Here is a 72,089-nt window from a genome sequence, read left to right as displayed (position 1 = left end):
ATTTGTGTGCTCAAGTCCCTGGAGTGGGATTTGAACCTTAAATCTTCTGACTCAGAGGCAAGAGTGCTACCCACTGAGCTACGGCTGACACAGGATGGATTGCCTTAGCGCTGCAGTATAACCTCATACCTGGAGGGTTCCTTGTATTCTGCGGTCAAAGTATGAAGCATCTGAGCTGGAGGAGACTCCCAGCACAACATGGTTATTCGCCCCCTGTGCATTTGGCAGGGTCTGAGCAGATTGTTTTCCAAAATTAATGGGGAAAAGTGAAGGGTGGGTCACGCAAGAGGCCTGGGTCACTAGAATGGAGCTAGATGGCCTACTCCTGTTCCTAATTCTTATGTTCTTATGTTCTTAAATCTAAATACACCACATCCATCGGCACACCTCTATTCACCATGCTCGTTATATCCTCAAAGAATTCCAGTAAATTAGTTAAACATGATTTCCCCTTCATGAATCCATGTTGCGTCTGCTTGATTGCACTGTTCCTATCTAGATGTCCCGCTATTTCTTCCTTAATGATAGCTTCAAGCATTTTCCCCACTACAGATGTTAAACTAACCAGCCTATAGTTACCTGCCTTTTGTTTGCCCCCCTTTTTTAAACAGAGGCATTACATTAGCTGCTTTCCAATCCGCTGGTACCTCCTCAGAGTCCAGAGAATTTTGGTAGATTATAACGAATGCATCTACTATAACTTCCGCCATCTCTTTTAATACCCTGGGATGCATTTCATCAGGACCAGAGGACTTGTCTACCTTGAGTCCCATTAGCCTGTCCAGCACTACCCCCCTAGTGATAGTGATTATCTCAAGGTCCTCCCTTCCCACATTCCCGTGACCAGCAATTTTTGGCATGGTTTTTGTGTCTTCCACTGTGAAAACTGAAGCAAAATAATTGTTTAAGGTCTCAGCCATTTCCACATTTCCCATTATTAAATCCCCCTTCTCATCTTCTAAGGGACCAACATTTACTTTAGTCACTCTCTTCCGTTTTATATATCTGTAAAAGCTTTTACTATCTATTTTTATGTTTTGCGCAAGTTTACTTTCGTAATCTATCTTTCCTTTCTTTATTGCTTTCTTCGTCACTCTTTGCTGTCGTTTAAAATTTTCCCAATCTTCTAGTTTCCCGCTAACCTTGGCCACCTTATATGCATTGGTTTTTAATTTGATACTCTCCTTTATTTCCTTGGTTATCCACGGCTGGTTATCCCTTCTCTTACCGCCCTTCTTTTTCACTATTTTTATTGAGCACTATGAAAGAGCTCCTTAAAAGTCCTACGGCCCCTCGAGCCTACTCCGCCATTCAATAAGATCATGGCTGATCAGATCATTGATTCAACTCCACTTCCCTGCCCACTCCCCATAAGTAGAGGGCATGATCTTAAAATAAGGGGCAGCCCATTTAAAATAGAGATGAGGAGAAATTTCTTCTCTCGGGGGATTGTTAATCTGTGGAATTTGCTGCCTCAGAGAGCTGTGGAAGCTGGGACATTGATTAAATTTAAGACAGAAATAGACAGTTTCTTAAACGATAAGGGGATAAGGGGTTTTGGGGAACAGGCGGGGAAATGGAGCTGAGTCCATGATCAGATCAGCCATGATCTTATTAAATGGCGGAGCAGGCTTGAGGGGCCGTATGGCCTATGACTGTTCCTATTTCTTATGTTCTTATGTTCTTATCACCCCTCGTTCTTCTGAATTCCAATGAGTAGCGGCCCAACCTACTCAACCTTTCCTCATAAGTCAACCGCCTCATCCCCAGAATCAACCTAGTGAACCTTCTCTGAATTGCCTCCAAAGCAAGTATATACTTTTGTAAATATGGAAACCAAAACTGCACACAGTATTCCAGGTGTGGCCTCACCATTACCTTATACAGCTGTAGCAAGACTTCCCTGCTTTTATACTCCATCCTCTTTGCAATAAAAACCAAGATTCCATTGGCCTTCCTGATCACTTGCTGTACCTACATACTATCCTTTTGTGTTTCATGCACAAGTACCCCCAGGTCCCGCTGTACTGCGGCACTTTGCAATCTTTCTCCATTTAAATAATAACTTGCTCTTTGATTGTTTCTGCCAAAGTGCATGACCTCACATTTTCCAACATTATACTCCATCTGCCAAATTTTTGTCCACTCACGTAGCCTGTCTATATCCTTTTGCAGATTTTTTTGTGTCCTCCTCAAACATTGCTTTTCCTCCCATCTTTGTATTGTCAGCAAACTTGGCTACGTTACACTCAATCCCTTCTTCCAAATCGTTAATATAGATTGTAAATAGTTGAGGTCCCAGCACTGATCCCTGCGGCATTCCACTAATTACTGGTTGCCAACCAGAGAATGAACCATTTATCCTGACTCTCTGTTCTGTGTTAGTTAGTCAATCCTCTATCCATTCTAATATATTACGCCCAATCCCGTGAACTTTTATCTTGTGCAGTAACCTTTTACGTTACACTCAGTCCCTTCTTCCAAGTCGAATGGAGCTGGGTAGGTGGATGGGGTGCCAATGGGAGAGCATGTTGGTGCTAGTGATTATAATTCAGTTAGGTTGTAGGGTATTTATGGAAAAGAAAAAAGATAGACTAGGAATAAAAGTACTCAATTGGAGGAAAGCTAATTTTGCTAAGCTGAGATGTGATTTAGTCAAAGTGGACTGGAAACAGCTACTTGAAGGTAAATCAGTGTCAGAGCAGTGGGAGGCATTCAAGAAGGAGATCCTGAGGATTCAGAGCAAGTATGTTCCCTTAAAGAAAAAGGATGGGACTAACATATCAAGAGCCCCCTGGATGTCAAGGACATATAGGGTAGGATAAAGAAAAAAAGGGAGTCTTATGACAAATGCTGAGGGCTCAATACTGCAGAAACCCTGGAGGAGTATAAAACATGCAGGTGTGAAATTAAAAAGGAAATTTGGAAAGCAAAGAGAGAGCATGAAAACATTTTGGCAAATAAAATCAAGGAAAACCCAAAGATATTTAATAAATTTATTAAGAGCAAGAGGATAACTAGAGAAAGAGTGGGGCCTATTAGAGAGCACAAAGGTAATCTGTGTGTGGAGGCAGATGACGTGGGTATGATTCTTAATGAATACTTTGCGTCTGTTTTTGCAAAAGAGAGCGGTGATGCAGACATCGCAATCAGGGAGGAGGAGTGTGAAATATTAGATTAAATAAACATAGTGAGAGAGAAAGTATTAAGAGGTTTAGCAGCCTTGTAAATGGATAAAGCCCCAGGCCCGGATGAAATTTCTCCCAGGCTTTTAAGAGAAGCAAAAGAGGAAATAACAGAGGCTCTGACTATCATTTTGCAATCCTCATTGGCTTCAGGTATGGTGCCAGAGGACTGGAAGACTGCTCACATGGTACCTTTGTTTAAAAAGGGAGAAAGGGATAGACCGAGTAATTATAGGCCAGTCAGCCTAATGTTGGTGGTGAGAAAATTATTGGAAAGAATTCTGAAGGACAGGATAAATCTTCATTTAGAAAGTCATGGATTAATCAAGGACAGTCAGCATGGATTTGTTAAGGGAAGGTCGAGTATGCCTAACTTGATTGAATTTTTCAAGGGGGTAACCAGGAGGGTCGATGAGGGTAGTGCGTACAATGTAGTGTATATGGATTTTAGCAAGGCTTTTGACAAGGTCCCACATGACAGACTGGTCATGAAAGTAAAAGCCCATGGGATCCAGGGCAAAGTGGCAAGTTGGATCCAAAATTGGCTCAGAGGCAGGAAGCAAAGGGTAATGGTTGATGTTTTTGTGACAGGAAGGCTGTATCCAGTGGAGTTCCGCAGGGCTCAGTACTCGCTCCCTTGCTTTTTGTGGTATATATCAATGATTTCGACTTGAATGTAGTGGGCATGATTAAGAAGTGTGCAGCTGATACAAAAATCAGCTGTGTGGCTGATAAAGAAGAAGAAAGCTGTAGACTGCACGAAAATATCAACAAACTGGTCAGGTGGGCAGAACAGTGGCAAATGGAATTCAATCCAGAGAAGTGTGAGGTAATGCATTTGGGGAGGATTAACAAGGCAAGGGAATATACATTAAATGGTAGGACACTGAGAAGTGTAGAGGAACAAAGGGACAATGGAGTGCAGGTCCACAGATCCCTGAAGGTAGCAGGCCAGATAGATAAGGTGGTTAAGAAGGCATACGAAATACTTGCCTTTATTAGCAGGGGCATAGAATACGAGCAAGAACGTTATGCTTGAACCGTATAAAACACTAGTTAGGCCCCACAGCTAGAGTACTGCATGCAATTCTGGTCACCACATTACAGGAAAGATGTGATTGCAGTAGAGAGTGTACAGAGGAGATTTACGAGGATGTTACCTGGACTGGAGAAATTTAGCTTTGAGAAAAGATTGGATAGGCTGGGTTTGTTTTCCTTGGAACAGATGAGGCTGAGGGGAGACCTGATTGAGGTGTATAAAATTATGAGGGGCTTGGATAGAGTGGATTGGACAGACCTACTTCCCTTAGCAGAGGGGTTAATAATCAGGGGGCATAGATTTAAAGTAATTGGTGGGAGGTTTAGAGGAGATTTGAGGACGAATTTTTTCACCAGAGGGTGGTGGTGGTCTCGAACTCACTGCCTGAAAGGGTGGTAGAGGCAGAAACACTCAGCATATTTGAAAAGTACTTGGATGTGCACCTGAAGTGCCGTAACCTACAGGGCTATGGACCAAGAGCTGGAAAGTGGGATTAGGCTGGATAGCTCTTTGTCGGCCGGCGCAGACACGATGGGCCGAATGGCCTCCTTCCGTGCTGTAAATTTCGAGGATCCTATGATTAAGTACCTCCCACAGAAGTGTGAAGTGATACATTTTGGTTGGAAGAATGAGGAGACCATATAAACAAAATGGTACAAATTTAAAGGGTGTGCAGGAAAAGAGAGACCTGGGGGTGTACATATACAAATCTTTGAAGGTGAAAGCAAGAAGGTTACGCTTCATAAACCTTTATAAATCACTGGTTAGGCCCAGCTGGAGTATTGTGTCCAATTCTGGGCACCGTACTTTAGGAAGGATGTCAAGGCCTTGGAGAGGGTCGCAGAAATGAGGGACTTCAGGTATGTGGAGGGAGCAGCTTGCAGCAGCCCGGCCCGGAAATCGGCGTGGTCCCGGCCTGCAAGACCATCAGCAGGTCGGGGCCATTGGAGGGAGCAGCGTGTGGCGGCCCAGCGCAGTCCCGGCCTGTAAGACCATCAGCAGGTCGGGGCCATTGGAGGGAGCAGCGTGTGGCGGCCCAGCGCAGTCCCGGCCTGTAAGACCATCAGCAGGTCGGGGCCATTGGAGGGAGCAGCGTGTGGCGGCCCAGCGCAGTCCCGGCCTGTAAGACCATCAGCAGGTCGGGGCCATTGGAGGGAGCAGCGTGTGGCGGCCCAGCACAGTCCCGGCCTGTAAGACCATCAGCAGGTCGGGGCCATTGGAGGGAGCAGCGTGTGGCGGCCCAGCGCAGTCCCGGCCTGTAAGACCATCAGCAGGTTGGGGCCATTGGAGGGAGCAGCGTGTGGCGGCCCAGCGCAGTCCCGGCCTGTAAGACTATCAGCAGGTCGGGGCTATTGGAGGGAGCAGCGTGTGGCGGCCCAGCGCAGTCCCGGCCTGTAAGACTATCAGCAGGTCGGGGCTATTGGAGGGAGCAGCGTGCGGTGGCATACCACTGCAGAGAGCAGCGCGTGCTGCTGCAGGAGGGGGACAGCTGCGAAGCCAGGTCGTTGATTGCAGTGCGGGCAGGCACAGCAGGAGGGGCGAAGGAGGCAAGAGTTTGTAGAAGGAAGTGACCGGGGCCCAGGAGAGGCGTGAATCTGGGGCCCAGAAGAAGCGTGGGCCCAGGGGCAGCACGGACCAGCCCACACTGCGATATGTGTGCGCACTAGGTCCATGCAGCAGAGCAGGTCTCCAGTTGTCTTGGGTAATCCTAGCCACTGGACCAAGACCTAGCTCTGTCAAGCCCGTGTGGTGGCTGGTGTGCAACGGCCAACACACGTTAAAAAAATCCACGCACTGGCATCTTCCATTCTTCAGGATGTAGTTCAGGATCTGGAATATTAGGTCCTTCATTAAAACACCTGTGAACTCATCCTTTTTTGGCGTGGAAGCAAGTCATCCTCGCTTCGAGGGACTGCCTATGGTGGTGATGTGGAGAGACTGGAGAAGCTGGGGTTGTTGTCCTTAGAGCAGAAAAGGTTAAGGGGGGATTTAATAGAGGTGTTCAAAATCATGAGGGGATTTGATAGAGTAAAGAAGCAGAAACTGTTTCCGCTGGCAGAAGGGTCGGTAACCAGAGGTCACAGATTCAAGATACTTGGCAAAGAACCAGGGGTGACATGAGGGAAAAAAAATTATGCAGCGAATTATTGTGATCGGGAACGCGCTGCCTGAAAGGGCGGTGGGAGCAGATTCAATAGTAACTTTCAAACAGGAATTGGATAAATATTTGAAGGGGATGAAAATTTACAGGGCTGTGGGGATAGAGCAAGGGAGGGTGGCACTAATTGGATCGCTCTTTCAAAGGGCCGGCACAGGCACGATGGGCCGAATGGCTTCCCTCTGCGCTGTAAGTCTCTCTGATCACTGATGACTGCAAAAGAGGTGAAATAATCTGCCTCAGATTCACGGTTAGCATCAATCAAGCGCTCAAAGAAAAACAGCAGCCAATAATTCAACCTAATGGAGATACGGTAATGTCCTGCAGGCATGCGTGACAGAGATTATGGGAGGTGATCCATCTGTGTGAGATGTGTGCATGTTTGGCAGGGTGACGGATTCTGCCGGGTTGATGCTGAGTCACATCGCCAGCGATCGTGCGCGTCTTATGAGTTAGGCCCGGGCTGTTGCTGCTACATCCTCGGCGTGGATAGAAAATTGGAAATAATGGGGATGTGTTTCCACTTTGGGCGCCCGCAGGAAATTGCGCCCGAAGTGTGCTTGAAATCTCGTTTCACGTTTCCGTCAAAGTTCATCTGCAAACGGAAAAGCTTCCACGGACCAGCAGAATGGAACACAATTGTTGCTTGCCATTAACAAGTATTCTTTGATGTAGTTTAGAGCGGTGACCTGCTGCAGTTTTATTAATGCAGCTGAAAGTGGGTTTATCACTAAAAATGCGCATTTGAATCAGGGTGACCAGGTCTCTGGTTGTGAATAACCTGATTTAAAATCCACTGAAAATTACTTTAAAAAGTTATACTGAACCATTGAATGGTTTCAATGATGTAAATTCCTGGCCCAAGACTGTTCAAAGTGGAGGAGAAGCATCCGGGAAAGTGGCGAACACCTCGAGTCTCTTCGCCGGGAGCACGCTGAAGCCAAGCGCAAACAGCGGAAGGAGAACACGACAACCCAAGCATCGCACCTACCCATCCCTCCAACCACCGTCTGCCCCACTGTGACAGAGACTGTCGGTCCCACTTTGGACTCATCAGTCACCTGAGAACTCATATTACGGTGGAAGCAAGTCATCCTCGACTCCGAGGGTCTGCCTAAGAAGAAAGTGATGAATTAAATGTTCTTTGATATGAAAAAAACGTTTAAAGTGTGCCGACGAGTGCCTCCATGATTAAGAAACTGAGTGCAATTTGAAGATGCATCCCGAACCAATGCAATCGGCAGAGTCACACAATGTAGACTTGTGGGCGGGGCCTGTGTTGTGGGCGTGGTTTGCATTGTGGGTGGGGTCTGTGTTGTGGGTGGGGCTTGTATTGCGGCCGGGGCCTGTGTTGTGGGCGGGGCCTGTGTTGTGGGCGGGGCCTGTGTTGTTGGCATGGTCTGTGTTGTTGGCATGGTCTGTGTTGTGGGTGGGGTCTGTGCTGTGGGTGGGGTCTGTGCTGTGGGCGGGGTCTGAGCTGTGGGCGGGATCTGTGTTGTGGGTGGGGCCTGTGTTATGGGTGGGGCCTGTGCTGTGGGCGGGGTCGGTGTTGTGCATGGGGTCTGTGTTGTGGGTGGGGTCTGTGTTGTGGGTGGGGTCTGTGTTGTGGGTGGGGTCTGTGTTGTGGGTGGGGCTTGTATTGCAGCCGGGGCCTGTGTTGTGGGCGGGGCCTGTGATGTGGGCGGGGTCTGTGCTGTTGGCATGGTCTGTGTTGTGGGCGGAGTCTGTGTTGTGGGTGGGGTCTGTGCTGTGGGTGGGGTCTGTGTTTTGGGTGGGGCCTGCGTTGTGGGCAGGATCTGTGCTGTGGGTGGGGTCTGTGCTGTGGGCGGGGTCTGTGCTGTGGGCGGGGTCTGTGCTGTGGGCGGGATCTGTGTTGTGGGTGGGGCCTGTGTTGTGGGTGGGGCCTGTGCTGTGGACGGGGTCTGTGTTGTGGGTGGGGTCTGTGTTGTGGGTGGGGCCTGTGTTGTGGGCGGGGTCGGTGTTGTGCATGGGGTCTGTGTTGTGGGTGGGGTCTGTGTTGTGGGCGGGGCCTGTGTTGTGGGCATGGTTTGCATTGTGGGTGGGGTCTGTGTTGTGGGTGGGGCTTGTATTGCGGCCGGGGCCTGTGTTGTGGGCGGGGCCTGTGATGTGGGCGGGGTCTGTGCTGTTGGCATGGTCTGTGTTGTGGGCGGAGTCTGTGTTGTGGGTGGGGTCTGTGCTGTGGGTGGGGTCTGTGTTGTGGGTGGGGCCTGTGTTGTGGGTGGGGCCTGTGTTGTGGGTGGGGCCTGTGCTGTGGACGGGGTCTGTGTTGTGGGTGGGGTCTGTGTTGTGGGTGGGGCCTGTGTTGTGGGCGGGGTCGGTGTTGTGCATGGGGTCTGTGTTGTGGGTGGGGTCTGTGTTGTGGGCGGGGCCTGTGTTGTGGGCATGGTTTGCATTGTGGGTGGGGTCTGTGTTGTGGGTGGGGCTTGTATTGCGGCCGGGGCCTGTGTTGTGGGCGGGGCCTGTGTTGTGGGCGGGGCCTGTGATGTGGGCGGGGTCTGTGCTGTTGGCATGGTCTGTGTTGTGGGTGGGGTCTGTGCTGTGGGTGGAGCCTGTGTTGTGGGTGGGACTTGTATTGTGTGCGAGGCCTATGTTGTGGGCGGAACCTGATTCCAGGCAAACCGACCTTAAACCAACGTAAAAGATGACGGAAAACACGAGTGTCAGCGGTTCTGGGCGCAACTCAAGTTTAAAATTCCCCGATCCATTGCACTGGAATCTGCCTGGGGAGGGCACGGAAATGTCTTCCCCCGCCCCCGCCCCCTCCCCGGGCACGTTCCCTGTACTCACTCAAGATATGAGCAAAGTAAAGTGGCTCAGTGGGTCGCACACTCGCCTCTGAGTCAAAAGGTCGTGGGCCCAGAGACCTGAGTACAGAATCCTGGCTGACGCTCCCAGTGCAGTGCTGAGGGAGTGTTGCACTGTCGGAGGTGCCGTCTTTCAGGTGAGACATTAGCCCGAGGCCCCGTCTGTCCTCTCGGGTGGCTGTAAATGATTCCAGTGCCGCTATTCGAAGAAGAAAAGCAGGGGAGTCCTCCCCGCTGTCTTGAGGCGAATATTTATTCCTCAACCAACATCACTAAAACGAATGTTTTGGTCATTATCACATTGCTGTTTGTGGGAGCTTGCTGTGTGCAAATTGGCTGCTGCGTTTCCCACATTACACCAGTACTTACAACCAATGTTCCCTTTAGGCGGCGTGAGTGCGCTGCACTCCAGTGGACCCGTGCAACCAGTGAGCTGGCTTTTGTGTAGAAACACCATGCGCATGCGCAGAACTTTGAATTAAAAGAGGAATTTTCCTTACAACACTTCAAAAGTGCTTCATTGCCTGTAAAGCGCTTTGGGTCGTCCGGGTGTCGTGAATCATAGAATGATAGAATGGCATAGCACAGAAGGAGGCCATTCGGCCCATTGTGCTGCTTCTGCCCTGACAGATGCTATATCAATGCAAGTTCTTCTTTTGCTTGGCTCTCAGTCACGATCTGCACCGTATAATACAGAAGAAAGATTTACATTTATATAGCGCCTTTCACGACCACCGGACATCTCAAAGCACTTTACAGCCAATGAAGTACTTTTGGAGTGTAGTCACTGTTGTAATGTGGGAAATGCGGCAGCCAATTTGCGCACAGCAAGCTCCCACAAACAGCAATGTGATAATGACCAGATAATGCTTTTGTTATGTTGGTTGAGGGATAAACATTGGCCCCAGGACACTGGGGATAACTCCCCTGCTCTCTTTCGAAATAGTGCCATGGGATCTTTGACGTCCACCTGAGAGGGCAGACGGGGCCTCGATTTAATGTCTCATCTGAAAGACATTAGGAATATAGAAGGAGACTTCAGTCTTCAGTCCTTGGATTGCCTGCAGCCATCAGCCACAAGCATCTCCCCTCCACAAGCTGCCAGCTTCATTCTGCGCTGCTATCTCTCTGCCTTCACCCCCGGTGCCTGGGCAATAAGCTCAACACACGTCAGATCAGATTCAGAGAGAGCTCTCGCCTCACAATCCGGTGTTTCAATCTCTCCGCCACCTCGGCTGCTGGAAATGAAAATAATGAAAACCCTGCTCAAATCTGCAGCGATCGTAATTGCCAAGAAAATGCGGAACCAATTTTTAAAATTGCATTAACTCCCAAGCCCACAGCCACGCCCCCTCCCCCACCCCCCGGGCCCAGTAGGAATGGTGTGTGGCAGTGTCTGATTCTCCAGTTTTAAAATTGTCTCGCAATTCAATCGGTCCTTTTCTCTCCCTCAGTTGCCGACACTGGAATGAGGAGTGCTCTCTGCCAGGGGCCCAGGGGCAGCACGGGCCAGCCCACACTGCGATATGTGTGCGCACTAGGTCCGTGCAGAAGAGCAGGTCTCCAGTCGTCTTGATTAATCCTTGCCACTGGGCCAAGACCTAGCTCTGTCAAGCCCGTGTGGTGGCTGGTGTGCAACGGCCACCGCACGTTAAAAAAATCCACGCACAGGCATCTACCACCCTTCACGATGTAGTTCAGGACCTGGAATATTAGGTCCTTCATTGAAACATCTGTGAACTCATCGTTTTTTGGCGTGGAAGCAAGTCATCCTCATTTCGAGGGAATGCCTATGATGATGAAGACATACAAAATCATCGGGCAGGGAGAAGGCCAGCCGGTCCATCAAGCCTGACCCACACGCACGATGGCCGGAGCATCGTGGCTGGACAGTTCCTACCCTCCCACACCCCACTCTCCATCCACACCCCCCCCCCCGAGCCTCCGCCCCTTCCACACAGACATGGAACCTCCTGGGAGAGGCAAGAGAACAGGAAAAGTCCCAGGGCCAATGAGGGACAAAGATACTCTGTAAAATTCCTCTCCGACCCCTTCACGCGATGGAAACCAGCCCAGCAGATCACACAGACCAAGAGCTCTATAAAGACACTGACCTCCTCTATGAGGCGATCTCTGCCCCAGTCAGGAACCGGTCCAGCTCCATCTGGAAGGCAGAGAGCCAGCACCCACTGCACCCACCACACATTCCACAGGCTCACTCCAGGGACCTGAGCACAAATAAATCTGGGCTAACACTCCAGTGCAGTGCTGAGGGAGGTGTTCGGATGAGACATTAAACCGAGACCCCGTCCACCCTCTCAATTGGACGTAAAAGATCGCACGGCCACTATTTCGAAGAAGAGCATGGGAGTTATTCCTGGTGTCTTGGGGCCAATATTTATCTCTCAATCAACATAATAAAAAACAGATTATCTGGGCATTATCAAACTGATGTTTGTGGGAGCTTGCTGTGTGCAGATTAGCTACCGCATTTCCCACACTACAACGGTGACTACACTTCAAAAGTACTTCATTGGCTGTAAAGCACTTTGAGACGTCCGGTGGTCGTGAAAGGCGCTATATAAATGTAAGTGTTTTTCTTTCACTGGTCTCTGGGGAAAGAAGACCCGCCCAACATCCAGCCAATTGTCACCCTTGCAATGGTCTTGCGGCTCTCCCGAAGGGTGTGGGTACCACCCTGCTGAGGTCCGGGTTCCGTGGGGCCAGCATCCTGCCCCAGCGGCCGGCGTTGGTGTCATAAGAGCACAAGAATTCAGAGCGGTAGCAGATCATTTGGCCCCTCGAGCCTGCTCCCCCATTCGATAAGATCATGGCTGATCTTCTACCCCAACTCCACTTTTCTGCACTATCCCCATATCCCTTGATTCCCTTAATAGCCAAAAATCTATCGATCTCTGTCTTGAATATACTCAATACTCAACGACTGAGCCTCCACAGCTCTCTGGGGTAGAGAATTCCAAAGATTCACTACCCTCTGAGTGAAGAAATTTCTTCTCTTCTCAGTCCTAAAGGGCTGACCCCTTATTCTGAGATTGTGACCCCTGGTTCTAGACTCCCCAGCCAGGGGGAAACATCCTCCCTGCATCTGCCCTGACAAGCCCTGTAAGAATTTTGTATGTTTCAATAAGATCATCTCTCATTCTTCTAAACCCTAGGGAATATAGGCGTAGTCTGCTCAATCTCTCCTCACAGGACTGGTAACAGATGTCCCATTGGGTGTCCTCGCCCACCCGCCCACACATGCACCGTCCAGCAGGGGTCACTGGAGAGTGACCGCGAGCAGGGGCTTGGGCTGCACACAAGGCCACTGAGGGCAATTGGGTCAACAATCTGCATTTATATAGTACCTTTACTGTAGTTAAATGTCCCAAGGCGCCTCACAGGAGCGATCATCAAATAAAATTTGACACCGAGCCCCATAAAGAGATATTAGGACAGGTGACCAAAAACTTGGTCAAAGAGACATTTCGAAGTATTTACAGCACAGAAGCAGGGCCATTCGGACCAATTGGCTCTTGGCAGTGTTTATGCTCCACTCGAGCCTCCTCCCGCTCCTCACCTCACCCCATCACCAGAACTGTCTATTCCTTTCATCCTCATCCACTGATCTCGTTTCCCTTAAAAGGACATAGACAGGCTAAGCGAGTGGGCAAAAATTTGGCAGATGGAGTATAATGTTGGAAAGTGTGAGCTTATGCACTTTGGCAAAAAAAAAAATCGAAGGGCAAGTTATTATTTAAATGGAGAAAGATTGCAAAGTGCCGCAGTACAGCGGGACTTGGGGGTACTTGTGCATGAAACACAAAAGGATAGTATGCAGGTACAGCAAGTGATCAGGAAGGCCAATGGAAAGGGGATGGAGTATAAAAGCAGGGAAGTCTTGCTACAGTTATACAGGGTATTGGTGAGGCCACACCTGGAATAATGCGTACAGTTTTTGTCATGTATCTTACATTATTATATATAACTCTATCCTAACATGCTATACATGACTGTAATAAGATATGACCTGTAACCACCAGCATACCTTACCACCAGGGGTGCACTTGCAAGAGACAGGTATATAAGGACAGGTCTCAGGCAAGTGCAGCATTCCAGAGCTGTGAAATAAAGGTGCAGGTCCAGAGTTTTTTGACCTTGACTTCACTGCATGCCTCGTGTGAATCTGTACTGAGGGGACAGGTCTTTACAGTGGCGACGAGTTACGGGATTAAAGAATCCACAGAATGGCGAACAACGGATCAGATGAAAAGTAAAATGCTGGAGACAATTGGGAGGACTTTATAGAAAGGCTCCAGCAAAGCTTTGTAACCAAAGACTGGTTAGGAGACGACAAGGCAGACAAGAGAAGAGCCCATCTCTTGACCAGCTGTGGCTCGAAAACATATGCTTTAATGAAGGATCTGCTGGCACCCGAGAAACCAGCAAGCAAGTCATTTGAAGAATTGAGCACACTGGTAAGAGACCACCTGAAGCCAGCGAGCAGCCTACACATGGCCAGACACAGGTTCTACAACTACAAACGCTGTGTGGGCCAGAGCATACCCGACTTCGTGGCGGCACTTCGGAGGTTGGCTAGTTTATGTGAGTTCTCCGATGAACTGAGGAGAGAAATGCTGAGAGACTTTTTCATTGAAGGAATAGGCCACGCAGGCATATTCCAAAAGCTCATAGAGACCAAGAACCTGACCTCAGAGGCAGCAGCACTGGTTGCACAGACATTCTTGGTAGGGGAAGAAGAAACGAGGTTGATTTACAATGCAGGTACGACAACTAATGAAATATCGGAACAAGAAATTCACAGCACTAAACAAGCTGCTACCCCCACACACAGACAAAACCGGGAGAACAGGCTCTCGACAGCAGGCAGTGGTGCCAGAAGCCATCAAGGGCCACAGGAATGGCCGTTCACACCTCATGAACGCACAATGCGAGCAATCAACTACAAACTGAGAGAAGCTCAAAAGAGATCAGCCAGATGCAGCTCATTCTTTGGGAACAATAGAAGCAGTCTGTGCTGGAGGTGTGGGGGTGGTCACTCGTCAAGGGGGTGTCGATTTCAGCAGGCTGTTTGCAGAAACTGTGAATATACAGGGCATTTGGCCCGTATGTGCAAAAAAACGGCAGCTCGGCTGGAATACGAATCGGATGGGTCGGAAAGCGGACCAGAAGACGGTGGGGACAGTACCCGGGACACCGATGTACAGCGGGTCAACACAATCAATGGCCGCTGCTCCTACAACAGGTCGCCTCCTATAATGATGAGGGTCCTACTCAACGGGATACCTGTCAACATGGAGCTGCATACGGGAGCGAGTCATTCTCTCATGGGCGCTCAACAATTTGAACAATTGTGGCCACATAAAAGAGACAGACCAAAACTCACAAGGGTCGACACCAAACTAAGGACCTATACCAAAGAAATCATACCAGTACTGCTGGGGAGAAGCTGGCTGGTGAAACTAAACTGGAAATGGGATGATGTCCATGCCATGTCATTAGAGGAACGGACCTCCTGCAAAACAATTATAAAGCGATTTGAACATCTCTTTCAGCCAGGTGTGGGCACTTTCAAAGGGGTCAAAGTCAAAATCTACATCACACAGGATGCTAGACCGGTCCATCACAAGGCCAGAGTTGTACCCTATGTGATGAGGGAAAAGATTGAAAACGAACTAGACAGGCTTCTGCGGGAAGGCATTACATCACCTGTTGAATTTAGTGACTGGGCAAGTCCCATCGTCCCAGTCATGAAGCCTGATGGATCTGTACGAATCTGTGGGGGCTACAAATCTACCATAAACAGAGTCTCCCTACAGGACCAGAACCTGCTGCCCAGAGCGGAGGACTTATTTGCCACATTAGCTGGAGGTAAACTATTCTCAAAACGAGACCTCACATCTGTGTAAATGACGCACCAAATGACCGAGGAATCCAAGCTACTCACCACCATCAACACACATCGAGGCCTTTTCATGTACAGTCGATGCCCATTCGCCATCAGGTCGGCAGCTGCCATATTCCAGCGCAACATGGAGAGTCTGCTCAAGTCCATCCCGGGGACGGTTGTATTTCAAGGCGACATACTTATCACGGGCAGGGACACCGACTCCCATCTCCGTAATTTGGAGGAAGTACTAAAGCGGTTGGATCGGGTAGGCCTACGAGTCAAGAAGTCCAAGTGCCTGTTTCTTGCACCCGAGGTTGAATTTTTGGGCAGAAGGATTGCCGCTGATGGAATCCGCCCAACAGAGTCCAAAACAGAAGCAATTCGCCTGGCACCCAGGCCCCGGAATGTCTCAGAACCGTGCGCCTTTCTCCGACTACTCAATTACTTTGGGAACTTTATGCAGAACTTAAGCACGCTGCTGGAGCCTCTCCATGTGCTACTCAGGAAGGGGTGCGATTGGTTTTGGGGGGATGCCCAGGAACGCGCCTTCAATAAGGCACGCAACCTTCTGTGTTCCAACGGTGTTTTGACTTTCTTTGATCCAGGTAAAAAGCTAGTTCTCACATGCAATGCATCAGCGTATGGGGTCGGGTGCGTTTTGCAACATGTCAATAGTGCGGGCAAATTACAACCCAGAGGTTATGCCTCCAGGTCACTTTCGCGGGCAGAGCACGGGTACGGAATGGTAGAGAAGGAGGCGCTCGCATGCATGTACGGTGTCAAACAGATGCACCAATACCTTTTCGGGGGCCAAGTTCATGTTAGAAACCGACCACAAGCCCCTCACGTCCCTCCTATCTGAGAGCAAGGCAATAAACGCCAACGCCTCAGTGCGAATTCAACGGTGGGCACTCATGCTGGCGTCCTACGACTATACCACAAGGCACAGACCAGGCACAGACAACTGTGCCGACGCGCTCAGCAGGCTACCCCTGGCAACCACGGAAGCGTCTGACAAACAGGACTGTGAGATAGTCATGGCAATCAATGCCTTTGAGTCCACAGGTTCGCCCATGACGGCTCGCCAAATCAGAGCCTGGACAGCCAGCGACCCCACGTTATCCTTAGTAAAAAGATGTGTCCTAACCGGTGACTGGGCAGAGGCTCGTGATGCCTGCCCCGAGGAATTAAAACCCTTTCACAGGCGCATGCATGAGCTATCACTACAAGCAGACTGCCTGATGTGGGGCAGCCGAGTAGTCATGCCTCTGCGAGGCAGAGAGGCATTTGTCTGGGAGCTCCACCGTGAGCACCCGGGGATCGTTCTCATGAAGGCCATAGCCAAATCCCTCGTCTGGTGGCCTGGTATTGACGCGGACTTGGAGCTCTGCGTTCGAAGATGCACCATTTGTGCCCAACTCAGCAATGCCCCCAGGGAGGCTCCCCTGAGCCCCTGGCCCTGGCCTATCAAACTGTGGTCGCGGGTGCACATAGACTATGCGGGCCCATTCATGGGCAAAATGTTCCTCATAGTTGTAGATGCATTTTCAAAGTGGATCGAATGCACCATTTTAAACTCGAGCACAACCTCCACCACTGTGGAGAGCCTCGCAACCATGTTTGCAACGCACCGAATCCCTGACATGTTGGTCAGTGACAATGGTCCATGCTTCACCAGCGCAGAATTCCAAGATTTTACAATTGACCACGGCATAAATCACGTCAAGACGGCACCGTTCAAGCCAGCCTCCAACGGCCAGGCGGAGAGAGCAGTGCAAATCATTAAACAAGGCTTGCTTAAAATCCAAGGTCCCATGCTGCAGGGTCGCCTGTCGCGACTGCTGCTGGCATACAGATCTCGTCCGCACTCATTGACTGGGATCTCCCCCCGCTCAATTGTTGATGAAAAGAACTTTAAAAACAAGGCTCTCATTAATCCTCCCAGACATGCACGAAATCGTTGAGGCAAAGCGCCGTAAGCTGACTGAGTACCATGACAGAAATTTGAGGGGGAGATGCAATGAGATAGGGGTCAAAGTGTTTGTACTAAACTATGGCAGAAGTCCCAAATGGCTTGCAGAGACAGTAACGGGCAAGGAAGGAAACAGGCTACTGGTAGTACAAATGGACAATGGCAAAACCTGCCGGAGGCATGTAGACCAAGTCAAAAGGAGATTTACCAACAACACTGCGGAACCAGAGGCAGACTACAATGTGGAACTCGCACCACATCTGGTGGACAGACAGAGGGAACAACCTGAGGAAAGGGCAATCCCAACAGACAGCCCAGGCGAGTCAACAACAATCACACCAATCGAAACAGACAGCCCAGGCGAGATACCAGCAACTACACCCAAAGAAAAACAGACACCAAGGCAAACAACTGAACCACAACTCAGACGCTCCATGCGAGAGTGTAGACCACCTGAGAGACTGAACCTATAAAGACAATAAGACCTTGGGGGAGGATGATGTCATGTATCTTACATTATTATATATAACTGTATCCTAACATGCTATACATGACTGTAATAAGATATGACCTGTAACCACCAGCAGGGGTGCACTTGCAAGAGACAGGTATATAAGGACAGGTCTCAGGCAAGTGCAGCATTCCAGAGCTGTGAAATAAAGGTGCAGGTCCAGAGTGACCTTGATTTCACTACATGCTTCGTGTGAATCTGTACTGAGGGGACAGGACTTTACAGTTTTGGTTTCCATATTTAAGAAAGGATATACTTCCTTTGGAATGTTCACTAGGTTGATTCTGGAGATGAGGGGCTTGACATGAGGAAAGGTTGAGTAGGTTGGGCCTCTACTCATGGAATTCAGAAGAATGAGAGGTGATCATATCGAAACATATAAGATGATGAGGGGGCTTGACAAGGTGGATGCAGAGAGGATATTTCCACTAATAGGGGAGACTAGAACTAGGGGGCATGATCTTAGAATAAGGGGCCGCCCATTTAAAACTGAAATGAGGAGGAATTTCTTCTCTCAGGGTTGTAAATCTGTGGAATTCGCTGCCTCAGAGAGCTGTGGAAGCTGCGTCATTGAATAAATTTAAGTTAGAGATAGGCAGTTTCTTAACCGATAAGGGAATAAAGGGTTATGGAGAGCAGGCAGGGAAGTGGACCTGAGTCCATGATCAGATCAGCCATGATCTTATTAAATGATGGAGCAGGCTCAAGAGGCTGTATGGCCAACTCCTGATCCTATTTCTTATGTTCTTAAATGAATCTATGCTATACACTTCCACCACCTCCTGTGGTAGCGAGTTCGACATTCTCACCACTCTCTGGGTGAAGAGGTTTCTCCCAAATTCCCTATTGACTTTATTAGTGACTATTTTAAATTTATGAACCCTAGTTTCAGAATCCCCCACAAGTGGAAACATCTTCTCTACGTCTACCCTATCACCCCCTTTTCTAATCTTAAAGACCTCTATTGTTGTGTATGTATAACAAGTATATACCCTGTACACTCAATGTACAGTTACATCAGACAACTGGATGTATCCTCACACTGTATACTCTATGCCTGTACCACTAGAGGGTGCAACTGGTGGAGACCTAGGGGTCACCTGTGCATGACAGGTAACCAGGTATAAAAGGGAGCTCACCATGCTGTACCCGCATTCAGGAGCTGCAATAAATGGACGAAGGTCACAACAGTTCAAGTACAATACCTTGCCTTGTGGAGTCATTACTGGAGTGCTTACAGACATAATAACTGGTGACGAGATTATGAATTTCCATGCAAAAAATGGCTAACCTTGGCAACTTTCAACAATTCGCTGATGGAGAAGATTGGGAGGCCTTTGTGGAAAGGCTTGAACACTTTTTCATTGCGAACGACCTGGCGGGAGACACACCGACCTCGCTGGCTGATAAGCGCAGAGCTATCCTGCTCAGCAGTTGTGGGCCCACCGTCTATGGCCTCGTCAGGGACTTGCTAGCCCCACAGAAGACTACAACCAAAACTTATACGGAGCTCGTAATGATGATGCAGGAACAGCTCAAACCTAAAGAGAGCATCCTCACAGCCAGACACCGGTTCTACACCCACCGGCGGCCCGAGGGCCAAGAAATCGCACAATATGCTGCAGACCTCAGATGATTGGCTGCACCATGTGATTTTGGCGACCACCTCACCGAAGCACTGAGGGACATCTTCGTTATTGGAATCGCCCATGAGGGCCTCCTCCACAGGCTGCTTTCTGCGGACAGCACGGTCACCCTACAGAAGACAATAAACGTGAGCCAGGCGTTCATGGCCTCGACCTGCGATTCCAAACGGATGATGACTCACTCCCAGGGCTCTAACCCGGCAAGTACTGTAAACCGATTAGCGCCTTTTAGAGGCAAGGCTGCTGCAAGCGGTCTCTCTCAGGGGAGAGAGAAGAAAACCTCGAGTCCCACAACCCTGAGCCGGCGCTGTGGAGGGAATCACAGGGACCACCAGTGCCACTACAATGTCTACACTTGCAAAAGCTGGAAAGCGAAAGGCCACCTCCAGCGAATGTGCAAGAGAAATTTTACTCACCGAGTCGCCGAAGAGTTGGCCAATCATCCAGAATCCAGCGCTGATGAAGAGAGAGTCCATGAGGCAGCTCAGCCCCAGGAAGAGGTGTACGGTGTGTTTACCTGCTCCACCGAGAGCTCTCCGTTGAAAATGGAAGTTGAGATCAACGGTGTTCCAGTCTCGATGGAGGTGGACACACAGGTAAGACAATGGCTGATGAATCAGGCGGCCTTTGAGAAGCTCTGGGACAGTCCCATCGAACATCCTAAAATGATCCCGATCCAGGTGAAGCTGCTCACCTACACAAACGACACCATTCCAGTCGTTGGCAGCATGGATGTCCAGGTGTCCCATAGCGGCACGATGCACAAGTTACCTTTGTGGATCGTTGCTGTTGATGGTCCAATGCTGCTGGGAAGAAGATGGATGAAACAAATCCAAATCTGTTGGAGCCGGGAAAACCTCCACGGCCCGGCGATCGACCCCAAGTTTGGATCCAGCACAACACCTGAAAATACAACCGTCCAACTCAACTGTGTGGAGACGACACAGACCGTTCAACCCAACGGTGAGATAGTCCAGCCCAAACGACCCGACCTCACCTTCCTGGCTCCAGTGGCAGGATTCCGGAGGAAGAAAATCGCAGAAGGTAACTTCCCTGCTTCTGTGGCAGAACCTGGGGAGAAAAGGATCACCACAGCCTCCCTCGTGGAGAGAAAGAAAATGGCGCCCGCACCACGAGGTGAAGCACCTGAAGTCAAGATGGCCGCGACCAGACCACGAGGGGTAGCATTGAGGGAGTAACACATGATGCCGAGTAGCGAACCGGATTGGGGTAAAGATTGCAAGGCCCTCTTAAAGGAGACTGGCAACCCATCACAATTAAAGGGACAGTTCCACTCTTTGTACAGCGATGCCGGTAGTACACATGGAAAAGATGTAATTGACAAATGCAAGTATGTTAAGGCAACTAACAGTATCGAGTCGGCGATTGCGATCGGAGCCAATGTATTATGACAGTTAATGAAGAAATGATGTGCGATGCTGGGTACTACATGCACACTGACAAAACCAAGGGCAACCTCCCGTCGGAAGCACCCAGGTCCAGCGGGCTACCCGATCAGGTAGCCTGTGTCTGGGTCAAAGTGTAATAAAAAGGCAAGCATGAAAGCTCGGTGCCTCAATGCGAGGAGTATTCGGAACCCAGGAGAGGGCTCTGAGCTAGTTAGAGTGGGTGAGAGCTCAGATGAACAGGACCCCAAGAAAGAATGCAAAAGGCAGGAGGCAACAGAGCAGAGTAGCACTGGGGTAAGTGTAAATCACAAGGTGATAGGAAGGGACAATATGTATGAATATAAAGGGGCTGCAGGAGAGGTCAAAACTAAAAATCATAGTTTAAAAACTAGTATTAAAACACTCTACCTAAACGCACGCAGCATTCGAAATAAAGTAAATGAGTTGACGGCACAAATCATTACAAATGGGTATGATTTGGTGGCCATTACAGAAACGTGGTTGCAGGGGGGCCAAGACTGGGAATTAAACATACAGGAGTATCTGACGATTCGGAAAGATAGACAAGAAGGGAAAGGAGGTGTATTAGCTCTGTTAATAAAGGATGATATCAGGGCAGCTGTGAGAGACGATATTGGCTCTACTGAACAAAATGTTGAGTCATTGTGGGTGGAGATTAGAGATAGTAAGGGGAAAAAGTCACTGGTGAGCGTAGTTTATAGGCCCCCAAATAATAACTTCACGGTGGGGCGGGCAATAATCAAGGGAATAATGGAGGCATGTGAAAAAGGAACGGCAGTAATCATGGGGGATTTTAACCTACATATCGATTGGTCAAATCAAATCGCACGGGGTAGCCTGGAGGAGGAATTCGTAGAGTGCATACGGGATTGTTTCTTAGAAAAATATGTTACAGAACCTACAAGGGAGCAAGCTATCTTAGATCTGGTCCTGTGTAATGAGACAGGAATAATAAATGATCTCCTAGTAAAAGATCCTCTCGGAATGAGTGATCACAGTATGGTTGAATTTGTAATACAGATTGAGAGTGAGGAAGTAGTGTCTCAAACGAGCGTACTATGCTTAAACAAAGGGGACTACAGTGGGATGAGGGCAGAGTTGGCTAAAGTAGACTGGAAACACAGACTAAACGGTGGCACAATTGAGGAACAGTGGAGGACTTTTAAGGAGCTCTTTCATAGTGCTCAACAAAAATATATTCCAGTGAAAAAGAAGGGCAGTAAGAGAAGGGATAACTAGCCGTGGATAACCAAGGAAATAAGGGAGAGTATCAAATTAAAAACCAATGCGTATAAGGTGGCCAAGGTTAGTGGGAAACTAGAAGATTGGGAAAATTTTAAACGACAGCAAAGAATGACGAAGAAAGCAATAAAGAAAGGAAAGATAGATTACGAAAGTAAACTTGCGCAAAACATAAAAACAGATAGTAAAAGCTTTTACAGATATATAAAACGGAAAAGAGTGACTAAAGTAAATGTTGGTCCCTTAGAAGATGAGAAGGGGGATTTAATAATGGGAAATGTGGAAATGGCTGAGACCTTAAACAATTATTTTGCTTCGGTCTTCACAGTGGAAGACACAAAAACCATGCCAAAAATTGCTGGTCATGGGAAGGTGGGAAGGGAGGACCTTGAGATAATCATTATCACTAGAGGGGTAGTGCTGGACAGGCTAATGAGACTCAAGGTAGACAAGTCCCCTAGTCCGGATGAAATGCATCTCAGGGTATTAAAAGAGATGGCGGAAGTTATAGCAGATGCATTCGTTATAATCTATCAAAATTCTCTGGACTCTGGGGAGGTACCAGCGGATTGGAAAGCAGCTAATGTAACGCTTCTGGACAAGGGAGAACCAGTGGATGTGGTGTATTTGGACTTTCAAAAGGCTTTTGACAAGGTCCCATACAAGAGATTGGTGTGCAAAATTAAAGCACATGGTATTGGGGGTAATGTACTGACGTGGATAGAGAACTGGTTGGCAGACAGGAAGCAGAGAGTCGGGATAAACGGGTCCTTTTCAGAATGGTAGGCAGTGACTAGTGGGGTGCCGCAGGGCTCAGTGCTGGGACCCCGGCTATTTATAATATACATTAAGGATTTAGATGAAGGAATTGAGTGACATATCTCCAAGTTTGCAGATGACACTAAGCTGGGTGGCGGTGAGAGCTGTGAGGAGGACGCTAAAAGGCTGCAGGGTGACTTGGTCAGGTTAGGTGAGTGGGCAAACGCATGGCAGATGCAGTATAATGTGGATAAATGTGAGGTTATCCACTTTGGTGGCAAAAACACAGGCAGAATATTATCTGAATGGTGGCAGATTAGGAAAAAGGGAGGTGCAACGAGACCTGGGTGTCATGGTAAATCAGTCATTGAAAGTTGGCATGTAGGTACAGCAAACAGTGAAGAAGTCAAATGGTATGTTGGCCTTCATAGCTAGAGGATTTGAGTATAGGAGTAGGAGGTCTGACTGCAGTTGTACAGGGCCTTAGTGAGGCCTCACCTGGAATATTGTGTTCCGTTTTGGTGTCTTGACCTGAGGAAAGGACGTTCTTGCTATTGAGGGAGTGCAGCGAAGGTTCACCAGACTGATTCCCAGGATGGCAGACTGACCTATGAGGAGAGACTGGATCGAGTGGGCCTGGATTCACTGGAGTTTAGAAGGATGAGAGGGGATCAAATAGAAACATAACATTCCGACGGGACTGGACAGATTAGAAATAGGAAGAATGTTCTCAATGTTGGGGAAGTCCAGAACCAGGGGATACAGTCTTAGGATAAGGGGTAGGCCATTTAGGACTGAGATGAGGAGAAACTTCTTCACTCGGAGAGTTGTTAACCTGTGGATTTCCCTACCGCAGAGAGTTGTTGATGCCAGTTCATTGGATATATTCAAGGGGGAGTTAGATGTGGCCCTTACGGCTAAAAGGATCAAGGGATAAGGAGTGAAAGCAGGAAAGGGGTACTGAGGTGAATGATCAGCCATGGTCTTATTGAATGGTGGTGCAGGCTCGAAGGGCCAAATGGCCTACTCCTGCACCTATTTTCTATGTTTCTATGTTTCTAAAAGGGGGCAGGCAAAAGGCAGGTAACTATAGGCCGGTTAGTTTAACATCTGTAGTGGGGAAAATGCTTGAAGCTATCATTAAGGAAGAAATAGCAGGACATCTAGATAGGAATAGTGCAATCAAGCAGACGCAACATGGATTCATGAATGGGAAATCATGTTTAACTAATTTACTGGAATTCTTTGAGGATATAACGAGCATGGTGGATAGAGGTGTACCGATGGATGTGGTGTATTTAGATTTCCAAAAGGCATTCGATAAGGTGCCACACAAAAGGTTACTGCAGAAGATAAAGGTATGCGGAGTCAGAGGAAATGTATAAGCATGGATAGAGAATTGGCTAGCTAACAGAAAGCAGAGAGTCAGGATAAATGGGTCCTTTTCGGATTGGATATCGGTGGTTAGTGGTGTGCCACAGGGATCGGTGCTGGGACCACAACTGTTTACAAGTTGACCTGGAAGAGGGGACAGAGTGTAGTGTAACAAAATTTGCAGATGACACAAAGATTCGTGGGAAAGTGGGTTGTGTAGAGGACACAGAGAGGCTGCAAAGAGATTTAGATAGGTTAAGCGAATGGGCTAAGGTTTGACAGATGGAATACAATGTCGGAAAATGTGAGGTCATTCACCTTGGAAAAAAAAACAATAAAAGGGAATATTATTTGAATGGGGAGAAATTACAACATGCTGTGGTGCAGAGGGACCTGGGGGTCCTTGTGCATGAATCCCAAAAATTTAGTTTGCAGGTGCAGCAGATAATCAGGAAGGCGAATGGAATGTTGGCCTTCATTGCGAGAGGGATGGAGTACAAAAGCAGGAAGGTCCTGCTGCAACTGTATAGGGTATTGGTGAGGCCGCACCTGGAGTATTGCATGCAGTTTTGGTCACCTTACTTAAGGAAGGATATACTAGCTTTGGAGGGGGTACAGAGTCGATTCACTCAGCTGATTCCGGAGATGAGGGGGTTACCTTATGATGATAGATTGAGTAGACTGGGTCTTTACTCGTTGTGGAGTTCAGAAGGATGAGGGGTGATCTTTTAGAAACATTTAAAATAATGAAAGGGATAGACAAGATAGAGGCAGAGAGGTTGTTTCCACTGGTCGGGGAGACTAGAACTAGGGGGCACAGCCTCAAAATACGGGGGAGCCAATTTAAAACCGAGTTGAGAAGGAATTTCTTCTCCCAGAGGCTTGTGAATCTGTGGAATTCTCTGCCCAAGGAAGCAGTTGAGGCTAGCTCATTGAATGTATTCAAATCACAGATAGATAGATTTTTAACCAATAAGGGTTACGGGGAGCGGGCGGGTAAGTGGAGCTGAGTCCACGGCCAGATCAGCCATGATCTTATTGAATGGCGGAGCAGGCTCAAAGGGCTAGATGGCTTACTCCTGTTCCTAATTCTTATGTTCTTATGTTGTTATATGCCTCCGGGACCAATGTGATGCCCCAGGGAGCGTGGCCACACACAGAGGAAGCATACCAGCTGCAGGGCCAGCGATCAGCAGACGGCAAAGGCACCGCATCTGGTACTCTGCCACAGATCGGCTCTACCTCTCTGGCCACTAAGGCCAGCACCGGGAGCAAGAGGCTGGCACCCTCCAGCCCTCCCTACGGGACCTGGGATGACCAGGCTCCCACTACCGCTGAAGGGAAGCAGGGAGAACTGCAGCCCTCAAAGGAGGACAGGGAAGCCACACATTCCTGTGGCTCTGCCAACCACTAGGCAACGGCAAAGGCTCTGAGACTCAGGCAGGTGAGCGATCCTAGCCCACCCAGTTGGCAGGGGGTGCAACGCCGCCATCAGACAACCTGGACACAGTCCGGTTACTCTGGAACTAGCATCCTCACCCACCTGCACCTACACAACCCAGGGGCAAGACTGTGATACCACGTATGTACCTTACCTGTAAAATGTACTTGTTCCACCACTGCAAAACCCCAACAATGATGCGATTAATCCGATGTTTTCTTTTCTTGTTTTTTTTTGTACATGTATGCACATGCAGGTGTTGAGCCACACACATGGTCTATGTATGGGGGGGGGGGGGCAGAATGGATGTATGTAGCCATGGACACACATAGATCATACCCAGAATCCACTCAACCCCCACTGCAACCTCAAACCGTCCATTGCTGACCATTTCCCAATGTTGTGGCAATAAGGACTTGGGGATCTCCGGGGAGAGAGCCAAACCAAAGCATAGACAAGGTGCAAGGGTTTTGAGCACTCAAATCTAGGGTCAGAGCACACAGTGCAAAGGCCTGTGCCACAAGACTTAGGCGGGGGGGGGGGGGGGTGGCGGGGTGATGTTGTGTATCTATAAAAAGTATATACCCTGTACACTCAATGTATAGTTGCATAAGACCACTGGATGTATCCTCACACTGTATACACTATGCCTGTACCACCAGAGGGTGCAACTGGTGGAGACCTAGGGGCCACCTGTACACTACAGGTAACCAGGTATAAAAGGGAGCTCACTATGCTGTCCCCGCATTCAGGAGCTACAATAAATGGACTAACGTCAAAACAGTTCAAATGCAATACCTTACCTCGTGGAGTCATTACTGGAGTGCTTACAGACACAATATCTATGATTTCATCTCTCAGTCTTGTCTTTTCTAGAGAAAAGACCTGTAGCCTGTTCAGACCTTCCTTATAGCCTCTGATACCTGATAATATGACCTTTCAGTCCTAGTAGGTAGGTTTTAAGGAACATCCTAAAGGAGGAGAGAGAGAGTTGGAGAATCAGCCAAACATACTGCCCTCGGCTCCAACTCAGTACAGGCCAGGTTTCAAACCCTGCTACTCACTGGCCAATGCTTGGAGCAAACCATAGAATAATACAGCACAGAAGGAAAGACTTGCATTTATACAGTGCCTTTCATGACCAACGGATGTCCCAAACGCTTTACAACCAATGAAATACTTTTTGAAGTGTAGTCACTGTTGAAATGTAAAGAGGCCATTCGGCCCATCGTACCTGTGCCGGATCTTTGAAAGAGCGATGCAATTAGTCCCACTCCCCCTGCTCTTTCCCTACAGTCCTGCAAATGTTTCCTTTACAAGTTTATATCTAATTCTCTATTAAAAATTAATATTGAATCTCATTCCACCGCACTGTCAAGCAGTGCATTCCAGACCATAACAACTCGCTGCGTAAAAATATTTCTCCTCATCTTCCCTTGGGCTTTTCTGCCAATTACATTAAATCCGTGATCTCTGGTTCCCGACTCCCCTGCCAGTGGAGACAGTTTGCCCTGATCTACTCGATCAGATCCCCCGATAATTTTGAACACCTCTATTAAATCTCCCCTTAACCGTCTTTGCTGTAAGGAGAACAATCCCAGCTTCTCCCATCTCTAACATAGTTAAAAAAAATGTTGCGAATAAAACAGGCTCAGCTGCTACACAAGGCGACCCTGTAAAGTATTGAGTAATAAAATGAAGATGGGCTGAATGGCCTTCCCCAACTTGTGATCTTGTGATGTGGAATGTAAATCGAGCGTGAATCGATTGTGAAGCGGCGTGTTTAAACAGAACGTCCATGATACACATATCTACGGATATTGGGGAGTGAACGATGAGAATTGCCCTGTGAATCAGGAGAATGTTCTGCTTATTACTGCCATCACACCTCGCGATGATGGACGAAAGAGGTCCTCCAGTTTTACAGCGGTTCATGGGCCGAGAACTCGGAGCGTTCAGATGGCCACGGGCAGGACTGCAGGGCGCGAAATGTGTCGCCTTAACACATTGCCGGATAAACGCGGCAAGGACTCTCCTTCCAACAGCCACTCGGCGGGTGGAGAGCACGGCGCACAGTGCGCGCTGCCGCCGCGTTTTCCGGTCCGAATAAATCAGGAGCGCCACGGATCTCCCACCGCGAATCCAGTTCGGCGTCTCCTCTCCACTGCGCTTAGCCTTCCGCTTAAACACGCCGCCTCACAATCGATTCACGCACGATTTACATTCCAAATCACAAGATGACGGCGGTTGGGGAAGGCCATTCAGCCCATCTTCATTCACCAGGATCGACCTTAAAGTCCCGACCAGCCCCCTCTCTTTTGCAGAAGCCAACTGTATTTTGGTGGTAGGGTTTTGCCAGGATAAAGCAGGAGAAACTGTTCCCACTGGCAGCAACCAGAGGACACAGATTTAAGATAATTAGTGAACTAACCAGGGGAGAGATGAGTTGAATTTTTTTTACACTGCGAGGTGTTGTGATTTGAAATGCGCTGCCTGAAAGGGCGGTGGGAGCAGATTCAATAGTAACTTTCAAAAGGGAATTGAACATACACTTAAAAAGGAAACATTTGCGGGGCTATGGGGAAAGAGCAGGGGGAGTGGGACTAATTGGATCGCTCTTTCAAAGAGCCGGCATAGGCATGATGGGCCGAATGGCCTCCTTCTGTGTTCTTTGATTCTATGTTATATAAAAGAACAGGGGAGTTCTCTCAGAATCTTGGCCAACTTTCATCCTTCAACCAACACCACCAAAAACAAATGAACAGCTTACTCACCTTGTATCTTTTAATGGGATCTTGCTGTGTGCAAATTGGCCGCCACGGTCGCTGACCAAATCCCCCCCCACCCCATGCCGCAACAAATCCCAATAATTCATTGACTTGTGAAGCTCCTTAGGGTGGTCTGAAGGTTTCTATCAATGTCATTCCTGTCCTCATTATAAAATAAACATGGCTTGGCAAATCACAACCCTGCGTTTTGTGGTAGGACATTCTATATGGATGCTATTGCTATTGAGGGAGTGCAGCGAAGGTTCACCAGACTGATTCCCGGGATGGCAGGACTGACATATGAGGAGAGACTGGATCAACTGGGCCTTTATTTACTGGAGTTTAGAAGGATGAGAGGGGATCTCATAGAAACATATAAAATTCTGACAGGACTGGACAGGTTAGATGCAGGAAGAATGTTCCCGATGTTGGGGAAGTCCAGAACCAGGGGACATAGTCTAAGGATAAGTGGTAAGCCATTTAGGACTGAGATGAGGAGAAACTTCTTCACCCAGAGAGTTGTTAACCTGTGGAATTCCCTACCGCAGAGAGTTGTTGATGCCAGTTCATTGGATATATTCAAGAGGGAGTTAGATATGGCCCTTATGGCTAGAGGGATCAAGGGGTATGGAGAGAAAGCAGGAAAGGGGTACTGAGGTGAATGATCAGCAATGATCTTATTGAATCCTTCGAGCAGGCCTACTCCTGCTCCTATTTTCTAATGTTTCTATGTTTCTATGAATTAGTCCAGTGAAGGGTGGCTCTCCTTTGTATTTGAAAAGGATTCCAGGGAAGATGAATTGTGTCCTTAAAGCGAGGGACTGGAATTATCCACAAGCCATAATATTCTGAGAATCCACAGCCAGACCTAAAACTTCAAGCAACAAAATATAATTCGAGTTGAACTGATTTATGCTGAAATGCCGCAGTCCTGCCTGTTCTGTATTATATGAAGACCAGCTATCTCAATAGTCTTGGGGAAACTTATGAAGCAATAACATAATTAATCATTTTAGGTGATTTCATAAACTGCGGTAGTGGAGAGGGGCAGCATTTAAAAAATCCCTGTTGATAACTTACCGCCCTTTGCACTTTGAATTATTGACCCCGATATTTATGGGGAGCGTGGGGGGGAAGGGGGGGGGAGGAGGGGGGGATGACGCGGAAAGGTCTGGGATGCGGAGGTCTGACCGAATTCAAACGGCAGCACCTCGTTAGAATTTTTCTTCTTCTGTTCCCCGGCTGGCAGCCGACATGGAGGAAAACCCAGAGCCTCAATAGAGTGGGGATCACGGGTTGCAGGTCTGGGCGGAGGTGGTGGTTGTGCGGGGTGGGGGGGGCGGAGAGAGAGGCCGTGAACGGCAGAGCAGGAGGCCGACGGTTAGCTTGATGGGGCCAATGGTAGGGGGTGGGGATGAAATGCTGCTCCTCCTGCCCCACAAGGAATGCTGGAGAAGGCCCTTACCATCCTCAGCCGGCTGATTCCGCCTCCCTTTCACCACCGGCTTTTCCCCAGCCCTGGGAAACCCAGCAGGCAGCTGTTACATTTAAATTGTGCTCCCAATTCCGCTGTGAACAGAAGAACATTAGAATTAGGAGCAGAAGAATTCAGCCCCTCGAGCTTGCTCTGCCATTCAATAAGATCTTCTACCTTAACTCACCTTCCCGCCCTATCCACATATCCTTTGATTCCTTATGACTCCAAAAATCTATCTCAACCTTGAACACACTCAACAATTCAACATCCACAGCCCTTTGGGGTAAAGAATTCCAAAGATTCACAACCCTCAGAGTGAAGAAATTCCTCCTCATCTGTCTTAAATGGCTGACCCCTTATTCTGAGACTGACCCCTGGTTCTAGACTCTCCAGCCAGGGGAAACAACCTCTCAGCATCTACCCTGTCAATCCCGCTCAGAATCTTATACGTTTCAATGAGATCACCTCTCATTCTTCTATACTCCAGAAAGTATAGGCCCAATCTACTCAATTTCTCCTTATAGGACAACCCTCTCATCCCAGGAATCAATCTAGTGAACCTTCGTAGCACCGACTCCAAAGCAAGTACGTCCTTACTCAGAAATGTAAACCAAAACTATGCACAATACTCCAGGTGTGACCTCTCCAAAACTCTGTACAATTGTAGCAAGACTTCCCTACTCTTGTACTCCAACCCTCTTGCAATAAAGGTCAACACACTATTTGCCTTCCCTATTGCTTGCTGTACCTGCATGCTAACTCTTTGTGGTTCCTGTACGAGGATAGCTAAATCTCTCTGAACACGCAGCATTTAACAGTGTCTTACCATTTCAAAATATTCTGTTTTTCTATTCTTCCTACCAAAGTGAATAACCTCACAACTCTTTTAGGGAGTACAAAACAAACATTAGATCGAGTGCCCCCTGATCTGGGGGACACTCCAGACACTTATACCTGCCCTCTTTTTTTTTTACTTTTCTTTTTTGGTTTTTTTGGTGATTTTTTTGGGCAATAAAATCATAAAGTTTACAAGTGCCCCCTATAAAAAGGAGTGAATAACCTCACATTTCTCCACATTATACTCCACCTGCACCTTATTGCCCACTCACTTAAGCTGTCTATATCCTTTTTCAGGCTCTTTGTGTCCTCCTCATATCTTACTTTCCCAGCTCGTTTTGTATCATCAGCAAACTTGGATGCATTGCTCTTGGTCCCTTCATCTAGGTCATTAATATAGATTGTAAATAGCTGAGGCCCCAGCACTGATCCCTGCAGCACCCCATTAGTTACAGCACGCCAATTGGAAAATGACACATTTATCCCTACTCTCTGTTTTCTGTCCATTAACCAATCCTCTATCCAAGCTAATATATTACCCCCAACCGATGAGCCCTTATCTTGTGTTGCAACCTTTTATGTGGCACCTTATCGAATGCCTTTTGGAAATCTAAATATACTACATCCACTGGTTCCCCCTTATCTACCCTGCTAGTTACATCCTCGGAAACCTCTAATAAATGTATTAAACATGATTTCCCTTTCATAAAACCATGTTATGATTTTCTGAGTGCCCTGATATCACTTCCTTGATAATGGATTCCAGCATTTTCCCGACCACTGATGTCAGGCTAACTGGCTTGTATATTCCTGTTTTCTCTCTCCCTTTCTTGAATAGCAGGGTTACATTTGTTACCTTCTAATCCGTGGGAACCATTCCATAATTTAGGGAATTTTGGAAGATGACAACCAATGCATCCATTATCTTTGTGACCACCACTTTTAGAACCCAGTACTTTTTCTCTACTGATATTAAGAACTTTAAGTTCCTCACTCTTAGTAGCCCCTTGGTTCCCCACTATTTTTTTTGTCTTCGACTGTGAAGACAGATACAAAATATTTGATTAAAGTCTCTGCCATTTCCTTATTCCCCATTATAATTACACCAGTCTCAGCCTCTAAGGGACTAATGTTTACTTTTGCTACTCTCTTCCTTTTTACATATTTGTCAAAGCTCTTATAATTTGTTTTTATATTTCCTGCTAATTTACTCTCATATTCTACTTTCTCTCTTTTTATCAATTGTTTGGTCATCCTTTGCTGGTTTCTGAAACTCTCCCAATCCTCAGGCTTGCTACTATTCTTCTCAATGGGTAGCACACTCGCCTCTGAGTCAGAAGGTTGTGGGTTCAAGTCCCATGCCAGGAACTTGAGCACATACAAAATCTAGGCTGACACTCCCAGTACAGTGCTGAGGGAGGGCTGCACTGTCGGAGGTGCCGTCTTTCGGATGAAAATTTAAACCAAGGCCCGTCTGCCCTCTCAGGCGGACTTAAAAGATCCCATGGCACTATTTCGAAGAAGAGCAGCGGAGTTATTCCCGGTGTCCTGGCCAATATTTATCCCTCAATCAACATAACAAAAACAGATTATCTGGTCATTATCACATTGCTGTTTGTGGCAGCTTGCTGTGCGCAAGTTGGCTGCCGTGTTTCCCACAATACAACAGTGACTACACTCCAAAAGGACTTCATTGGTTGTTAACCGCTTTGAGATGTCCGGTGTTTGTGAAAGGTGCTATAGAAATGCAAGTCTTTCTTTCTTCTTTCTTTTAATCTACTACTATCCTCAACTTCTTTAGTTAGCCATGGATGGCTCGCTTTTCCTGTGGAGTTTTTATTTCCCGATGGAATGTATATTCGCTGAGAATTTTGGAATATTTCTTTAAATGTCTGCCATTGCTTACCTATAGCCATACCTGTTAATCTAATTTCCCAATCTACATTAGCCAACTCGCCCCTCATACCTATGTCATTTCTGGGAGCTTGATTTAAATGCATCAATGTAAGGTCCCGCCTCTCCAATCTGGGACACGCGCACGCCTTGCTACTGCTGTAAAAATGGCGGCAGGAGTGTACATATTGGGTTGGAGTCATGTTTTGCATTTTTTTAGTGTTTAATGCCACCGCCTCAACCTCCTCCCACCCATCGCAGGGGAGTTACTATCGGAGGCTTTGAATCATGCAGCACAGAAGGAGGCCATTTGGCCCATCGAGTCTGCGTCGGCTCTTTTTGAAAAGCGATCCAGTTAGTCCCACACCTCCCTAATCTTTCCCCACATTCCTGCAAATGATTCCTTTTCAAGTATCCACCCAATTGCCTTTTGAAAACGTAGTAACATAGAAACAAAGAAATTTACAGCGCAGAAGGAGGCCATTTCGGCCCATCGTGTCCACGCCGGCCGACAAAGAGCCGCAAGGCCCTCGGTCAGCAGCCCTAAAGGTTACATATAAACCTATGAACAATGACGGAAAGGCAAAGAGCACCCGGCCCAACCAGTCCGCTCCACACAACTGCGACACCCCTTATACTGAAACATTTCACATCTCCACCCCAACCGGAGCCATGTGATCTCCTGGGAGAGGCAAAAACCAGATAAAAACCCAGGCCAATTTAGACACTCCTGAATCTGCTTCCACCATCCTTTCAGGCACCACCTCCCACATCGCGATAACGCGCTGCGTAAAATAAATTCTCCTCATCTCCCCCCTGGTTCGTTCTGATTTCATAGATTCGTAGAATTGAACAGCACGGAAGGAGGCCATTCAGCCCATCGCGTCTGCGCTGGCTGTTTCGAAGAACATTCCAGTCAGTCTCACTCCCCCGCTCTTTCCCCATATCCCTGCAATTCTTTTGCCCCTTCAAGTATTTATCCAACTCCCTATTGAAGGCTGCTCTTGAGTCTGCCTCCACCACCCTATCAAGCAGCGCATTCCAGATCCTAACCACTCGCTGCGTAAAAAAGCTTTTCCTCATGTCGCCTCGGGTTTGTTTGCCAATCACCTTAAGTCTGTGCCCTCTGGTTACTGACCCTTCAGCCATTGGAAGCAGTTTCTCCTTATTTACTCTATCCAAACCCTTCATGATTTTAAACAGCTCTTTTAATCTCCCCTTAACCGTCTCTGCCCCAAGGAGTGAAGCTACCCCAGGTTTTCAAGCTTTGATTCCAATACAGCTGTGTACATTGCGAGTGGGAGACCCGGACAAACAAAATTGAAAATCATATATCATGAGACAGCTAAACAAATCAACAGGATCAGCCTAAAAGGAGAAGGTTTCTCTCTGACTCACTTCTTGACAGGGAGATAAAAACAAAGAAGAATGTTTTATCTCCACATTCACTTTTGGGATGCGAGAATTGTTTTTTTTGATAAATGCTTGAAGGTTAACCGATGGAGCTTGATTCACGGTCTGAGTAATGGAGCACCGAAGCTCACAGAATCGCAGGCATTCTTTCCAAGAACTGACTGGTGACTGGACGTGCTCCTCTCCACAGGGGTTTGGCTCTAATTTCTCCTGTTATCATCACAACACAGCTCTCTGGGAGAGAGAGTGAGCACACACGCACACTCTCACATACACACGCACACACACACATATACACACTCTCATATACACACGCACACTCCCATATACACACGTACACACACACACATACACACTCTCACATGCACACGTACACACACACATATACTCTCTCACATACACATGTACGCACACACATATACACTCTCATATACACACGCACACTCCCATATACACACGTACACACACACACATACACACTCTCATATACACACGCACACTCCCATATACACAAGCACACACACATACACACTCTCACATACACACATACACACACACACATATACTCTCTCACATGCACATGTACACACACACATATACTCTCTCACATACACATGTACGCACACACATATACACTCTCATATACACACGCACACACCCATATACACATGCACACTCTCACGCACACACGAACACTCTCACATACACATACACACTCTCACATACACACGCACCCTCTCACATACACACGCACCCTCTCATATAAATACGCACGCTCCCATATACACATGCACGCTCCCATATACATACGCATGCTCTCATATACACACGCACACTCTCACATACACACACACACACTTTCATATGCACATGCACAAACTCATTAACACGCACGCTCTCATATAAACATGCATGCTCTCATATAAACACACATGCTCCCATACACACACACTCTCATATACACAGGCACACACTCATATACACACGCCGCTCTCATATACACAGGCACACACTCATATACACACGCACTCTCTCATATACACACGCACACTCTCATATATACATGCACGCTCACATATACACACGCACACTCCAATATACACATGCACATTCCCATATACACACGCACACACTCTCATAGACACACACACACTCCCATATACACATGCACACTCCCGTATACACATGCACACTCTCATAGACACACGCACACTCTGACATACACATGCACACTCTGACATACACATCACACTCTGACATAGACACGCACACTCTGACATACACACGCACACTCTGACATACACACGCACACTCTACACAGGCACACTCTCATATACACAGGCACACGCTCTCTTATACACACGTACACTCTGACATACACACGCACACTCTGACATACACACACACACTCTGACATACACACGCACACTCTGACATATACACACACACTCTCATTTACAGAGGCACACTCTCATGTACACAGGCACACCCTCATATACACATGCACGCTCCCATATACACATGCACGCTCCCATATACATACGCATGCTCTCATATACACACGCACACTCACATAAACACGCAGGCTCTCATAGACACATGCATGCTCTTACATAAACACACTCATTCTCATATACACAAGCACACTCTCATATAAACACGCACGCTCTCAGATAAACATGCACACTCCCATATACACACGCACGCTCCCATATACACATGCATGCTCCCATATACACACACACACTCCCTTATACATACACACAATCTCATATACACAGGCACACACTCATATACACACGCACGCTCCCATATACGCATGCTCTCATATACACATGCACACTCCCATATACACACGCACCCTCTCATATACACACGCACGCTCTCAAATACACACACACACTCCAATATACACATGTACGTTCCCACATACACACGCACACAGTCTCACATACACATGCACACATTCTCATAGACGCATGCACACTCCCGTATACACATGCACACTCTCATAGACATTCTCATATACACAGGTACACACTCTCATATACACACGTATACTCTGACATACACACGCCACTTGGACATACACACGCACACTCTGACATACACACGCACACTCTCATGTACACAGGCACGCTCCCATATACTCATGCGCGCTCCCATATACACATGCGCGCTCCCATATACACACGCACACTCCCATATACACGCACACCCTCTCATATACACATGCACACACTCTCATAGACACACGCACACTCTGACATACACACGCACATTCTGACATATACACGCACGCTCTCATATACACAGGCACACCCTCATATACACATGCATGCTTCCATATACTCACGCCGCTCCCATATACACACGCACGCTCCCATATACACACGCACAATCTCATATACACAGGCACACTCTCATCTACACACGCACACAATCTCATATACACACGCACACACTCTCATAGACACACGCACACTCCCGTATACACAAGCACACTCTCATATACACACGCACGCTCCCATATACACTCGCGCAAGCTCCCATATAAACGTGCACGCTCCCATATACATGTGTACGCTCCCATATACACACACACTCTCACATACACACGCACACTCTCACAAACACACTCTCATATACACATGCACTCTCACATATACACGCACACTCTCATAGACACGCATGCTCTCATATACACATGCACACTCTCATATAAACATGCACACTCTCATATAAACACGCACACTCTCATATACACATGAAAACTCTCATATACACATGCGCAATCATATACACATGTGCCCATTCTCATCTACATACACACACTCAGATACACACACACTCACATATACACAAGCACACTCTCATATACAAACGCACTCTCTGATTTGTAGAGAGAGCTAAAGTAAACTTTGGTACCTTAGTGGATGAGACTAGGGAATTAATAACGGGAAACAGGGAAATGGCAGAGACTTTAAACAAATATTTGTATTGGTTTTGTAGAATTTACCAATATCTCGCAAAGATTCCAGGTACCTTTCCCCTGCAGAGGAGAAGAATCCCTTTCTGGGCTTTTAAAATGAGTTTAAAGGGGCAGACGAAGCCTGCGGGGGATAAAAGGGGATACATTCTTAGAGGACCCCCCCCCCCCCCCAGTGTTTGGACTCATAAGAAAGGGAATTCAAAATGGACCTAAATTACAGAAGCCTGTGATCCCCTAAACATCTATGGGAAGGAGCATATCAATTTTAAGATTCTACAACATTTTGCCTGCGAAAAAGAGTTACCAAATACAGGAGGTGGGGCCAACCTCTGAAGCAAATTCGTGTATTAAGGATCCCAGACTGTCTTGGGGGAACTATTCACCCCCTAAGAGATAATCGAATTACCCAATCAAGCACAATGGAAATCATGGTCAGGAAACTGGACAATCCGAAAACAATGCAAAACCAGTGATAGCACATTCTCACACCCGAATCGAGTTACTGCTGACAAAGGAGACATTTGAAAATCAATGGGCAGAACAGTTTAAACAGAGCCCAAGAGATTTGATGGGAGATAATGGAGCCTTTTTTTGGGATATATCTATCTCCCAGTTTTACAAGGAAAAACTAGCAGAACACAGACTGGAACTCGCACAGACTTGGACAGAACATAGACTGGAACTTGCACAGACTAACAGAACACAGACTGGAACTCGCACAGACTTGGACAGAACACAGACTGGAACTCGCACAGACTAACAGAACACAGACTGGAACTCGCACAGACTTGGACAGAACACAGACTGGAACTCGCACAGACTTGGACAGAACATAGACTGGAACTCGCACAGACTAACAGAACACAGACTGGAACTCGCACAGACTTGGACAGAACACAGACTGGAACTCGCACAGACTAACAGAACACAGACTGGAACTCGCACAGACTCGAACAGAACACAGACTGGAACTCGCACAGACTCGAACAGAACACAGACTGGAACTCGCACAGACTAACAGAACACAGACTGGAACTCGCACAGACTCGAACAGAACACAGACTGGAACTCGCACAGACTCGAACAAGGACACAGAGGGGAACACAGACACAGACACAAGCAGCCTGTTTCCTCTACAGTGAAGAAATGGAATAGTGAAGGAAACTACCAGAACTCATCAAGAACTGACCGAGCACGAGGCCCACGAAACGGAAGGTTGTCAGGAACCAAATTGACAACCACTCTACAATCTACTCCTGAACGACCCAACGAGGGAGAAATTACCAAAAGGGACTAACTAAAACTATTCCTCACCAAAGAAAGTGGGTACTCACCCTATACATCCAAACCGCAACTTAGCGCATCAACGGACGCACCCCAACTGAAGACTATGCAGTCCGAAGTCCTCTCCTCCGTCCGGGGTATGGCTCGCCTAGAAGGCCAAGTGCAGCGAACCCCGAAACCGTGATTCACCAGCAACTGTCTAAAGGGATTGGTGAGCATAGCCCCTGAACCCTCAGAGCTATAACTTAGTTAGTTAGGGGAATTTGGAGGGGGGAGGCTGGGATAACTTGTGTAAATGTATCTGCATTCTCCTCTTTTCCCCATTTAGAGTTTAAGCTGTATTCTTTTCCCCACAGGCTGTAATTTGACAATTTATTCAATGTGTTGTACCCCTCAGTTTGTATTGGGCTGTGTGTGTTATTAAAGATGTACCTTTTACTTCTTTTTTAAACACAATAAAGCCATACCTGCTTCCTACCTTGAAACCGATTGTCTGTCCAAGTCTGTCACAGTCCCTTAATAATTCCAGTGTCTAGAACCAAGGGTGTGGGAGCGATTCGGAACCGCTCATATAAGGTCAGAAGGGAAAGCTGACCCCCTGCAAACCACCCCTTACACATGGCGACCCAGATGGGACACTGGTACAAGGGACGTGATAAGAGAGAGACTGGTTTCAGGAAACGAAGCAAAATGGAAGAGAGGATTTCCTCGTATGTGTTTAAGAGGGTAAATGTGGCTAAGGAGTGGGTACTCGATCTATTGTATGCTGTGTAAAGTCCTGTCCCCTCAGTACAGATTCACACGAGGCATGTAGTGAAGTCAAGGTCACTCTGGACCTGCACCTTTATTTCACAGCTCTGGAATGCTGCACTTGCCTGAGACCTGCCCTTATATACCTGTCTCTTGCAAGTGCACCCCTGGTGGTAAGGTATGCTGGTGGTTACAGGTCATATCTTATTACAGTCATGTATAGCATGTTAGGATACAGTTATATATAATAATGTAAGATACATGATATCACCCTCCCCCAAGGTCTTATTGTCTTTATAGGTTCAGTCTCTCAGGTGGTCTACGCTCTCGCATGGAGTGTCTGAGTTGTGGTTCAGTTGTTTGCCTTGGTGTCTGTTTTTCTTTGGGTGTGGTTGCTGGTATCTCGCCTGGGCTGTCTGTTTCGATTGGTGTGATTGTTGTTGACTCGCCTGGGCTGTCTGTTGGGATTCCCCTTTCCTCAGGTTGTTCCCTCTGTCTGTCCACCAGGTGTGGTGCGAGTTCCACATTGTAGTCTGCCTCTGGTTCCGCAGTGTTGTTGGTAAATCTGCTTTTGACTTGGTCTACATGCCTCTGGCAGGTTTTGCCATTGTCCATTTGTACTCCCAGTAGCCTGTTTCCTTCCTTGCCCGTTACTGTCCCTGCAAGCCATTTTGGACCCCTGCCATAGTTTAGTACAAACACTTTGTCCCCTATCTCATTCCATCTCCCCCTCAAATTTCTGTCATGGTACTCAGTCAGCTTAAGGTGCTTTGCCTCAACGATTTTGTGCATGCCTGGGAGTATTAATGAGAGCCTTGTTTTTAAAGTCCTTTTCATCAACAGTTGCGCGGGGGGGATCCCAGTCAATGAGTGTGGACGAGATCTGTATGCCAGCAGCAGTCGCGACAGGCCACCCTGCAGCGTGGGACCTTGGATTTTAAGCATGCCTTGTTTAATGATTTGCACTGCTCTCTCCGCCTGGCCGTTGGAGGCCGGCTTGAACGGTGCCGTCTTGACGTGATTTATGCCGTGGTCAATTATAAAGTCTTGGAATTCTGCGCTGGTGAAGCACGGACTATTGTCACTGACCAATATGTCAGGGATTCCGTGCGTTGCAAACATGGTTGCGCGGCTCTCCACAGTGGTGGAGGTTATGCTCGAGTTTAAAATGGTGCATTCGATCCACTTTGAAAATGCATCTACAACTACGAGGAACATTTTGCCCATGAATGGGCCCGCATAGTCTACGTGCACCCGCGACCACGGTTTGGTAGGCCAGGGCCAGGGGTTCAGTGGAGCCTCCCTGGGGGCATTGTTGAGTTGGGCACAAATGGTGCACCTTCGGACACAGAGCTCCAAGTCCGCGTCAATACCAGGCCACCAGATGTGGGATCTGGCTATGGCCTTCATGAGAACGATCCCCAGGTGCTCGCGGTGGAGCTCCCAGACAAATGCCTCCCTGCCTCGCAGAGGCATGACTACTCGGCTGCCCCACATCAGGCAGTCTGCTTGTTGTGATAGCTCATGCATGCGCCTGTGAAAGGGTTTTAATTCCTCGGGGCAGGCATCGCGAGCCTCTGCCCAGTCACCGGTTAGGACACATCTTTTTACTCAGGATAACGTGGGGTCGCTGGCCGTCCAGGCTCTGATTTGGCGAGCCATCATGGGCGAACCTATGGACTCAAAGGCATTGATTTCCATGACTATCTCACAGTCCTGTTCATCAGACCCTCCGTGGTTGCCAGGGGTAGCCTGCTGAGCGCGTCGGCACAGTTGTCTGTGCCTGGTCTGTGCCTTATGGTATAGTCGTAGGACGCCAGCATAGTGCCCACCGTTGAATTCGCGCCGAGGCATTGGCGTTTATTGCCTTGCTCTCGGATAGGAGGGACGTGAGGGGCTTGTGGTTGGTTTCTAATGCGAACTTGGCTCCGAAAAGGTATTGGTGCATATTTTTGCCACCGTACATGCACGTGAGCGCCTCCTTCTCTACTATTCCGTACCCGCGCTCCGCCTGCGAAAGTGACCTGGAGGCATAAGCTATGGGTTGTAATTTGCCCGCACTATTAACATGTTGCAAAACGCACCCGACCCCATACGCTGACACATCGCATGTGAGAACTAGCTTTTTACCTGGATCAAAGAAAGTCAAAACACTGTTGGAACGCAGAAAGTTGCGTGCCTTATTGAAGGCGTGTTCCTGGACGTCCCGCCAAAACCAATCGCACCCCTTCCTGAGTAGCACATGGAGAGGCTCCAGCAGTGTGCTTAAGTTCTGCATAAAGTTCCCAAAGTAATTGAGTAGCCCGAGAAAGGCGCCCGGTTCTGAGACATTCCGGGGCCTGGGTGCCAGGCAAATTGCTTCTGTTTTGGACTCTGTTGGGCAGATTTCATCAGCGGCAATCCTTCTGCCCAAAAATTCAACCTCGGGTGCGAGAAACAGGCACTTGGATTTCTTGACTCGTAGGTCTACCCGATCCAACCGCTTTATTACTTCCTCCAAATTACGGAGATGGGAGTCAGTGTCCCTGCCCGTGATAAGTATGTCGTCTTGAAATACAACCGTCCCCGGGATGGACTTGAGCAGACTCTCCATGTTGCGCTGGAATATGGCAGCTGCCGACCTGATGCCGAATGGGCATCGATTGTACATGAAAAGGCCTCGATGTGTGTTGATGGCGGTGAGTAGCTTGGATTCCTCGGTCAATTCGTGCGTCATATACACAGATGTGAGGTCTAGTTTTGAGAATAGTTTACCTCCAGCCAATGTGGCAAATAAGTCCCCCGCTCTGGGCAGCGGATACTGGTCCTGTAGGGAGACTCTGTTTATGGTAGATTTGTAACCCCCACAGATTCGTACCGATCCATCAGGCTTCATGACTGGGACGATGGGACTTGCCCAGTCGTTAAATTCCACAGGTGATATAATGCCTTCCTGCAGAAGCCTGTCTAGTTCATGTTCAATCTTTTCCCTCATCACATAGGGTACAGCTCTGGCCTTGTGATGGACCGGTCTAGCATCCTGTGTGATGTAGATTTTGACTTTGGCCCCTTTGAAAGTGCCCACACCTGGTTGAAAGAGATGTTCAAATCGCTTTATAATTGTTGAGCAGGAGGTCCGTTCCTCTAATGATATGGCATGGACATCATCCCATTTCCAGTTTAGTTTTGCCAGCCAGCTTCTCCCCAGTAGTGCTGGGGGTCTCCGGGGACAATCCACAGGGGAAGTCAGTTCACTGTCCCTTTGTGTGTGACAGAGAGCATGGCGCTGCCGAGGACTGGTACGGATTTCTTTGGTATGGGTCCTTAGTTTGGTGTTGACCCTTGTGAGTTTTGGTCTGTCTCTTTTATGTGGCCACAATTGTTCAAATTGTTGAGCGCCCATGAGAGATTGACTTGCTCCCATATCCAGCTTCATGTTGACAGATATTCCGTTGAGTAGGACCCTCATCATTATAGGAGGCGTCCTGTTGTAGGAGCAGCGGCCATTGATCGTGTTGACTCGCTGTACATCGGTGTCCCGGGTACTGTCCCCACCATCTTCTGGTCTGCTTTCCGACCCATCCGATTCGTATACCAGCCGAGCTGCCGTTTTTTTGCACATGCGTGCCAAATGCCCTGTATATTCACAATTCCTGCAAAACAGCCTGCTGAAATCGACATCCCCTTGACGAGTGCCCACCCCCACACCTCCAGCACAGACCGGTTTCATTGTTCAAAGTGTTCCCAAAGAATGAGCTGTGTCTGGCTGATCTCTCTTGAGCTTCTTTCAGTTTGTAGTTGATTGCTCACATTGTGGGTTGATGAGGTGTGAACAGCCGTTTCTGTGGCCCTTGACAGCTTCTGGCGCCACTGCCTGCTGTCAAGAGCCTGTTCTCCCGGTTTTGTCTGTGTGTGGGGGTAGCAGCTTGTTTAGTGCTGTGAACTTCTTGTTCCGATATTTCGTTAGTTGTCGTACCTGCATTGTAAATCAACCTCGTTTTTTCTTCCCCTACCAAGAATGTCTGCAACCAGTGCTGCTGTCTCTAAGGTCAGGTTCTTGGTCTCTATGAGCTTTTGGAATATGCCTGCGTGGCCTATTCCTTCAATGAAAAAGTCTCTCAGCATTTCTCTCCTTAGTTCATCAGAGAACTCACATAAACTAGCCAACCTCCGAAGTTCCGCCACGAAGTCGGGTATGCTCTGGCCCACACAGTGTCTGTCGTTGTAGAACCTGTGTCTGGCCATGTGTAGGCTGCTCGCTGACTTCAGGTGGTCTCTTACCAGTGTGCTCAATTCTTCAAACGACTTGCTTGCTGGTTTCTCGGGTGCCAGCAGATCCTTCATTAAAGTGTATGTTTTCGAGCCACAGTTGGTCAAGAGATGGGCTCTTCTCTTGTCTGCCTTATCGTCGCCTAACCAGTCTTTGGTTACAAAGCTTTGCTGGAGCCTTTCTATAAAGTCCTCCAATTGTCTCCCGCATTGTACTTTTCATTTGATCCGTTGTTCGCCATTCTATGGATTCTGTAATCCCGTAACTCGTCGCCACTGTAAAGTCCTGTCCCCTCAGTACAGATTCACACGAGGCATGTAGTGAAGTCAAGGTCACTCTGGACCTGCACCTTTATTTCACAGCTCTGGAATGCTGCACTTGCCTGAGACCTGTCCTTATATACCTGTCTCTTGCAAGTGAACCCCTGGTGGTAAGGTATGCTGGTGGTTACAGGTCATATCTTATTACAGTCATGTATAGCATGTTAGGATACAGTTATATATAATAATGTAAGATACATGACATGCTGAGCATCCAGAAGATGCTGCAGCTCAATGGACCGAGAGCAAGGACCATAAAAAGTTGATAGGGAAGGACATTTGGCTAATTTGCCTTCAGCAACAGATCCAGCTTTTAGATGAGGAGAATGAGAAATTAAAGGGAGTATTGAGGCAGGCAGAAGAGAGGTCCAGCGCAAGGGCCACAGTCGGGGAAAGGCTGTGGACAGAGGTGGGACAGTTAAAGGAAAGTAGAGAGCTCACTGAAGAAAGGCACAAAACCCAACTGGACCTTTTACAGTGTCAGATTATTGAAGCCAAGAATAGCGAACTAGCGTTGCGGGAAGTTAAAGAGTACGGGGAGAGAGACATTCAGGTAGCCTATAAGGTAGCCAGTACCAGGAAATTTGAGGCAGGAGACCACGGCCCCTGCCAGCAGCAGATCCAAAGCTTGAACCTTGCTCTATCCCGGGCTAAAGGCATGGTGTGTCTGATAAACCTGGGTTTAGCCCAGGAACACCTGGTAGAGCAAGGAGAAACCCCTCAGTCACCGCCTGCAGCTTCTGGGGAACAGCCCGGAGCAGCAGGGGTGTCAGCCAGAGTGCGGGTCAGGCAAGGATTGCAAACTACCAACACCGGTGCCCCGAGTTTTAACTCGGCTTGGCAGCAGAGAGAAGCGGGCGAGCCAATACAAGAAGGGCCGGAACCAGGGCCAATGCACCCGGTCCGGCAGCAGAAGTTTGGCCCACCAGGCGCCAATGGGGCAGCAGGACCCCTAGAAAGCAACTTCGTAGTCCCCTACGACACCCAAAGACTGAGGGCTATGATAGGCCACCTAAGTAAGCTCACCCAACAGGGGGATCCCTCGGTACACTTCCTGGAAGTGGAACACACAGGGGATATTAACGGGTGCGATGATTCGGAGCAGGCTAAGCTGTTGCTCTTCTCGCTAGACACCAAGCTATGCCATTCCCTCTCTGCAGACAGCAGAAAGGGACGAAACACTACGCTATGGTTAAGGAGGAGGTTCTAGAGGCCATGGGTATGAACGACGGGAGTCCTTTCTCCCGAGTGGAGAAAACAGTGCAGCTCTATGGGGAGACTCCACAGGCTATCGCCGACAGGTTGTGGCCGGTCTACAAAAGGGCCTGTAGTGGGGTTCTTGACCGGGCCCACCTGAACCCTAACGAACGGGCTCACTGGCTCCGCAGCCTGGTGGCAAACAGCTGACCTGGAGTAAAGGCAAAAGCCCAGGTCTGGTTCGATCCAAGAGATCTCAGAACCACCGAGGAGACAGTGGTCAGACAGTTGACACTGGCTTACCGGAACGGTAGAGGGACAGAGGAGCCCTCCTCTAAAGGGAGGGTCCATGAGATTAATCCCAGCCAAGGCAAGAGAGAGTGTTATCAGGAAGGTGGGAACCCTCCCCACAAAGGGGGCGAGTGTTTTGGGTGTGGGAAAAGTGGGCACTGGAGGAAGGACTGTAGGAACCCGTGGAAAGAGACTAAGGGAAAGGCCACTTCAGCCCCAGCCCGTAAGGCCGGGGCAGGAACACCCGACTCATATGAGACACTCGTAGCCTCCCTAGAGACACGCATAAGCGGACAGGGAGCAGTAGCTATCGCAACTAGTGCAGTAGCTGGTACGGTAAAACCCTCTGCTCCAACCCACCCAGATGCATGACTAGAGCCAGCGCAGCCTGTGTACCTGTGTTCCCTAGAGTACGATGCCTGGAAGAGACCGTGCATTACGATGGAGGTGGAGAAAGTGAAAGGGACCTACCTGCTAGATACCGGTGCTTCCAGCACCCTTGTATATGCAGATAACCCAGCTACCTCACCTCTATCGAACAGGGTCCCGTACAGTCTAGTGGGGTTCACAGGCAATGAGCAAACTGGTTCGTTTTCCATCCCACTCACCATTCAGTTAGGGACACTCAAAACCAAATGGAAGTGTATCCTGATGAAATGGGAGCGGAAGGGAAAAGTGATCCTGGGAGCTGATTTTATCATTAGCCACCTCGTGGATCTCAGGAACCACTGTCTATGGGGAGCCATAGTGACTGACAGGGAAGGTGAGGTGGCAGTGATCCCAGAAAAAGGGGCCAAGGGAACATTGTGTACCGTGAAGCCAAAAGCAGGTTACGACTTGGAATTACTGGTCAGTAAGACCCCAGTGGAGTATCAGGCATATGTACGGGCACACCTTGCAGCATTCGCCACCCACAAACATGACTGTGGTAGGGTAACGGGGATGGAAGTTAGTATAGAAGGGGACCCCATGACCAGACCACAAAAGCAATATAACTTCCCCAGGGAGGCAGAGGCAGACCTGACAACGGCGCTGGGATCACTGCTGGAGCAAGGGGTGTTAAGACCGATAGCAACCCATGTGAACTCTCCATTGTGGCCGGTTAAGAAACCGGACAACTCATGGAGGGCCACCGTGGACTATCGAGGACTAAATAAGAATATCCCTGCCTGTGCACCCACTGTAGCAGCCGTAGCGGATCTCATAGGGAGTATTCCAGCATCCGCGACCACTTTCACGGTGCTGGACATTTCAAACGGGTTCTGGTCCATTCCTTTAAAACGGGAGAACCAGTACAAGTTCGCCTTTACCTTTAAGGACCAACAATACACGTGGAACTGTCTTCCCCAAGGCTTCCACAATAGTACCAGCATTTTTCACCAATGCATGGCGACCTGTTTAAAGGGCTTTAGCAGACCCCAGCAGTTGGTGCAGAATGTGGATGACCTGCTCCTGTTCACCGATCAGGGGGAGGAGCATGGCCCACTGCTGGCTGAGCTGCTGGAGCTGCTAAAAGAAGAAGGGTTTAAAGTAAACCCCAAGAAGGCACAGATTGGTCAGAAGGAAGTCAAATTCCTGGGGCTGACTGTGCGCGCTGGGGAAAGGGCCATAGACAAGGCTAGAAGGGAGGCAGTACAGGAGTTACCAGCCCCCAACACAGTGACAGGGGTAAGATCCTTTCTAGGGCTCACCGGGTACTGCAGAGACTTCATTGAGGATTATGCAGCCACCGCAGCCCCTCTGCTCAGGCTCCTACACAAGGGTGTAGAGTGGGACTGGGATGAGGGTTGCGAGGCAGCATTTAATCAGCTCAAGAAGGACTTGCAGACCGCGCCAGCCTTAGGAGCGATAGATGTAGGAAAGGAGTTTTTCCTGGAGGTGGCAGCCAGCGGGGACAGTTTGAGCTCAGTGCTGCTTCAAGAGCGGCACGGCCAGCTGAGGCCGGTGGTTTACTCCTCCAGGATCCTCACAGATGTGGAGAAGGGGTACTCCAACTGTGAGAGACACCTCCTAGCCACACATTGGGCAGTAAAAAGATCCTTGATCTTCATGAGAAGGTCTCCTTTAACACTCCTAACCCACCACACACCTACTCAGATGCTCCTAGATGGGAGGATTAAGGACGGGACGGTGAGCAGTGCCCGCATTGCTCGCTGGACCCTGCTCCTCTCCCAGATGGACCTCAGAGTAGAAGGCCCCCATGAGCCAAGGCTCGCAGCCAACCTAATCTACCCAGGGAAAGCCCACATGTGCTCCATAGAAGGGGTATGGGAGATGAATATTGGCCTTCGGGCGGGGTTACACCCTACAGGCCGGGACATCTACGTGGACAGGTCCAGCACGGTATCTGCTGGCGAGCGACTCACTGGGTGCGGAGTCTATGACCCAAGGGCAGGTATTGCCCTGGCAATCAAGCTCCCCAGCACCATGAGCGCCCAGCACGCTGAACTGTCCGCCATAATGTACATGGTGACCCACCCCGAGGAATTCCCTACCACGTACATGATTTGCTCGGACAGTATGTTCACCTGCAATTCATGTACGGAGTACCTGGCTATCTGGTCCCGTCGCGGATACACGTCCGCTGACGGGAGACCTCTGGCAATCAAGCCCCTGCTGGAGAAAATCATGACAGCGGTGGGGGAAGAGGGAAAGGTCTACATACATAAGGTGAAGGCCCATTCAAAAACCGAACCCCGTGCAGAGGGAAACCAAAAGGCTGACAAACTGGCCAAAGAAGGTGCCCGCACGGGAAAGTTCTGGGACCCCTATGACACCGGCCGCATAGCAGCGGTCAAGAATAAGAACAGGGCAGCAGAGAGTACAGGGATAGCTTTGGCCCCGGACTTAAAAACAGTTCAGGTACAGGACCCGGTCCTGAAAGCAGTCCTGAATGCGCTAGCTAGAGGAAAGAGAGTAGAAGGTCCGTACGGCACAGCAGCCATTACCGTTAAGGAAGGCATGCTGTTTAAAGAGGGACAATGGGTCGTGCTGCAGCAGCACCAGAGGGAATTCCTAAAACTGGCCCGTGAGAGTCCAGGAGCGGGACACCCCGGGCCTGAGACCACCTGGCAACGGGTGGAACAGGCAGGATGGTGGCCGGGACTCAGGGAGGACGTCCGCGAGTTCTGTGCGAACTGCCTGGTGTGTGCTGTGAACAGCCCTGAGCCCCCAGAAAGGAAGGTGTCCCTCAGACACGTCAGGAGAGTAGAGGGACCATGGCAGTCAATCCAAATTGACTACATCGGGCCCCTACCCACCCCCCAGGGAGGCTACAAATACTGCCTAGTCCTGGTGGACGTGTTCTCAAAATGGGTTGAAGCCTTCCCCTGCCGAACAGCCAACGCACTAGGGGCAGCTAAGATTCTAGTGAGGGAAGTGTTCTCCCGGTGGGGACTCCCACAGTATGTGGAGTCGGACCAGGGGAGCCATTTCACTGGGCAGGTAATGCAGGCAACCCTTAAGGTGCTCGGCATTGAGGGGAAATGGCACAATGCCCACAATCCACAGTCATCTGGTATTGTGGAGCGTTTAAACCGCACCATTAAAGAAAGGCTGCGGAAGGAAACGGGAGACTCACCCCAAAAGTGGGTGGAGGTCTTACCGTTGGTCCTAATGGGGATCTGAGCTAGCCAGTTAAAGAGCACCGGGCATTCCTCATACGAGTTCATGACTGGCCGGATCATGCGGTCCCCCACCCATGTCCTAGCCCCGGTGCTCACAGAAGGTCAGCTCAGAGAGGTGAACCGGGATCGGTTTGTCAGGAACCTGTTTGAACACCTCAGACAGATTCACTGGCAGGCTGCTAGTAATATGGGCAGACAGCATCAGAGTATCCGATTGCTGCTAGAACCCAGCAAACACCACGAATGGGAGATAGGGGACCAGGTCATGGTGAGGAACTATGCTCGGGACGGGGTTTTTGAAGCATTATATATGGGGCCGTACAGCATTGTCGACAAGGCAAGCCCGATGGTCTATGCCATAAAGCTGCCCCGCTGTACTAAGTGGTTCCACATCAACCAGTGAAAGCTGTACAACCCAGGGTCAGCCAAGCACAGAGGGCAGCCGGGAGGTGTGAACCATCCTCAGGACAGGGACCCTCCGTTGGCCGCCCCCAATGGTGGAGGGCCCACAGGGAATGTGGCAGGCTCAGAAACTGTGCCTATAGGGGCGGTGAATTGCAGTACTGGAGGGGCTATCCCACCCATCGTTTGGGATTCGGACGCACCCACAGTAACCCAAGCCCTGAGAAGGACCCTCCGTACACCACGGCCAAAGATACCATGGTCACCGGCATCTGAGCCTCAGCGATTCTACCCTAGGAGAAGGGCAGCCCGACAGGGAAGGCCAAAGGTCAGAAGTACAGAGGCCGCTCAGAGTAGGGACCACCAGCCAGCCGCCTCCAGCGGTGAGGGTCTCACAGGAGCGGTAGCAACGAGCTGTCCCAGAGACAAGGGTCTCCAGCTCACTGGCTGCGGGGAAACCCTAGCATCCAGGCGGCTATCAGGCCGCACAAGACATGGACCTGACAGGGACTAACCAGGCCACCCGGAGACGGGTGGCGGTTGTACATAGCTCTAAATTTTAGTTTAAGGCAGCTGACTGCACCATTTTACATTTTAAGGTTTAGTTTAGAATTAAGGTTAATGTTGCAGTAATGTTTAGGTGATTATGTTGAGTTTGTCTTGTGTGTCAGCCAGCCTGAGAGCAGTTCTCAAGGGCAGGATCCAGACATTACCGGGTGATGGACAAACCTCAGGAGACCAATTGATGTTGTTTAATTTTAATCTAGGTTTTTTTCCTTCTGTAATGTGGTTGTACATTGCCTATATGCTGGTGAATATAATGTAACTGAAATGAAATGTAACTGTGCTGAAATGCAATTGTAGTGATTGAACCCCCTCCAAGCTGGGAGGGTATAAATGTAAAAAGTTTGTACCTGTAATGGGAAAAGTGTGTATCTATGGGGATGTTGTATAAGTGTAATGCATTTTGGGTATGAGTTTAGTTAATTTACGGGGAAGGTTATCTCTTGGGAGTCAGGAACTTTGCTCACCTCGAAGATGATACCATAAATGATATGGTATCACAGGGGGAATGTAGAATTTACCAATATCTTGCAAAGATTCCAGATACCTTTCCCCTGCAGAGGAGAAGAATCCCTTTCTGAGCTTTTAAAATGAGTTTAAAGGGGCAGACGAAGCCTGCGGGGGATAAAAGGGGATGCATTCATGGAGACCCCCCCCCCCCCCAGTGTTTGGACTCATAAGAAAGGGAATTCAAAATGGACCTAAATTACAGAAGCCTGAGATCCCCTAAACATCTATGGGAAGGAGCATATCATTTTTAAGATTCTACAACATTTTGCCTGCGAAAAAGAGTTACCAAATACAGGAGGTGGGGCCAACCTCTGAAGCAAATTCGTGTATTAAGGATCCCAGACTGTCTTGGGGGAACTATTCACCCCCTAAGAGATAATCGAATTACCCAATCAAGCACAATGGAAATCATGGTCAGGAAACTGGACAATCCGAAAACAATGCAAAACCAGTGATAGCACATTCTCACACCCGAATCGAGTTACTGCTGACAAAGGAGACATTTAAAAATTAATGGACAGAACAGTTTAAACAGAGCCCAAGAGATTTGATGGGAGATAACAGAGCCTTTTATTGGGATATATCTATCCCCCAGTATTTCAAGGAAAAACGAACAGAACACAGACTGGAACTCGCACAGATTAACAGAACACAGACTGGAACTCGCGCAGACTCGAACAGAACACAGATTGGAACTCGCGCAGACTCGAACAGAACACAGATTGGAACTCGCACAGACTCGAATAAGGACACAGACTGGAACTCGCACAGACACAAGCAGCCTGCTTCCTCTACAGTGAAGAAATGGAATAGTGAAGGAAACTACCAGAACTCATCAAGAACTCACCGAGCACGAGGCCCACGAAACAGAAGGTTGTCAGCAACCAAATTGACAACCACTCTACAATCTACTCCTGAATGACCCAACGGGGGAGAAATTACCAAAAGGGACTAACTAAAACTATTCCTCACCAAAGAAATTGGGTACTTACCCCATACATCCAAACCGCAATTTAGCACATCAACGGACGCACCCCAACCGAAGACTACGCAGTCCGAAGTCCTCTCCTCCGTCCGGGGTACGGCTTGTCTAGAAGGCCAAGTGCAGCGAACCCCGAAACCGCGATTCACCGGCAACTGTCTAAAGGGATTGGTGAGCATAGCCCCTGAACCCTCAGAGCTATAACTTAGTTAGTCAGGGGAATTGGGAGGGGGGAGGCTGGGATAACTTGTGTAAATGTATCTGCATTCTCCTCTTTACCTCATTTAGAGTTTAAGCTGTATTCTTTTCCCCACAGGCTGTAATTTGACATTTTATTCAATGTGTTGTACCCCTCAGTGTGTGTTATTAAAGGTGTGCCTTTTACTTCTTTTTTAAACCCAATAAAGCCATACCCGCTTCCTACCTTGAAACTGATTGTCTGTCCAAGTCTGTCACAGTCCCTTCATAATTCCAGTGTCTAGAACCAAGGGTGTGGGAGCGATTCGGAACCGCTCAAATAAGGTGAGAAGGGAAAGCTGACCCCCTGCAAACCACCTCTTACAGTTTTCATGGTAGGAGACACTAAAAGCATCCCAAAATGTGATAATCAAATGGCTATTGGGACGGGGGAGCTTAAAACAATCACTATCACTAGAGAAAAAGTACTAGGGAAACTAATGGGACTAAAGGTGGACAAGTCTCCAGGACTTGATGGTTTGCATCCGAGGGTCGTAAAAACAGTGGCTGCAGAGATATTGGATACATTGGTTGTAATTTACCAAAATTCCCTGGATTCTGGAGAGGTCCCAGCAGATTGGAAAACCACAAATGTAAAGCCCCTATTTAAGAAAGGAGGCAGACAGAAAGCTGGAAACTGTAAACCAGTTAGCCTAATAGCTGTCATTGGGAAAATGCTGGAGTCCATTATTAAGGAAGTGGTAGCAGGACATTTAGAAAATCATAATACAGTCAAGCAGAGTCAGCATGGTTTTATGAAAGGGAAATCATGTTTGACAAATTTGCTGGAGTTCTTTGAGGATGTAATGAGCAGGGTGGATAATGGGGAGCCAGTAGATGTGGTGTATTTGGATTTCCAGAAGGCATTCGATAAGGTGCCACATAAAAGGTTACTGCGCAAGGTAACAGCTCACGGGGTTGTGGGTAATATATTAGCATGGATAGAGGACTGGCTATCTATCAGAAAACAGAGAGTTGGGATAAATGGGTAATTTTCTGGTTGGCAAACAGTAACTTGTGGGGTGCCACAGGGATCAGTGCTGGGGACTCAACTATTTACAATCTATATTAATGACTTGGATGAAGGGACCGAGTGTAATGTAGCCAAATTTGTGATGATATAAAGATAGATGGGAAAGCATATTGTGTGGAGGACGCAAAGAATCTGCAAAGGGATATAGACAGGCTAAGCGAGTGGGCAAAAATCTGACAGATGGTTTATCCACTTTGGCAGGAAAAATAAAAAAGGTAATTATTATTTAAATGGGGAGAGATTACAAAATGCTGAGGTACAGTGGAATCTGGGGTTCCTTGTACATGAAACACAAAAAGTTAGTATGCAGGTATAGCAAGTAATAAGGAAGGCAAATGGAATGTTAGCCTTTATTGCAAGGGGGATAGAGTATAAAAGCAGGGAAGTCCTGCTACAACTGTGAAGGGTATTTGTGAGACCACACCTGGAGCACTGCGTACAGTTTTGGTCTCCGTATTTAAGGAAGGATATACTTGCATTGGAGGCAGTTCAGAAAATGTTCGCTAGGTTGATTCTGGAGATGAAGGTGTTGTCTTATGAGGAAAGGTTAAGCAGGTTGGGCCTATACTCATTGGAGTTTAGAAGCATGAGAAGTGATCTTATTGAAACGTGTGATTCTGAGGGGGCTTGACAGGGTAGATGCAGAGAGGATGGTTCCCCTTGTGGGGGAATCTAGAACTATGGGGCATAGTTTCAGGATAAGGAGCCGCCCATTTAAAACAGAAATGAGGAGGAATTTTTTTCTCTCAGAGGGGCGTTAATTTTTGAAATTCACTTCCTCAGAGAGCTGTGGAGGCTGGGTCATTGAATATATTTAAAGTGGAGATAGACAGATTTTTGAGTGATAAGGGAGTCAAGGGTTATGGGCAGCGGACAGGGAAGTGGAGCTGAGTCCATGATCAGATCAGATCTTATTAAATGGCGGAGCTGGCTCGAGAGGCCAAATGGCCGACTCCTGCTCCTATTTCTTATGTTCTTATTATACACACGTACATTCTCATGTACACATGCATATTCTCTCATGCACATGCACACACACACACAAATGTATACACAAACACACACACACACACACATTCTCACATACACATACACTCACATATCATCAGCATAGGCAGTCCTTCGGGGTCGAGGATGACTTACTTCTACTCTAAAAGTGAGTTCTCGGTTACTGTACAGTCCAATATGGGAATTACAGTCTCTGTCACAAGTGGGACAGACTGTGGTTGCAGGAAATGGTGGTCAGGGAGTCTGGGTTGATGCGCGCTCCTTCCGCTGTTTGCGCTTGTTTTCTGCATGCTGTCGGTCAGAATACTCGAGGTGCTCAGCGTCCTCCCGGATGCTCTTCCTCCACTTTGGGTGGTCGTGGGCTAGGGACCCCCAGGTGTTGGTGGGGATGTTGCACTTTGTCGAGGAGGCTTTGTGGGTGCCCTTCAAGCATTTCCTCTGCCCACCTTGGGCTCGCTTTCCGTGTCGAAGCTCCGCGTAGAGCACTTGCTTTGGGAGTCTCGTGTCGGGCATGCGGATGATGTGGCCCGCCCAACGGAGCTTGTCAAGTGTGGTCAGTGCTTCGATGCTGGGGATGTTGGCCTGAGCGAGGACACTAATGTGGTGTGCCTGTCCTCCCAGGGGATTTGCAGGATCTTGCGGAGGCAGCGCTTGTGGTACTTCTCCAGTGATTTGAGGTGTCTGCTGTACATAGTCCACGTCTCTGAGCCATATAGAAGGGCAGGTATCACTACGGCCCTGTAGACCATGAGCTTGGTGCCAGATTTGAGGTCCTGGTCTTCAAACACTCCCTTCCTCAGGCAACCGAAGACTGCGCTGACGCACTGAAGGCGGTGTTGGACCTCGTGCTCTTGCTGACAGTAGGCTCCCGAGGTATGGAAAATGGTCTTTGTCGTCCAAGGCCTCATCGTGGATTTTGGTAACCAGGGGGGCAGTGCCGTGTGGCGGGATCAGGTTGGTGGAGGACCTTTGTCTTACAGATGTTTAGCGTAAGGTCCATGCTCTCGTACGCCTCGGTGAAGGTGTCGACGATGGCTTGGAGTTCGGCCACGGAGTGTGTGCAGACACAAGCGCCGTCTGCATACTCTAGTTTAATGACAGAAGATGGGATGACCTTGGAACTTGCCTGGAGGTGGCGGAGGTTGAACAGATTCCCATCTGTTCTATAGTTTAGCTCCACTCTGGCGGGAAGCTTGCTAAGGGTGAGATGTAGCACTACAGCAAGGAAGATCGAAAAGAGCGTTGGTGCGATGACACAACCTTGCTTGACCCCGGTCCGGACATGGATTGGATCTGTGGTGGATCCATTGGTCAGGATCAGGGCTTGCATGTTCTTATATGCATACGTACACTCTCATATACACACGCACACCCTCATATACACACGCAAACTCATATACACACGCACTCACACTCTCATTTAACCATGCACACTCACACACACACGTACTCACACTCTCATATAATCATGCACACTCACACACACTCGTATACACATGCACACACACACACAAACACACACTACCACTCATGCACACATGCTCACTCACACACACGTTCACTCACACACACACACTCACTCAGCTACACACACACACTCACTTATTCATACTCCCTCACTCACTCACACTTCCACTCACACTCCCTCACTCACGCACACTCTCTCACGCGCATTCACTCACATTCACTTACACTGAATTACACACACTCACATGTACTCACACATGCGTGCACTCTCACACACGCACTCACACTCTCACAAATACACACACTCACAGGCACTCACTTACATATTCACACAATCACACACACACACACACACACATACTCATCCAGACTCACACACATGCACATACTCAGACACGCACACACTCAAAAATTCACTCACATGCACTTACACACTCACATACTCACACACACACAACCAAACTCACAGCCAAACACATACACACAACTACACACATACATGCTCAGACATACAGGTATACACACACACACATAAACACACTCACTCACACACATACACACACACACACACACACACACACACACTTGCTCACCCTCACGTGTACAATCACACAAATACAGGTGAGTTTGGAGTTAACAGGGTTTCAGTAGCAGATGAGCTGAGGCAAGAGACCAAAATTAGGGGCCATAAATATAAGACAGTCATTAATAAATCTGTTATATATGTAAACCTGTATATACCTTGTACAGTCACCAGAGGGCTTATCCCCTGGAGTCCCAAGGGACCCACAATCCCTTGGGAGCACAGGTACTTAAGGAGGCCTCACAGGCTGGAGAGGACTCTGGAGACCTGCAATAAAAGACTAAGGTCATACTTAACTTTGAGCTCACAGTATCCAGTCAGACTCTTTATTCATACTTAACATTTGGCGACGAGATACAGATAACGAACACAAAGATGCAGAGAACAGTGGGCATCCTGGAGAAAGTCTCGGAGGGAGATGATTGGGAAACTTTTGTGGAGCGACTCGACCAATACTTTGTGACCAATGAGCTGGAAGGAGAAGCGAACGCTGCCAAACGAAGGGCGATTCTCCTCACCGTCTGCGGGGCACCAACGTATGGCCTCATGAAAAATCTACTTGCTCCAGCGAAACCCACAGAGAAATCATCTGGGAGCATTTGAACCTGAAGGAAAGTGTTCTGATGGCAAGGCACCTACACCTACAAAAGGTCTGAAGGCCAGGAAGTGGCGAGTTATGTCGCCGAGCTAAGACGCCTTACAGGACATTGCGAATTTGAAGGACATTTGGAGCACATGCTCAGAGACTTCTTCGTACTTGGCATTGGCCACGAAACCATACTCCGCAAACTTTTGACTGTAGAGACCCCAACCTTGAGTAAAGCCATAGTGATAGCCCAGGCGTTCATTGCCATCAGTGACAATACTAAGCAAATCTCTCAGCACATGAGTGCTACTACAAGTACTGTGAACAAAGTGATGTTGTTTTCAAATTGCAACATACAGGGCAGGCCCCACATACCTGCAGCTGCACGTCCGGAGATGTTTCAGAGTCCACCATCAAGGGTGATGAATGCAAGGCCATTAACATCTTGTTGGCGTTGCGGGGGTGATCAGCATTTCCATTCATGCTGCTTGCAAGGGCTGTGGAACAATGGGACATCTCCAATGAATGTGCAGGCGAGCTGCAAACCCTGTAAATGCCGTAAACCACCGTGTTGCAGATGAGGACAGATTCACGGCCGATCACAATGAACCAGAGCCTCAGACCGAGGAGGCAGAGGTAGATGGGGTGCACACATTTACCCACAAAGTGTCTCCCGATAATGCTGAAGGTTGAATTAAATGGACTCCAGGTGTCAATGGAGCTGGACACAGGTGTGAGCAGTCCGTTATGAGCAAAAAGACCTTCGATAAATTGTGGTGCAGCAAGGCCTCAAGGCCAGTCTTGACGACTCCCATTCGCACGAAACAGAACTTACACAAAGGAACTGATTCCCGTAATCGCCAGTGCTACCGTAAAGGTCTCCTACGATGGAGCGGTGCACAAGCTACCACTCTGGATGGTACCGGGTGATGGTCCCACGGTGTTCTGCAGGAACTGGCTGGGAAAGATACGCTGGAACTGGGATGACGTCCGAGCGCTCTCGTCCGTTGACGACACTTCGTGTGCCCAGGTCTTAAACAAGTTCCCTTTGCTGTTCGAACCAGGCATCGGGAAGTTCCAAGGAGCAAAAATGCAGATCCACCTAATTCCGGGGGCATGACCCTTCCATCACAAGGCGAGAGCAGTATCGTACGTGATGAGAGAAAGGGTAGAGATTGAGCTAGATGCTGGCGAGAGGAAAGACGTTCACAAAGCTGGAGTTGACCTCAGCCTACATGAAGCAGGAGCTGGAGGAATCATCGAAGGGTCTCACCTGCATCAACACGCACAAAGGTCTATTCATTTACAACAGATGCCCGTTTGGAATTCGTTCAGCCGCGGCGATATTCCAGAGAAACATGGAAAGCTTACTGAAGTTGGTCACACGCACGGTGGTCTTCCAGGACGACATCTTGGTTACAGGTCAGGACATAGTCGAGCATCTGCAGAACCTGGAGGAGGTTCTTAATCAGCTCAACCGCGTGGGGCTCTAGTTAAAATGCTCGAAGTGCATTTTCCTGGCACCTGAAGTGGAGTTCCTGGGGAGAAGAATCGCGGCGGACGGCATCAGGCCCACCGATTCAAAGACGGAGGCAATCGAGAACGCATCGAGGCCACAGAATGTGACGGAGCTGCAGTCGTTTCTAGGGCTCTTGAACTACTTTGGTAACTTCTTACCGGGCCTCAGCACCCTGTTAGAACCACTGCATGCCTTACTGCGTAAAGGAGATGAATGGGTATGGGGCAGAAACCAAGAAAATGCCTTTGTAAAAGCGAGAAAATTGTTATGCTCAAACAAATTGCTTGTGTTGTATGATCCATATAAGCGTTTGGTACTAGCATGTGATGCGTCATTGTATGGCATCGGGTGTGTATTTCAACAAGCTAATGAATCTGGGAAATTGCAACCGGTTGCTTATGCATCCAGAAGTCTGTCTAAGGCTGAGAGAGCCTACAGCATGATTGAAAATGAAGCGTTAGTGTGTGTCTATGGGGTAAAGAAAATGCATCAATATCTGTTTGGGCTCAAATTCGAATTGGAAACTGACCATAAGCCACTAATATCCCTTTTTTCCGAAAGTAAGGGGATAAATACAAATGTATCGGCCTGCATCCAGCGATGGGCGCTCACGTTGTCCGCATACAACTATGCCATCTGCCCCAGGCGAGGCACATGCTCTCAGTAGGCTGCCATTGCCCACCACGGGGGTGGAAATGGCACAGCCTGCAGGTTTAGTCATGGTTATGGAAGCATTTGAGAGTGAGCAATCATCCGTCACAGCCCGACAGATTAGAACCTGGATGAGCCAGGACCCCTTACTGTCCCTAGTAAAAAATTGTGTGCTTCATAGGAGCTGGTCCAGTGTCCCAATGGAAATGCAGGAAGAGATAAAGCTATACCAGTGGCGCAAAGATGAAATGTCTATACAGGCAGATTGCCTTCTGTGGGGTAAAAGAGCAGGGACACTTTCATCAGTGACCTCTACAGTACTCACCCAGGCATTGTATTGATGAAAGCAATAGCCAGATTCCATGTGTGGTGGCCCGGTATCGATGCAGACTTAGAGTCCTTTGTGCACAGATGTAACACATGCTCGCAATTAAGCAATGCACCCAGGGAGGCGCCACTAAGTTTATGGTCTTGGCCCTTCAATCCGTGGTCCAGGGTCCATGTCGACTATGCAGGCCCGTTTTTGGATAAAATGTTCCTTGTGGTTGTAGATGTGTACTCCAAATTGAATGTGAGATAATGTCGACAAGCACTTCCGCTGCCACTACTGAAAGCCTGCGCACCACATTTGCCTCGCACGGACTGCCTGATGTCCTGGTGAGTGACAACGGGCCATTTTTCACCAGTGCCAAGTTCAAAGAGTTCATGACCCATAATGGGATCAAACATGTTACATCTGCCCCGTTCAAAGCAGCATCCAATGGTCAGGCAGAGAGAGCAGTGCAAATTATCAAGCAGGGCTTGAAGAGGGTAACTGAAGGCTCACTGCAGACTCGCTTACCCCGAGTCCTGCTTAGCTACCGCACGAGACCCCACTCGCTCACTGAGATTCCACCTGCTGAACTGCTCATGAAAAGAGCACTTAAGACAAGGCCCTCATTAGTTCACCCTAATCTACATGAACAGGTAGAGAGCAGGCGGCTTCAACAAAGTACAAAACATGATAGCGCAAATGTGTCATGCGAAATTGAAATCAATGATCCTGTATTTGTGTTGAACTATGGACAAGGTCCCAAGTGGCTTCCCGGCACTGTTGTGGCCAAAGAGGGGAGCAGGGTGTTTCGGGTCAAACTTTCAAATGGACTCATTCACCGGAAACACTTGGACCAAATCAAACTCAGATTCACAGACTATCCTGAGCAACCCTCTTTGAGACCCTACCTTCTTTGACCCCCCCAACATACACACCAGTGGCAACCGGCACCACGATTGGCCACGAAGCAGAACCCATCACCTGCAGCAGCCCAGCAGGACTCACCACACCAGGCAGCCCAGCAAGGCCAGCTGCACATCAGCCCAGCGAGGGGTTGACAGCTCACCAAAACCAGCATTTGCACCGAGACGATCAACCAGGGAAAGAACGGCCCCAGATAGACTCACCTTGTAAATAGTTACACTGTTGACTTTGGGGTGGGGGGGGGGGGGGGGAGTGTTGTTATATATGTAAACCTGTATATACCTTGTGTAGCCACCAGAGGGCTCATTCCCTGGAGCCCCAATGGATCCCACAATCCCTTGGGAGCACAGATACTTAAGGAGGCCTCACAGGCTGAGGGGTCTCTGGAGACCTGCAATAAAAGACTAAGGTCACACTTTACTTTGAGCTCACAGTATCCAGTCAGACTCTTTATTCATACTTAACAAAATCCAATAGAGAATTCCGGAGAAACTTCTTTCCCCAGAGAGTGGTGAGAATGTGGAACTCGCTCCCACAGGGAATGGTTGAGGCGAATAGGATTGATGCATTTAAGGGGAAGCTAGATAAACACATGAGGGAGAAAGGAATAGAAGTTTATGTTGATAGGGTGAGATGATGAGGGGTGGGAGGAGACTCGAGTGGAGCATAAACACCAGGACGGACTTGTTGGGCCGAATGCCTATTTATGTGCTGTAAAATTCGATGTAAATGAGTGGAGAAAGGGCAGAAACTATGAGCAACAAATCAGGAAGGGAGTGGAGATTTTAAGGTCATGAGCCTGGATTCTAGGCCCCATAACTAAAAGAAAGAATTAAAGAAAGTGGATAGGAAGGACTTGTTTCCCTTGGCAGAGGAGTCAATAACCAGGGGGCATAGATTTAAAGTAATTGATGGGAGGTTTAGAGAAAATATGAGGGGAAATTCCTTCACCCAGAAGGTGGTGAGGGTCTGGAACTCACTGCCTGAAAGGGTGGTAGAGGCAGAAACCCTCATCGCATTTAAAAAATACTTGGATGTGCACTTAGTGCGGTAACCTACAGGACTACGGACCATGAGCTGCAAAGTGGGATTGGGCTGGATAGCCCTTGGTCGGCCGGCGCGGACACAATGGGTCGGAACGGCCTCCTTCCGTGCTGTACATTTCTATGATTTCACCAGATGTCTCAAAGCGCTTTACATCCAACTTTTGGAGTGTAGTCACTGTTGTAATGTAGGAAACGCGGCAGCACTTTTGCGCACAGTAGGCTCCCACAAACAGCAAGGTGATAATGATCAGATAATCTGTTTTTTTGTTATGTTGATTAAGAGATAAATATTGTCCAGGACACCGGGGATAACTCCCTGCTCTTCTTCGACATAGTGCCATGGATCTTTTATCTCCGCTTGAGACGGCAGACAGGGCCTCGGTTTAATGTCTCATCCGAAAGATGGAACATCCGACAGTGCAGCACTCCCTCAGTCCTGCCCCTCCAACAGTGCGGCACTCCCTCAGTATTGCCGCTCCGACAGAGCAGAGCTCCCTCAGTCATCATCATCATCATCATCATAGGCAGTCCCTCGGAATCGCGGAAGACTTGCTTCCACTCCTAAAGTGAGTCCTTTGGTGGCTGAACAGTCCGATTTGAGAGCTACAGACCCTATCACAGGTGGTGTTGTGTATGGAGAAAGAGTCAGACACCTCTCCAACCTGTGAAGCCTCCTTAAATACCTGTGCTCCCAAGGGATTATGGGATCCCTTGGGACTCCAGGGGATGAGCCCTCTGGTGGCTGTACAGATTAAATACAAGTCCACAAATATAACAACACTCCCCGCCAAAGTCAATAGTGTAACTATTTACAATGTGAGTCGATCTCGGTGTGAAAGCTGGTGTTGTTGAATCATTTGTTGGGCCCTCGCTGGGTTGCTGTGCCGCTGGCCTTGCTGGGCTGCCTAGTGTGTTGGGCCCTGCAGGGCTGCTGTGGATGATGAGTTCTGCTTCGTGGTCAACCGTGGTGTCAGCTGCCACTGGTGTGTGTGTTGGGGGATCAAAAAAGGTAGGGTCCAAGGTGGGTTGCTCAGGGTAGTCCGTGAATCTGAGTTCGTTTTGGCCCAAGTGTTTCCGGTGAATGAGTCCATTTGAAAGTTTGTCCCGAAACACCCTGCTCTCCTCTTTGGCCACGACAGTGCTGGGAAGCCATTTGGGACCTTGTCTATAATTTAATACAAATACAAGATCATTGATTTCAATCTCACGTGACACATTTGCGTTATCATGGTATGCACTTTGTTGAAGCCATTTGCTCTCTACCTGTTCATGTAGATCAGGGTGAACTAACGAGAGCCTTGTCTTAAGTGCTCTTTTCATGAGCTGTTCAGCAGGTGGGATCCCAGTGAGTGTGTGGGGTCTCGTGCGATAGCTAAGCAGGACTCGGGATAAGCCAGTCTGCAGTGAGCCTTCAGTTACCCTCTTCAAGCCTTGCTTGATGTTTTGCACTGTTCTCTCTGCCTGACCATTGGATGCTGGTTTAAACAGGGCAGATATGACATGTTTGATCCGTTATGGGTCATGAACTCTTTGAACTCAGCACTGGTAAAACATGGCTCGTTGTTGCTCACCAGGACATCGGGTAAGCCGTGAGTGGCAAACATGGCCCGCAGGCTTTCAGTAGTGGCAGCGGACGTGCTAGCCGACATTATCTCACATTCAATCCACTTGGAGTACGCGTCTACAACCACAAGGAACATTTTACCCAAGAACGGGCCTGCATAGTTGACGGATACCCGAGACCACGGTTTGGAGGGCCAAGACCATAAACTTAGCGGCGCCTCCCTAGTTAACTGCGAGCATGTATTACATCTGTGAACGCAGGACTCTAAGTCCGCATCGATACTTGTCCAGGTTTTGATCTGCCGGGCAGTGACGGGTGATTGCTCACTTCCATAACCATGGCTAGATCTGCGGGCTGCTCCATTTCCACCCCCGTGGTGGGCAATGGCAGCCTACTGAGAGCATCAGCACAGTTTTCGGTGCCTGGCCTGTGGCGGATGGCGTAGTTGTATGCGGACAACATGAGCGCCCATCTCTGGATGCGGGCCGATGCATTGGTATTTATCCCTTTACTCTCGGAAAACAGGGATATAAGTGGCTTATGGTCAGTTTCCAATTCGAATTTTAGCCCAAACAGGTATTGATGCATTTTCTTTACCCCATAGACACACGCTAACACTTCTTTTTCAATCATGCTGTCAGCTCTCTCAGCCTTGGTCAGACTCCTGGATGCATAAGCAACCGGTTGCAGTTTCCCAAAATCATTAGCTTGTTGCAATATACACCCGACGCCATAAGACGACGCATCACATGCTAGTACAAAACGCTTACATGGATCATATAACACAAGCAATTTGTTTGAGTATAACAATTTTCTCCCTTTTACAAAGGCATTTTCATCGCTTTTGCCCCAAATCCATTCACCCCCTTTTCGTAGTAAGACATGCAGTGGTTCAAGCAGGGTGCTGAGACCAGGTAAGAAGTTACCAAAGTAGTTCAAGAGTCCCAGAAATGACCGCAGCTCCGTCATGTTCTGTGGCCTCGGTGCGTTCTCGATTGCCTCTGTCTTCGCGTTAGTGAGCCTGATACCGTCCGCCGCAATACTCCTTCCCAAGCACTCCACTTCAGGTGCCAGGAAAACACACTTCGAGCCCCACGTGGTTGAGTCGACTAAGAACCTCCCCCAGGTTCTGCAGGTGCTCGACTGTGTTCCGACCTGTGACCAAGATGTCGTCCTGGAAGACCACGGTGTGTGGGACCGACTTCAGTAAACTTTCTATGTTTCTCTGAAATATCGCCGCCGCTGATCGGATTCCAAACGGGCATCTGTTATAAACAAAAAGACCTGTGTGCATGTTGATGAAGGTGAGGGCCTTCGATGATTCCTGCAGTGCCTGCGTCATGTGGCTGAAGTCAGATCCAGCTTCGTGAACGTCTTTCCTCCCGCCAGCGTTGCAAAGAGGTCGTTGGCCTTTGGTAGTGGGTATTGGTCCTGCAGGGAGTAATGATTGATAGTTACTTTGTAATCGCCACAGATTCTGATGGTGCCATCTCCCTTGAAGAGTGGGACAATAGGACTGGCCCACTCGCTGAACTCGATCGGTGAAATGATGCCCTCTCTTTGCAGCTGGTCTAGCTCGATCTCTACCCTTTCTCTCATCATGTATGGTACTGCTCTCGCCTTGTGATGGATGGGTCGCGCCCCCGGAATTAGTTGGATCTGCACTTTTGCTCCTTGGAATTTCCCGATGCCTGGTTCGAACAGCGAAGGAAATTTGTTTAAGACCTGGGCACACAAAGTGTCATCAGTGGGCGATAGCGCTCGGACATCGTCCCAGTTCCAGCATATCTTTCCCAGCCAGCTCCTGCCGAGCAGCGTGGGAGACCATCGCCCAGTACCACCCAGAGTGGTAGCTTGTGCACCGCTCCATCGTAGGAGACCTTTACGGTAGCACTGCCAAAATTACAGGAATCAGTTCTCTAGTGTAAGTTTTTAGTTTCGTGCGAACTGGAGCTAAGACTGGCCTTGAGGCCTTGTTGCACCACAACCTTTCGAAAGTCTTTTTGCCCATGATGGACTGGCTCGCGCCCGTTTCCAGCTCCATTGACACCGGGAGTCCATTTAGTTCAACATTCAGCAATATTGGGGGATAATACGTGGTGAATGTGTGCACCCCATGTACCTCTGCCTCCTCGATCTGAGGCTCTGGTTTGTTGTGATCCTCCGTGGATCTGTCCTCCTCTACAATATGGTGGTTTGCAGGTTTAACAGGCTTTGCAGCTCGCCTGCACACTTATTGGAGATGTCCCATTGCTCCACAGCCCTTGCAAACATACTCTTTGAATCAGCATGAAAGAAAAGAAACAATGATCACCCCCGCAGCGCCAACAAGGTGTTAATGGCCTTGCATTCATCACCCTTGATGGTGGACTCTGAGTCAACTGCAGACGTGCAGCTGCAGGTATGTGTGACCTGCCCTGTGCGTTACGATTCGAAAACAACATCACTTTTTTCACGGTACTTGTAGTAGCACTCATGTGCTGAGAGATTTGCTTCGTATTGCCACTGGTAGCAATGAACGCCTGGGCTATCGCTATGGCCTTACTCAAGGTTGGGGTCTCTACAGTCAAAAGTTTGTGAAGTATTGTTTCGTGGCCAATGCCAAGTATGAAAAAGTCTCTGAGCGTGTGCTTCAAATGTCCTTCAAATTCACAATGTCCTGCAAGGCGTCTTAGCTCGGCAACATAACTCGCCACTTCCTGCCCTTCAGACCTTTTGTAGGTGTAGACCGGTACCTCGCCATCAGAACGCTTTCCTTCGGGTTCAAATGCTCTTGGACCAGTGTGCACAAATCGTTGATTGATTTCTCCGTGGGTTTCGCTGGAGTGAGCAGATTCTTCATGAGGCCATACGTTGGTGCCCCACAGACGGTGAGGAGGATCGCCCTTCGTTTGGCAGCGCTCTCTTCCCCATCTAGCTCATTGGCCACGAAGTATTGGTCGAGTCGCTCCACAAAAGTTTCCCAATCATCTCCCTCCGAGAATTTTTCCAGGATGCCCACTGTTCTCTGCATCTTTGTGTTCGCTATCTGTATCTCGTCGCCAGTTGTTGTGTATGGAGAAAGGGTCAAACTGAACACTGTGAGCTCAAAGTAAAGTGTGACCATAGTCTTTTATTGCAGGTCTCCAGAGCGCCTCTCCAACTTGTGAAGCCTCCTTAAATACCTGTGCTCCCAAGGGATTATGGGATCCCTTGGGACTCCAGGGGATGAGCTCTCTGGTGGCTGTACAGAGTAAATACAAGTCCACAAATATAACAGATGGGACAGACATTCATCGGGGGAAGGGGGGTGGGACTGACTTGCTGTGCGTTCCTTCCGCTGCCTGCGCCTGACCTCTTCACACTCGCGGCGTTGAGACTCGAAGAGCCCGGATGCATTTTCTCGACCGAGGGAGATCTTCAGCCAGGGACTCCCAGGTGTCAGTGGTGATGTCGCACTTTACCAGGGAGGCTTGGCGGGCGTCCTTGTAACGTTTCCGCTGCCCACCTTTGGCTCGTTTGGCATGAAGGAGCTCTGAGTAGAGCACTTGCTTTGGGAGTCTCATGTGAGGTATGCGAACTATGTGGCCTGCCCAGCGAAGCTGATCGAGTGTGGTCAGTGCTTCAATATTTGGGATGTTAGCTTGGTTGAGGACACTGATGTTGGTGCGTCTGTCCTCCCAGGGGATTTGCAGGATCTTGTGGAGATATCGTTGTTGATATATCTCCAGCGACTTGAGGTGTCTTTTGTACATCGTCCATGCCTCAGATCCATACAGGAGGGCGGGTATTACTACAGCCCTGTAGACCATGAGCTTGGTGGTAGATTTGAGGGCCTGGTCTTCAAACACCCTTTTCCTCAGGCGGCCGAAGGCTGCACTGGCGCACTGGAGGTGATGTTAAATCTCCGCATCAATGTCAGCCTTTGTTGATAAAAGGCTCCCGAGGTATGGGAAGCGGTCCATGTTGTTGAGGGCCGCACTGTGAATCTTGATGACTGGGGGGCAGTACTGTGCGGCAAGGACAGGCTGGTGGAGGACCTTTGTCTTATGGATGTTAAGTGCAAGGCCTATGCTTTCATATGCCTCGGTGAATACATCGACTATATCCTAGAGTTCAGCCTCAGAATGTGCGCAGACGCAGGCGTCATCCACGTACTGCAGCTCAACGATAGAGGTTGGGGTGATCTTAGATCTGGCCTTGAGGCGGCGTAGGTTAAACAGCTTCCCACTGGTTCTGTAGTTTAGTTCCACTCCAGCGGGGAGCTTGTTGACTGTGAGGTGGAACATGGCAGTGAGGAAGATTGAGAAGAGGGTTTGGGCGATGACACAGCCCTGTTTGACCCCGGTCCGCACGTGGATTGGGTCTGTAATGGATCCGTTGGTAAGGATCACGGCCTGCATGTCGTCGTGGAGCAGGCGAAGGATGTTGACAAACTTTTTGGGGCATCCGAAACGGAGGAGGACGCTCCATAGACCCTCGCGGTTGACAGTGTCAAAGGCCTTTGTAAGGCCGAAGAAGGCCATATATAAGGGCTGGCGCTGCTCCCTGCATTTGTCTGCAGCTGTCGCGCTGCAAAAATCATGTCCATTGGGCCCCGTAGGGGACAAAATCTGGACTGTGATTCCGGGAGGAGCTCCTCGGCCACAGGAAAAAGTCGGTTGAGGAGAACTCGAGCGACAACTTTCCCAGTGGCTGATAGCAGGGATTCCTCTGTAGTTGCCGCAGTCAGACTTGTCTCCCTTTTTAAAGATGGTCACAATCACTGCATCTCTGAGATCTCCCGGCATGCTCTCCTCCCTCCAAATGAGAGAGATGAGGTCATGTATCCGTGCCAACAGCGCCTCTCCGCCATACGTTGGCTCTCCAGCAGGAATTCCATCTGCACCCACAGCCTTGTTATTCTTGAGCTGTTTTATGGCTTTGCCGACCCTGTGCAGTGTTGGGGTTTCACTGAGGTGGTGGCAGGTCGCATGCTGCGGAATGGAGTCGAGAACACTCGAGTCAAAGGCAGAGTCTCGATTGAGGAGATCTTCAAAGTGCTCCTTCCAGCGGGCCCTGACAGCCTCGGTGTCCTTGATGAGTGTTTCCTCGTTCTTGGCCAGGAGTGGGGTGGGGCCTTGGGAGTTTGGACCTTAGGTGGCCTTGACTGCAATGAAGAATCCTCGCATATCGTGGCTGCCGGCCAGTTGTTGTATCTCCTGTGCTTTCTCCATCCACCACCTGTTCTTTAGGTCCCTGGTTTTTTGTTGAACCTCAGCCTTGAGCCGTCTGTAATGTTGCTTTGTAGCCCCCGAATTGGGTTGTTGCTTGAGGCTCAGAAATGCTTGCGCTTATGATCTATTAGTTCTTGGATCTCCTGATCATTTTCATCAAACCAATCCTGGTGTTTTCTGGTTGAGTAACCAAATGTCTCTTCACAGGCACTGGTTATGGAGACTTGGAGGGCAGACCAAGCACTGTGGGATTTCAGCATCTCAGGGTCATCAAGGCACACCAGTGGATGTGGTGTATTTGGACTTTCAAAAGGCTTTTGACAAGGTCCCGCACAAAAGATTGGTGTGCAAAATTAAAGCACATGATATTTGGGGCAATGTACTGATGTGGATAGAGAACTGGTTGGCAGACAGGAAGCAGAGAGCCGGGATAAATGGGTCCTTTTCAGAATGGCAGGCAGTGACTAGTGGGGTGCCGCAGAGTTCAGTGGTGGGACCCCAGCTCTTTACAATATACATTAATGATTTGGATGAAGGAATTGAGTGTAATATCTCCAAGTTTGCAGATGACACTAAACTGGGTGGCGGTGTGAGCTGTGAGGAGGATGCCAAGAGGCTGCAGGGTAACTTAGACAGGTTAGGTTGAGTGGCCAAATGCATGGCAGATGCAGTATAATGTGGATAAATGTGAGGTTATCCACTTTGGGGGGCAAAAACATGAAGGCAGAATATTATCTGAATGGCGGATTAGGAAAAGGGGAGGTTCAATGAGACCTGGGTGTCATGGTACATCAGTCATTGAAAGTTGGCATGCAGGGACAGCAGGCGGTGAAGAAGGCAAATGGTATGTTGGCCTTTATAGCTAGGGGATTTGAGTATAGGAGCAGGGAGGTCTTCCTGCAGTTGTACAGAGCCTTGGTGATGCCTCATTTGGAATTTTGTGTTCAGTTTTGGTTTCCTAATCTGAGGAAGGACGTTCTTGCTATTGAGGGAATGCAGCGAAGGTTCACCAGACTGATTCCCAGGATGGCTGGACTGACATATGAGGAGAGACTGGATCGACTGGGCCTTTATTCACTGGAGTTTAGAAGGATGAGAGGGGATCTCATAGAAACATATAAAATTCTGACGGGACGGGACAGGTTAGATGCAGGAAGAATGTTCCCGATGTTGGGGAAGTCCAGAACCAGGGGACACAGTCTAAGGATAAGGGGTAAGCCATTTAGGACCTAGATGAGGAGAAACTTCTTCACTCAGAGAGTTGTTAACCTGTGGAATTCCCTACTGCAGAGAGTTGCTAGTTCATTGGATATATTCAAGACGGAGTTCGATATGGTCCTGACGGCTAAAGGGATCAAGGGGTATGGAGAGAAAGCAGGAAAGGGATACTGAGGTGAATGATCAGCCATGATCTTATTGAATGGTGGTGCAGGCTCAAAGGGCCGAATGGCCTACTCCTGCACCTATTTTCTATGTTTCTATGTTTTTATTAGCTGTGAAGCGCTGGCTGTATATGTTATGTTCAGAATAACTCCACAAGACTGTATACTGTAAGCTCAAACTGTTGTGACCTTGGTCTTTTTAATATAACTCCAGAGTGAGAAAGCAGCATGGTAGACTGCCTTTTATACCTGCTTGTCCGGGGTGTGCAGCTGACCCTTGGGTCTCCCACAGGTGCACCCCCTAGTGGCAAGTCTTACACACTAGTAAAGTTTACATACATAACATCATAGGGCTCTCTTAGCTGGGTCTTTAAGTGCCCTGGCATTAACTTTTTTGCGGCACTGCTTCTGTTGTCCCCTTTGCTTTGGGGCTATGTTTATATTGATGATGGATCAGATTAGGCTATGGTCCATCCAGCAGTTGTCAGCTGCTGTCATGGCGCTGGTGATGCGCACATCCTTGTGATCCCTGGCTTGGACAATGACATAGTCGAGCAGGTGCCAGTGTTTGGAGCGAGGGTGTTGCCATGATGCCTTGTATTTGTCCCTGTGGTGGAACAGGGTGATGGTGATGAGGAGTTTGTGTTCTAGACATTTTGTCAGGAGTAGGGTACCGCTGGAGTTGGCTTTCCCTACCCCCTCTCTGCCAATCACGCCTCCCCAGAGGGCTGTGTCTTTGCCGACCCTGGCATTAAAGTCACCTAGGAGGATCAATTCGTTGCCCGTGGGGGCGCGAGAGACAGGGATGTCTTGACGGTGGAATAAAAACCCCCTTTAGCCTCATCCGTTGCATCGAGTGTTGGGACGTACACACTGATGACTGTGACGCATTGGTTCCGGGATAAGGTAAGGCAAAGAGTCATGAGGCGTTCGTTAGCCCTGCAGAGGGAGTCTTTGAGGCGGTCGACTAGTTCATTTTTGACGGCGAAGCCAACTCCATGATGGCGGTGTTCTTCCTCTGGTTTTCCTTTCCAGAAAAAGGTGTAACCTCCACCATGTTCCTTGAGCTGGCCTTTCCCTGCCCGCCGGGTCTTGCTTAGGGCAGCGATGTCAATGTCAAAACATCCGAGTTCCCGGGCAACTATGGCGGTGCGGCGTTCCGGCCTGGAATTGTCCATGAGGGTCCTGACGTTCCAGGTCCCGAACTTCATATTAGCGAAGTGGAAGATGCCTGTGCGTGAGTTCTTTTAACATGGGGTGGCCGCTGGACACCGGCAACCCCACGGGCTTAGCTGGGCGAGGTGTTGGCCGCAAATTCACTGCCAAGTAGCGCCATTGATGGTAGGTGGCCCGAGGCTAGGTTGGGGGGCAGGCATTGGGAAGGTCAGATGCCCACTGGAGTTCTGAGGGATGTTTTGGAGAGTTTCTTCCAAGGTTAAAAACTTCCCCAAAGGTTTCCAAGTTGTTTTAAAAGTTTCAGAGTTTAAAAGTATTTCCAAATTATTTTTTTTTAAAGTTACACAGCTTGATTGAAGGTTTAATGAATAGATTAAGAGTTGGTTAAAAGTTGATAAAAATGTCTAAAATGTAAATCAAATGTGGTGGTCCCTCAGTACTGCCCCTCCGACAGTGCACTGTCCCTCAGTAATGTCCCTCCGACAGTGCACTGTCCCTCAGTAATGTCCCTCCGACAGTGCGGTGGTCCCTCAGTAATGTCCCTCCGACAGTGCACTGTCCCTCAGTATTGCCCCTCCGACAGTGCACTGTCCCTCAGTACTGCCCCTCCGACAGTGCACTGTCCCTCAGCTCAGCCCTGGAGCATCAGCTTAGTTTCTCTGCTCAAGCCGTTGGAGTGGGATTCGATCCCACAACCTATCCACTGAGCTACGGCTGACACTGACAAAAGGGCCAATATTGTCTCTAACTCTTACACCTACAGGCCTGCAGCACCCCCATCAATCAGGGGACACCTTCTGGAACTGCTCGCTAATTAAATACCTGACTCACACAGACTTTTCGAAGACGGCTTTGAAGATATTTGCTGCATTTATTTAGCGATTGAGCAGAATGGCATGCGGCCTTGTTAACCAATAAAATGGAATAACACCCCGTGTCAGCACCAGGGATCATCCCGAGGTTGCTCCTTAGTGCCAGAATCTAAAAGCACAATTCATAGCATTAAGGCTAATGAAATAAAAGGTTGTGATAAAATACCGTTCAATTGGATTATTGAAGATTAAACTGCAGCCAGTTAATTCCAAAAGCCTGACACTCGTCCCATTAATAAGGTTCATAATTCTTCTTAAAATCCTTGTCCAGTTTCTGTTGAGGATATGTTTTGGCCAGTTTTATACTTAAATATATAAAGCAAGCTAATTTCTCTGCAAATTTGATGAAATGAATGAGGCCCATGCAGTGCAGATTTTTGTTGGGTGAGGGTATTGCGGGTTACAGAACCAAGTCGGGTAGATGGAGTTAAGATTCAGATCAGCCATGATCTCATTGAATGAGGCTATTAAAAAAAAAAATCTCCATCCTTGTTTTTAAACCTCTCCATGGTCTTGCTCCCTCCCTTTCTCTGTAATCTCCTCCATCCCTATATCACCCCCCTCCAAGATGTCTGCGTTCCTCCAATTCTGGTCTTTTGAACATCCCTGATTTTAATGGCTCCACCATTGGCGGCATTGCCTTCAGCTGCCTGGATCCTGAGCTCTGGAATTCCCTCTCTAAACCTCTCTGCCTCTCTACCTCTCTGTCCTTCTTTTAAGGCGCTCCTTAAAACCTACACTTTGACCAAGCTTTTAGTCACCTGCCCTAATATCTTCTTATCTGGCTCGGTCAAATTGTGTCTGAAATCTCTCCTGTGAAGTGCCGTGGGACATTTTAGAACATTAAAGGCGCTATATAAATGCAGGCTGTTGTTGTTGAATAGTGGGACAGGGCTGAGTGGCCTACTCCTGTTACCATGCACTTAAGAAGGTGGCAGGTTTGACCACTGCTCTGTGCTGAGTGAGTTGATGTTAATGATCGAGTTTATCGCTGGGCTTGGCAGGGGACACAAGCATCCAGGACCCCAGCTACTGCCCACCATCCAGTGATTGCTGCGGGAAAAGGCGTGCATGGAGAGGGGAGAGGGTATGGTTCTACTGCGATGTCATACATGGCTGGAGATCCAGCCAATATTGAGTCTCAAGACTTGTACATGAAGAATGAACGATTAGACAACGGTGGTCAGTATTCATGGCCCTGTACCCCAGCCAGGAGTCAGTGCCCATGGATCTGTACCCCAGTATTGTCAGTGCCCATGGACCTGTACCCCAGTATTTAGTCAGTGCACATGAAACTGTACCCCAGTATTGAGTGAGTGAACATGGACCTGTACCCCAATATTGAGTCAGTGAACATGGACCTGTACCCCAGTATTTAGTCAGTGCACATGAAACTGTACCCCAGTATTGAGTCAGTGAACATGGACCTGTACCCCAATATTGAGTCAGTGAACATGGACCTGTACCCCAGTATTGAGTCAGTGC

This window comes from Pristiophorus japonicus, chromosome 6, assembly GCF_044704955.1.
Source record: "Pristiophorus japonicus isolate sPriJap1 chromosome 6, sPriJap1.hap1, whole genome shotgun sequence".
NCBI classification, from domain to species: domain Eukaryota; kingdom Metazoa; phylum Chordata; class Chondrichthyes; family Pristiophoridae; genus Pristiophorus; species Pristiophorus japonicus.
This window is presented reverse-complemented; position numbering follows the sequence as displayed.